This window comes from Callorhinus ursinus, unplaced genomic scaffold (genome assembly GCF_003265705.2).
Source record: "Callorhinus ursinus isolate GAN/ISIS: 27379988/994484 unplaced genomic scaffold, GSC_fseal_2.0 scaffold52, whole genome shotgun sequence".
Taxonomy (NCBI): Eukaryota; Metazoa; Chordata; class Mammalia; order Carnivora; family Otariidae; genus Callorhinus; species Callorhinus ursinus.
Window position 1 is genome coordinate 6,317,666 of NW_027397114.1, and position 67,962 is coordinate 6,385,627.

At 48.6% G+C, this 67,962-nt stretch overlaps 1 protein-coding gene across 4 annotated transcripts; it reads left to right on the top strand.

Moving 5' to 3' along the window:
* Positions 1 to 7,297: 7,297 nt before the first annotated feature.
* On the top strand, positions 7,298 to 45,524 carry TTLL6 (tubulin tyrosine ligase like 6). 4 transcript variants are annotated; one of them, XM_073883824.1, is made up of 17 exons: positions 7,298 to 7,530; positions 11,403 to 11,495; positions 13,757 to 13,977; positions 15,058 to 15,096; positions 16,034 to 16,152; positions 16,297 to 16,427; positions 17,971 to 18,127; positions 19,086 to 19,229; positions 19,854 to 19,939; positions 25,669 to 25,894; positions 27,186 to 27,361; positions 29,677 to 29,865; positions 30,926 to 31,097; positions 32,059 to 32,340; positions 39,876 to 40,242; positions 40,722 to 40,981; positions 44,797 to 45,524. In XM_073883824.1, the coding sequence occupies exons 2-16, from the start codon at positions 11,419 to 11,421 to the stop codon at positions 40,979 to 40,981; spliced, it is 2,646 nt and encodes an 881-aa protein (XP_073739925.1). In that variant the 5' UTR covers positions 7,298 to 7,530; positions 11,403 to 11,418; the 3' UTR covers positions 44,797 to 45,524. The 4 variants fall into 4 exon arrangements, with proteins under 4 accessions (XP_073739925.1, XP_073739927.1, XP_073739926.1 ...); XM_073883826.1 differs by lacking the exon at positions 11,403 to 11,495 and having other exon boundaries at positions 13,757 to 13,978; positions 15,056 to 15,096; XM_073883825.1 differs by lacking the exons at positions 7,298 to 7,530; positions 11,403 to 11,495; positions 13,757 to 13,977 and having other exon boundaries at positions 15,056 to 15,096; positions 39,876 to 39,986; positions 40,083 to 40,242.
* Positions 45,525 to 67,962: the final 22,438 nt, after the last annotated feature.

Below are 67,962 nucleotides of genomic sequence, written 5' to 3' on the forward strand. Positions count from 1 at the left end.
CTTTTTAAAAAGCCCTTAGAATTGACACCTCCTACACCCACACACCTTACTGTCCATATTAACACAACTATTTCATGAAACTATTGCCTGGATGTTAAAAATGCAAATGAATCCATTGTGCATTTTAGGAGTCGCCTAGAAGAACCACCAATTTTTTTTTTAAAGATTTTATTTATTTATTCGACAGAGAGAGCTAGCGAGAGAGGGAACATGGGGGAGCTGGAGCGGGAGAAGCAGGCTCCCCGCAGAGCAGGGAGCCCGATGTGGGGCTCAATCCCAGGACGCCGGGATCATGACCTGAGCCAAAGGCAGACACTTAACTGAGCCACCCAAGCATCCCTGAACCACCAATTCTTCAATAGAAAGCATCACATGATGATAGTTCTATACTTTTCAAGACTCTTAGAACCCCTGGCCTCAAAATCCTTGTGTCCACCAATCCTAAGCTGTTATATCATGACTCTTACCCTATCCTAATCAACTTTTGCCTTTACCCTCACATTGAAAGATCCACCCCTTTCCCCAAACTAAACTTCAAAGTCTCAATAAATACCACTATTTTGTCCTTCTGCCTCTGAGCTGCTGTTACAACTTTGCCAAGACAGTGTTCTTCCTCACTAAGGTAAGAATAATCCCAGTTTTTTTTGAGGGGGGAGGGGCAGAGGGAGAGAGAATCCTGAAGCGGACTCCCCGCTGAGCGTGGAGCCGAACACGGGGCTGGATCCCAAGACTCCCAGATCATGACCTGAGCCGAAATCAAGAGGCAGCTGCTCAACCAACTGAGCCACCCCGGCATCCCTCAGTTTTGTCTTATCAGCAGGTTGTTTTGTTGATATTTTGGGAAGCTAAATTTGACAGCATAGAATAAAAAAATTAATTAGTCTGATTTATTTCCAATAGGAGTGTCAAGGGAAGGCTACAGGGACAACCGTTTATAACTGGATATTGAAGGAATGCGAATTGATATTCAGACCTATAGAGAAAATCCTCCAATTTATCTTCAAGTGTTGGGAACTGTGAAAAAGACTGGGGCTGGGAGTAGTTATGCTGTGCCTGACACAGTAGGTTTTCTCATTGACTCCTTACAAGGGAAGCACTTTTATTATCCCCATTTCACAGATGGGGATTGAGGCTTAGAAATACAAAGTTACTTGTGAAAGCTCACCCGGCTAGTGTCATCAGAAGGCTTTGAACCAAGCATTCTGACTCAAGCAACTATGCTCTTAATCATGACACTCACTCGACTCTTTACGAGAGTCCAGTAATCCATAAGGGAAGACCAGTGCATAAATGAATATGGTACCACATGATAGTGGCTTTATAAGAGGAATTTACACAGTGATAAGGTAGCATGGAATTAATTTTTAGGTTTCAAAAAAAGGCAATAGAGAAAAAAATTATTCTGAAGCCTATTAAAACAGTAAGGAAAACTTTATTTGGGCCTATTGCAATAGGAATATTACAAAAGGGAAGAGAGATTGTGTTCAGTTCCAGAAACAATGGGAACAAGTGGGGATTTATAGCCGTCAAGGAGGATGAGGGAGTCAGTGGGTGGAAAATTACTAAGAGGAGACGTCAAGAATGGGGGATTCTTGCTAAGCTGATTTAATAGGATTCTTCCTGAGGCAGACTAGGGATTGATCAGATATCAAGAATAAGGATTCTCTCTAAGCTGATTTAGGATTTTTGCTGAAATTGGACTTAAAAGAGGACTTCAACTACCTCCATTTTGACCTCAGTCTGTCCTTTCTAATTAAGTTCTTTCCCGCCTATCTCTTAACTCAAGGCAAAAGACCCTGCAGGTAAAGCATCCTGTGATGGGAACAGAAACTACCCCCCTCCCTAAGCAACAAGGACTGCCCGGAGCCAGCAGGACTCTGCATGACTAACCCCAAGACAATGATCAACCTGACCTTTACTGCCCACCTGTTTGTATCCACCACCCTTTGTCTCACATTTTCCCTATATAAGCCTGCACGTATTTTCAGGACCTTGGAGACGTGCTTTGAAACTGTCCACTGTCTTCCTCGTGTTGGCCTCCCCGAAATAAATTCCTTTCTTGTTTCTCTGTGACTCGTGTCTCTGCCTTTGGATTTTGTCAGTGGTGAGTGGCAGAACCTGGTCTGTTTGGGGGCCCCAGAACCAAGTGCCTTTGCACCCGTGAGCCCCAGCTACAGATTTGGCAAGGACATAGAAGCCCAAGGTTGAAGCCTAGTCAAGAAAAGGGCTCAGAGGAACCTAGCTGACTAAAGTTGGTCAAAGAGAGAGTCTTTGTCAAAGGAGACATTTGGTTTATTTGAATACCAAGCTTGGCCTGCAGAAAAAGGGATGGGAGAGAAATTTGACGTGGAGGGAGGGGGTAGTCATCTACAGTTGTGCTGTCCAGGAGAATTCTCTGTGGCGATGGAAAGGCTCAGTATCTGCACTGTCTGATCTGGTAACCACTAACCACATATGACTACAGAGCGCTTGCACTGTGGCTATTGCAACTGGGAACTGGGTTTTTAATGGAGTTTAAGTTTATTTTATGGGAGAAAATCAGATTTAATAGCATATGTATGTATGTATGGGGAACCCACACAGACATGAAACTCCCTATCGAACTGAAATTTATTTATTTATTTATTTATTTTTATTTTATTTTATTTTTTAAAAAGATTTTATTTGTCAGAGAGAGAGCGAGCGAGCACAAGCAGTGGGAGAGGCAGGCAGAGCAGGCAGAGGGAGAAGCAGGCTCCCTGCTGAGCAAGGAGCCCGACTGGGGACTCGATTCCAGGACCCTGGGATCATGACCTGAGCGGAAGGCAGCCGCTTAACTGACTGAGCCACCCAGGTGCCCCTATTTTTTTAAAAAAGATTTTTATTTATTTCTTTATTTGAGAGAGAGAGTGCATGAGCAGGGGGAGGGACAGAAGAAGAGGGAGGGAGGGAATCCCAAGCAGACTCCTCCCTGAGCATGAGCCCCACTCGGAGCTCCATCTCACAACACTGAGATCATGAACTGAGCCGAAATCAAGAGTTGGACACTTAACCGCTTAACCAACTGAGCCACCCAGGAACTCCTCAGACTGCAATTTAAATAGACATATGTGATCACTGTCCTCGCTGGTGCATATCTACAACATCTGGGTGACAGGGGTGTGGACTATGGGAAGGAGAAGAGGGAGGTGGCCTACAAGGTGTCCAAGCAGCTCTGCTGCTTAGTTTCACCTCTGCTGTCAGCTCCAGCCCTGCCCAGCTCTACCCAGTGGCAATGACTCTGGCCTTTGGACTCTCAAGTCCATGCAAAAAAGAGGGTGGAAGGAAAGTTATCCTTGAAGTTTGCTGTCTCTGTAACCACCTAGAACTCTGCAACTGGATGCCTTACAAAGTAGAGAGAGTTTCTATGCCCAGGTTTGAGAAGGAGGATTGAATAATCATTGGCAAGAAGGAGCCTACTAACTAAGTTGGGATGCTGTTAGGCTTTCACCATATGCAGGTCAAGTATGGTGTTTTATAAACTTGTGGAGAAATAGGAGCTAGGTATGCCTCACATTAACCCCATGTTTCTAGAATGTGTGGGCAAACCAAGTCACCTGTTAAACACTTTTAATATTTAAAAGTGGTCCCTGTAAGAATTTGGGAGGGCTATCTTTGTTTTAAAAAATTGCATTAAGTAGGGGGCACCTGGGTGGCTCAGTTGGTTAAGCGACTGCCTTTGGCTCAGGTCATGATCCTGGAGTCCCGGGATCGAGTCCCACATCGGGCTCCCTGCTCAGGGGGGAGTCTGCTTCTCCCTCTGACCCTCTTCCCTCTCATGCTCTCTGTCTCTCATTCTCTCTCTCAAATAAATAAATAAAATCTTTTTAAAAAATTGCATTAAGTAAAACAAAAAGAGAGAGACATTTCATAATCCCACCCATATTTTCAAAACTGTTGTCTGTAGAGAAAGATCTCTCTGTTGGACACCCTTCCTTGATTAGCTGATATGAATTGATTCTATGAGAATTATTTTACAACTCCGTAAATTGTAGGTAACTGATAGGCAAGGAATTCCTGTCTGGTCTGATAGAGGTTTGACTATTTTCCCTCCTTTCCTTGTGGAAAAAAAAAAAAAAAAGCAGTTTTGCATCCATTTACAATTTCTTTCAGCTTTCCTTTCGTCAAATTGTGCTGCTTTTTTTGAACCAGCGGAACCATCTGACTATCTGACTGGTTCCTTCACTGAGTTACATAAAATCTTTAACATGTGTACATTTTTTTAAATTAAAGATTTTATTTATTTGAGAAAGAGAGAGAAAGAGAAAGAGAGACAAGATAAAGTCAGAAGCCTGGGAGCTCCATTGCTCATGGGCAAGCAGCCCATTCCCAGGGGCTCTGTTGGCCCCGTCAGCTATATGTCAAAACGGGAGTGCTGGGCAGCAGTTTCTGTTTCTATTTCACCAGTTAACAGAAATAAGCGTGTGTGAAGGAGGGAGCAGTGGGCTCTATGAGCCCGCTGCAAGGCCTTGGTCAAGCCACTACATTTTTCTGAGCCTTGATTTCCTCTTCTAAATGCAAGGGAAATACTCGGTTATAAGAGCTTTTCTGATTTAACAGGAACTCTGATTCTGTGATTGTATACAAACACTTCCACAACATTCCCTCATACCTTGTAGACTTAAACAAAAAAATAAAAATAAAATAAAATCTGGGGGTATGGGAAAAAAAATCTTCTAAGAATCTTTGTCTCATTTCCACTCCCTATCCCGTCATCAGTACGTATACCAAGACTTTCTTTGGCACAGACAAAAGTGAGACTCTTTTTCCCCCCCCATTAACGACTTAGAGGAAGGGTCCCAAACTGAGAAAAAGAGTCTTGTGTGTCAACTGTAGAGCAAACAACATTCTGAGAATGTTGTTATTGTCTTATTATTCAGTCAGGTAAGTGCTTTAGGAACAAAAAGACAGTGAAAACAAGTTTCATACCTACGTCCTGCAGTCCCGCTTGCACACTCTTGCCTCTTGAGCTCGGGGGAGGGGACACAGTCCCAATTTTCTGACCACTGGAAGGGAGACTCTAACACACTCCTTCAAACTTTCACACCCAGGCCCAGAAAAACCCTTGGTGTTTGCCTTGGGGATTTGTCTTCTTTTCCCTTTTTAAGATTTATTTATTTATTTATTTATGGGGGTGGGGGTGGGGATGGGGAGAGGCAGAGGGAGAGGGAGAGGGAGAGAGAATCTCAGGCAGACTCCCTGCTGAGCACTGAGCCCCACGCTGGGCTCAATCTCAGGACCCTGAGATCATGACCTGAGCTGAAATCAAGAGTCGGACGCTTAACCGACTGAGCCCCCCAGGTGCCCCTGGCCTCAGGGATTTTTCTGTTTCGGGTTTGCCTGGCACAAATCACTGATGCTTTCTCATTTCCTGGCTGTCGCTCTGGCCCTGGAGGGGACGCCTGATAGGGTTGGAGCCTGCTTTGCTCTCCAGTGGGGGCAGCTCTATGGTTCACCCCGGGTTTGTTCTTGTCATCACCCCTGAAAGGACAGGGGTGCCCGCCTCTGGCCTATTAACTCCCGCTGCAGCCAACCCTCTCATAAATAACCAGTTGTCAGGGATTTTAATGGAAATCCTCTGGAAGCTGTAAATCTTTGCTGCTCCCTCCCGCATCCTTTCCCTCATTTCCATCACAATATCACTCCAGAGGGACCCGAGACCAGAGCAGGAGCTTGGCAGAGCAGATTGGTAGGACACTGGGGAAAGAAAGAGGCGGAGGAGGGGGAGGGGAAGAGGGCTGGGACAGTTGGTCCTAGGGAAGCATCTGCCGTGGCCAGTTGATGATGGTCACCTGGGCCTCCTGGGCCCTGGAGAGGGGGCGGGGCAAGATAGCCCAGGGCCACGTGTTGGGAAGGGGGAAGAGGGAAGAGGAAGAGGCTAGGATGGCAGAGAGGTTTCTGGAAGAACAGCAGACGGACCGCTGGTTCTACCTCAGGCCCTGCAGGGGGTATTTAAGCATCTTGAACTAGACTTTCATTGTCCGCTTGGGGCTAAGCCATGCCTTTGCCTCTAGGCTCCTGCCTGGGCGATCAGCAGGTTAAAAGGGCAGCGTCCTGTGCTGGCAGGAAAACTTCCTCCAACTTGGGTCCAAAAGGTAATAGTTTATTTCTATGCATATGAGAGCACTCAGTAGTGAGTAACTGTCCAAATAGCTAGGCATAAAGGTTTATTATATATCAGTTTTATAAAGGGTGGGAGTTAGGGCTTCAAAACGGGCCTCTGATGAGACTTGTTTACACAATTTTTGGAGTGTCCATGTGTCCAAGGACAGAGCCTGCCTGACTGGAGATCTCCACCGTCCCCCCCCCCCCGAGTTTGGGGGGGCGGGCATAAGGGAGAGGGCCAGCTAACTGTTTTAATTGTACATTACAGTAGCATCAATTCAAGCGTCTGGAAATCTCCAGAAGGAGAGGAATGGATATGGGCAACAAGTATCTTTGACTCAATCCGTTTCCTAAAAACACTGTGGTTCAGAAATTTTAAATCGATCCTTCGTGTTTTCACCAATCCCGAACTAATCCAGGCAGAAACAGCTCTACCGGCTGCCAATCCTTTGCAGGCAGTCTGGCACGCATTAGTCTGGGCTTAGACAGGTGGAAACGGAAGGAAACCACAATTATCTGAATCCAGTCACTATTCTGATTCCCTACCTGCCGACGACAGTCAAAATGTCGCTGTGAGAAGCCAAGACCCCAGAGCCCTGGGCGGCCCTCTCTCTCGGCCAGATCCCCCACTCTGAGATATCATGGTTTAAGAAGCCAGAGCGATTCATTGTAGGTTTTCGATTAGCTACTTTACTGTTAGAGAAGCTAAGCCCGGAGAGGTGATATCAACTGCCCACGATGACACGTGCCTGAGGTCTTGACTGGGGTCTCAATCCGGTGCTCTCTGCAGGGCTCCCCCGGTCCTGGTTTCAGCCCCTGGTCCCTGTTTCGGCTATTCCCCCCTCCCACCGCGCGCCCCGGCCCTGAGTACAGGGCGGCCCGGCTCAGCGCTACCCACCCGCCTTCCCCTCCCGAGCAGCCGCAGCTCACGAGGCCGACGGTTCGAGTCCGCTCGGCCCCGAGGCTCCGGCTGCGCCTGCGCCTGCGCACGCCGCCCCGACGCCCACACGGCTTGGGCCGGGGAGGGCGGGGACCCGCGCTGGGCTAGCGGTAGTGGGGCCTCCGAGCGCCGGGAGCGCGGCCCAAGCGTCCTCCGCGTCTCCCGGGACAACCTCGGGCGCTGCCCTCTCAGAGAGCAGGGGCGGTTAATTGGATTCGGGAGGGAGGGAGGGGAGGGGGCACGGCAGCCTACCGCTGGGGCCAATCGAAGACCTAGAAAGCCCTATATGCAAATATATGAGGGCTGGGCGTACCCCAAGTTAGGAGGGGCGAGGGTTGGGCTTGCGGGTTGTCGGGCAGCCAGTGGGAGCGTGTCTCCTTAATCTTTTTGAGGAGGGGGCCCGCAGGTGTGGTTGCGAGCGGTACCGGCAGCAGAGCAGGGGCAAGACGGGGGAGTAGGAATCGCGGGTAAGAGCCCCCCAAACCCGGTGCTGGCCTTAGATCGTGGCCACCTAGTGTCTCCCCGCTGGAAACCCGGTCCGTCATACCCCCAAAGTCCCCCTCGATGCCCAGTTCCCCAGGGCTACCCCCTCCGCCCTCCCCAATGGCGCTCTACCGCCAAAGCCACTCCCCTCCCGGTCCCTGCTCTTCCTTGGCGCAGTAGCTCGTCTCTTCCCAGTCCCGTACTCGCGTTCAGCTCTCCAATACCCTCGCTCCCTTTCTCGTCCTCAAAACTCCGATGCCAAGACCTTGCCCACACGCCAACTCTTCTTTTCCTAGCTCCATTTCCCCTCCTGTCCCCACTTTCGTTCACTTCCTGCCCTCCCTCGATTTTCCGAACCCGGTGCGCCCAGGGAGCTGTTCCTTAGATACCAGAGACCCCTGGGAATCGCAAAACTCTCGCTGCCTCCTTCCCCATCACTGGGTCCTTCTCCTGATCACCTTTCTTCCTTTGTCTGGAGAAATCTTCCAGAGAGACACTTCTGTTTTGGATAGCCAGCACAGCCCTCTGCAAATAGCCCTACCCCTCCTCTCCAGCCCTCCTCCCCCTTCCAGTTATTATTTCTCACCTCCTGAAGGAGAATTCTTCTAGGCTTGAGGAATGTTCTCCTTTGGGATTTGAATGCTAGGAAAAATTAACTTACATTTGGGGATGAGGTGGGAAGGGAGCTAGCCTTTATTAAGCACCAGCGTGTGCCAGGCACTTCAAAAAGTTCTTTAATAGGTACACGAACCCTACTGTCATATTTTCATTTTACAATAGAGCTTTTATTTTGAACCAAGCACTGCTTTAAGAGCATTATAAATATGAACTCATTTAATCTTTAAAATAACCCCACAAGATAGATATTATTATCCTCATTTTAGTTATGAGAAGACTGAGGTACAGAGAGGCTCAGTTTCTCACCCACAGTCACCTGCTAGTAAGTAGAGCTGGGATTTGGATCCAGATCCATCAGTCTTTGCTGGTGATACACTGAGTATTGTGCGGAAAATGGCTGGACATGAGTCTGCCCCGTAAATTGCACCTTCCTCTCAGCTTTTAGCAGAATAAAAAATGTCATCGGAGTCAGCAAGATTCTTAGTGTTTCCAGAGAATGGGGCCAGTCATTCTCAGCACTTTTTACTGGCACAGCCCTTGAGCAATTGAGCGCCCACATCCCTCCCTTGTTAGCCCATGTCTTGCTAAGAACCCATTCAGTCCCTGTACTGAAATTTCCAGGGTGGCTAGAATTGAAAGCCAAAAGGCCATAAAAAGCATCTTAATTTATCCTGCCTGCATCAAAGCTCAAAGCACTTTTCTAGATGTGAAGTTTTTCTCTTCCTAGTGGTCTTTTAATCACAGAAAAGACAGGGAATGAGGGCACACCTGAAACTAATGTAACGTTGTGCATCAACTATACTAAAAAAAAAAAAGACAGGAAATAAGGGAGGAGATATTACTTGGCTTCTCATGACATACAAAGTCAAAGAAGCAAAGGTGGAAGCAAGATCCAGAGGTCTTAACCTCCACATCTTCTCCCCCCATCTACTTTGACCTTTTCCAAGAGCTGGATCCTGGAAGCCTTCAGAGAGATTCTTCTGGTAGGGGAATGAGGACCAAAAGATGAAAAGGCGAGGAGATGCAGGAAAACCTATTATTTGGGAGAGGAGAAGGAAGTCCACAGCAGACACAATAGGATAGCTCTTCAGTGCCATATATAGTACTACAGACTGAAAGAAAAGTCCAGGCTCTGAAGGTCAGGATGAAAAAAACTCGGTTAAAACTTTAGACATGTTCCACTTCGGTTAAAACTTTAAACATGTTCCACTCTCTGTTCTTAATCAATCACCAAATGATTCTTTCCTCCAGTTTCTTGACACCTGTATTTGAATTCAGCTTTGCAAAAGAAAGCCCTAAATATTTTCCATGCTCTGCAGCACCTCCAGGGGTAAGAAGAGTAGTTTACCTGTAGAGCCCTTCAGAAGTGGAAATGAAATATGGTCCCTTCTTTGAGATTTTCCAAATAACCTGCAATGTGTTTGCACAAAGCCATCCCAGGGCTCATTCCCTCCCCCTGGTGGCCAATGAAGTGCATTTTCATGCTGTCTAACCAGGGTTTGGTTGGCTTTGTCTGGCTGGGAAGATCGAAGATCAAACCCCACACTAAAATGACAGGAAACTTCAGCTGCCTCTTAGCAAGTGATTTCTTAGCAAGTCACATCTCTGGGGGTGCCTGGGTGGCCCATCCGGTTAAGCATCCGATTCTCTCTCTCTCTCTCTTTTTTTTTAAGTAGGCTCTACGCCCAGTGTGGGGCCCAATGCAGAGCTTTAACTCATGACCCTGATGTCAAGACCTGAGCTGAGATCAAAGAATCAGATGCTTCGCCTGGGTGGCTCAGTCAGTTGGGCATCCGACTCTTGATCTCAGCTCAGGTCTTGATTGCAGGGCCGTGAGTTCAGGCCATACGCTGGGCTCCACACTGGGCATGGAACCTACTTAAAAAATAAATAAACAAACAAACAAACAAATAAATAAATAAAAGTCATTTCTCTGACTGCAGAGGCCCTTACACCAGGGTGTATGTATGGCTCAGGATGCTGGCAGCACCCTTCACTCTTCTGTATTCTCCTTAGGCTTTGTCCTTAGAATTTAATGCCTCTCCTCCTTTGATTCCTCAAGGCTGCAAGATTACTTTTGACAATGAAATTGTTGGGCAGGAGAGTAGGTGGGGACCCCCAGGTTAGCAGGGAGTGGCTGCTGAGACTCGTAAAGAGAAGGCTGATAGAGTTTAGTAAGACTTGAGAGGTCCTGGGGGGAAGCAGCTTTTTTTTTTTTTTTAAGATTTTATTTATATATTCATGGGAGAAAGAGAGAGAGAGAGAGAAGCAGAGGGAGGAGCAGGCTCCCAAGGAGCAGGGAGCCTGATGCGGGACTTGATCCCAGGACCCTGGGATCATGACCTGAGCCGAAGGCAGACGCTTAAACATCTGAGCCACCCAGGCGCCCCAGGAAGCAGCTTTTGTTCTAACTCATTGCTGCTTGGGGGCCAGGGATGTGCTAAAGGAGGATGGCTCAATCCAGACGTCCATGAGGCTGGGCCTCTGGCCTGAAGGAGACAAATGACCTGGTCATACAAAAATGTTCCCTCTCTCTTAATGCTACTGTAAGGAAAATAATAGCACCAGGGCACCTGTTGCTTGGCTCCTGTATCAGGGACACTGTGAGGACGGGACTGGGGCCAACTGAAAAATACTTAAGAGGGAGCCACGGCTTGGCTCTATTGGATAGCTGGCGTGAAGTAATGGGGCCCGACTTTCCCAAAAGAAATGGAAATTCTGGATTTTTATGAGAAATCTACATTGTCTGGTTATTGGCAACTACTTCTATTTAAAACTATCCCAAGGACACACGGTGGTGGGCCAGGTGAGCATGTCAGCGGGCTAGGTTCGGCATGCAACACATGCACTCCCCACCCCAGCAAACTCGGAGCAAGATACTCTCTGTCAGGAGCCTTTGAGGGAATTCAGCAGGGATTTAGTGTTGAGGATGAAACAGGAAGGAGAGGACTGGGGGAAGAGAAAGCTGGGGGGGCCAAAGGCAAAGCCAAAGTAGACGCCATGTGGCATTGACTGCTCTCCACCATCTTGCCCCTGACTCGGGTACCATTCAAGTGGCTCTCACGTCATAGGTAGCCTAGAATCCAGGGGAAGGCAGCTAAGTACGCTATGGGGACCAGTTCCTTTAGAAGTACGTGGGCTCAGCTCCTTGGTCTATGTGCCTGGGGCCCTCTCGTAGTGCAAGAGTCCACAGCATTTGATCTTTTTGCCGTTTTTGTTGTTTTTCTCTTTGACGCAGACAAGTAGCAACAGCCATGACTCGTTCTTACCACTTGGGCAAAGACTCAAAAAAGAGCAAAGACAACTCGCAACTCCAGAGGCCAAATTCAGGGTCAGTTTTCTCTCCTCAAGTTAACATTAACCTTTAGGTAAACGGAGGCTACTCCTCCAGGGCCTGGTAAACAGAAGCTGGTTGTGGAGGGCTAGGCGAGTGGAAGTGGCTGTTTACCTGGAACCAAGGGAGCAACTCAAGGTCAAGAGTTCATGCACCTTAGTCCTTTTGAACAAGAATGTGCCTGTTCACTGGGAAAAGGGACTCACAAGGCCCAGGTGTCATTGGTTCGTTGTGCCATGTACAACGCTTTCTCCCCCTGCTCAGGTGTCGCCATAAAGGGGCTTGGCTATAAGTGGCAGTGCTCTTGAGCAAGAGAGAAACCCAAGGCGATCCCTGGCTGACTTAATACTGCTGCCCTTCCTCTTGGCGATGGTTGTGAGCATTCAGTGCGATGGTGTATGGGATAACTCTTTGAAAAACATAAAGAAGTACATTCATATAAGGGCTTATTATTAAGTTATTCCTAGGTAGCCTCCAAGTTAGAGCCCTCCACTCCGCAATTTTGGTTTGGGAAAGGGGCAGAGAGACATGGAAGGGTGCGGTTATGGTAAAAACATGGCCCATAAGGTACAAAACATTGTTGAGAATTAGCCAGTGTGGGTACGAAGGAAATGTGATTCCCATGAGATTGTGTGAGTCTCTTGGGCCTGCTGTTAACCATGTATTGCTGGTGGTAATCCAAATCGTTGGAGTGCCTCTGGAAAACAACATGGTGATATAAATAGATAGATAGATAGATAGATAGATAGATAGATAAAATAAAACCAGAAGCTATATAATTTTTATGTTAACCTAGTAATCCTGGTTCTGGATATATATCTTAAGAAAAATAATCCTCAAGAAGTAAAAGGCCTTCTATACACAAAAGAGCACATTTCAGAGCCATTAATATAACAGCAAAATTGGAAGCATCTTACATAGCCAGCGATAGGGTAATGGTCAGTTAAATTCAGGCACATTCCTTCAGTGGGGTTTTATTACACAGCCATTAAACACTGGAAACAAGTAAACTTTGTCACCACCAAAAGGAAGTTTCTGATATGATATTAAGTGTGTGTGGGAGGGGGAAGCAGATAGAAAATGGTTTCTATAGTATGGTTACAATTATAGAAGAATAATTGTGCTTAGAAATTAAGAATCAAAGAGAATATACAAAGGGGGCAAAGTTGCTCTTCCAGGGTAGGAAAGCCACATGTGATTTCTCACCCTATCCTTGTCTAAACTCCCTTTAATGTTTTATTATTTCATTGTAATAAATTATCATAAAGATATTACTATCTTTTTTTTAAAAGCCAAAGAGTTGATGAGGGAAGAACAGGTAGTAAGTAGCAAAGGCATCAAAGGACAGGGGTTGCCGTGGTGAGGAGGTCGGCAGGATTTGGGCGGTAAAGAGGAGGAGGAGCCCCAGAAAGTTGGCTTTATGGTCATAGAAGCCTTGGATGTGAAGGAGATGGATCCGTTGATTGGATCTGGGCTTTTCTGGGTTACCCAAAGGCACATTCCTAAGGATTACTGAAACAGGGGCATTAAAAACCATTACAGATTTTGATATTTGAAATTTCAAGCAAACAACAAAGAAGTCATCATGGGAATGGTTGGGAGGGGGGGACAAGAACTTTGCTAGACTTCCCTATTGGTATTTTTACCATTTGGTCTTGTTTTTGCGTTGAATTGAATCAGGGAGATGCTGTACCTTTTCTGTGGGTGGGGTCTCTGAAGGTCTCCGTCTGGCCCTGGGCTTGAATTGTGTTCAGTCAGCTACGTATTGACCCTGTACTCCAAAGCTACCTTTGCATTCAGCATCAGCGGCAGGTTGGGCGTGGGGGGTTCCTTGTAGTGTCGAAACAGTTAACAGACCTCCTCAGAGCACCTCGTCTGCACCCACTGGGACTAACTCCCTCAGTTGGGAAGGCTTAGGGCTTGGTTCTTGAGGGCGTCTCCAGACACTCACTCACTTTAATAAGATTGTTTACCAGGTGGTGCCATGCATAGCCTCTCAGCCTGCTCCTGAAAATCCCAGGAGGGCAAAAACCAAAGCCAGGGTTGGCTGAGTGAGTCCCCAAGGTCAGAGTCCCTGAGGGCAAAAGGTGGAATCAGCTCTCTCCCCGAGCTTGTACCAACCGTGGAGGTGGGGTGGCATTTTCTAAGCGGCAATCAGCGCCTGGTCTCAGAGTGGGCCTACCACCCACATGAGCAAGGGAGGGGGTCCCCCTGCAGGCAGATCCAAGTAACTGCTGCTCCCTCTGCTCTCTCCCCAGGGTGCGCAGGGATTTCCCCAGAGCCTCCTCCCCGGCTGGGGAGATGCTCCAGTGCCTGCCTTTGGACGGCGAGGAAGGGGCAGACTTGGAAGAGCGGGAGGACAGTTCCCAAGAAGATCCGAAAGAAATCATCACCCTGGCTTTCGTGAGCGAGAACACTGGGGTGCAAGAGGGGCTTCAGAATGCCCAGCAGCAAGGCAAGAAGAAGAGGAAGAAAAAGAGGTTAGGACTGAAAGACGGGGAACGGGGATCCATGTTGTTGGGAGCAGAAGGGACCTGGAGGGGAGGGGGCCTTGGCCACTAACGAGAGGTTAAAGAGATGTTGTGTGCTGGGACCTTCAAAATCACACCTCCTTCAGTTCATTATGAGAAGAATCCACCTGATGATCTGTTTGATTGATTGATTGAAGATTTTATTTATTTATTTGACAGAGAGAGAGAGCACAAGCAGGGGGAGTGGCAGGCAGAGGGAGAGGGAGAAGCAGGCTCCCCGCTGAGCAGGGAGCCCGATGCGGGACTCGATCCTGGGACCCTGGGATCATGACCTGAGCCGAAGGCAGATGCTTAACTGACTGAGCCACCCAGGTGTCCCTGATGATCAGTTTTATAGAATCAAATAATGGTGTGTGTAATCGCAAACCACACCTTGTCCTAATCTTCATTCTATTTGTGTTTAGAATGCTTTTTTTTTTTTAATTGTGTGGGAAAAGACAATTTCCTCATTTTAAGGAAGTGCTTATTGTCCTGGGAACTTAGTACATTTTAAAAATAATGAAACTGACGCTGACTTCTTAGGATCTGCCTGTGGCTTCTGCGTTCTGGTTTCTACTTACTATTCCGTCACACCTTGCTCCTTTCAGGGACAACGAATCACTCCTCAGACTCACTGATGCTGGAAAGCTTGTCCACTTTCTAACTCACCCCTTCCCTTAGTGGGGGGGCAAGAGGAGGGAGACCATGAAGTAACTTGGCCCAAACATTTTTCACTTTCCTTTCCTGATGGGCCACTGGAGTAAAAGGATTGAGGAGGTGATGATGTTCATATGAAGCTGAAGCAGAAGTAGTTATAACCGCAGTACAGAATTTCTGCCTCCGTGTGGGGCATTGGTAGAGTCCGTGTCTTCCGCCACTCTGTGACCCTTGGGATCCTTGTCTTTAGTCATGGGGGGTAGTCAGACCAGGCTTAGTGTGGCAGGATGGGTTTCATGCAGCCCCGCCTGGGACCGATGCTTCTGGGTGTGGTCACCTATTCTGGCAAGTGTGTCTGTCTCTGTCTTGCTTTCCTTTTTCTCTTTCCAGATGATTGGTGATCAATCTCTCCACCTGCCGATATGAGAGCGGTGAGCACCTGCCTTCAAGGGATCCACGACGGGGACCCAGTGGATTACCCCAAAGGGTTGGGAAGGGTCATCTTGTATATTCTTGAGGATGAAAAGTGGATGTCTCCACATTCTGTTGTTTCCTTTCTCAATGAACTATTTGAGGAAGTTGGGAATCTCATTCCAAGGAAATATGGGTTTTGACCACAGTGGTGTATATTTTAGCTCTCTATAGTTCCTCTATAGGGTTATTTGGGAATCTGATTGTAGAGAAGGCAGCTGTTTCTGCTTGTTAGAGCACGAGTTAGAGACTGGCAGTCCACGGGCTGAAGATGACCTACAGAACTATATCAAACTATAGAGCAGCATTGTCATTATATGGATTTCAAATTTGAATGTTTTACACTGGTCCTGACTCCCCTGGGTCACTATAGGTACTTCTTCCTTTCCAGGCCCTTGAAAGCGTTTGAGTTTGTGTTGGAGTTATCTCCCAGTTACTAATGCTAACAGGGACAGGGAAAGAAGGATGTGATAGCATATATGTGGTTTTGAAATGCATTGTATACTTTTTTTTCTGTCAATTTACCTTCCTAATTAGGCTTGGCTCTGGCTGATGTTAAGGATTAGTTTATATTCCCCGAACATTCTGTGCTTAGTGTTTGGAGGAAAGCCAGAAGCCTACTTCCTGGCAAGGGGAAACCAGGGCGGGTAAAACATTCTTCCCAGATAACCTTCTGTGGGGTTCACCGGGTATTGGCTGTGTGCCTCAATAGCTCTTCATGTTCCTTTCTTGGCAATGGTGTGTTCAGACCAGGCAAGATGGCTTCCAGTCCCAACAAGCTGCAGTGTCTCTCTTCAGTGCAGGGTCTGTGAGCACCTAAAAGCATAACCTCCCCACCCTGTGCTCCTCCCCCACTCCCCGGACTGACAGGCCTTTCTTTTTCCAACTCCATGGCAGTGCGTAGGGCCGCCCAGCGGTATGGCCTTCAAGAGGGAGGGGAAGCCAATGACTGGACTCTCTACTGGACGGACTACTCAGTGTCACTGGAGAGGGTGATGGAGATGAAAAGTTACCAGGTATTGTCCGGGGCAGAGCTGGGTCTCAGTAGAAGTGTGGCATCTACCCAGTGGGCCCCCCCCCCTTTTAGGACTGTCCCCCAAGGGGATCTCATGGGTACTCCCATGGCCCCCGTTGTTCATGAATTCTGGTGTCCTTTGTAGAAAATCAATCACTTCCCTGGGATGAGTGAAATCTGCCGCAAGGACTTGCTGGCCAGGAATATGAGCCGCATGTTAAAGATGTTCCCTAAGGATTTCCACTTTTTCCCTAAGACCTGGTGTCTTCCTGCTGAGTAAGTGCCCACCTGTGTTTCCTTCTGCACTACCCACCCCCGATTTCCATTTCCCTCTTGCTCGGGATTCCCGGTGCTACTTTCCCTTCCCAAAGGATCTCCCTTCTCTCTCTCCCTTTCTGGGAAGAGAAGGGATTAAGGGTGTGTCCAAGGTTGAGAGAACACAAGGCTCTGCTATAAAAAATTAGATGACATTTAGGGGCTGGGTGCCTTGGAGCCTGTGCCTGCAGTTGGGATGAGAATTTGTTCTGACCCTGAAAGCTGTTGATTTTGAACTTGTTCCAACCTTTTAACTGCAGCTTCTGAATTTTTAAGGACCCTGAGCACTTCTGGAGGGAGTGAGATAATGGCTAGTGCCCAGATTAGGAGCCGGGAGGGACACCTGGCTTCTGTTCCATGGCAGGACCATGGATGGCAGCCAGCCTTTCCCAGTCTCCTGCCTCACTCTATCCATCTTGAAACTGGGCATCCATGCTTAGTACACAAAATGCTCTAGACCACACCAGTAAGAAACAGAGGGAGTGTGGGATGGCATGAACGTGACCTGGGTACAGTCTGGTCTTTGGGATGAGGAGGAGGGGGGGCAGAGGGACATTGCCATTGGAATTCTCTTCACATGGCGAGAATCCCAGTCTGTCCTCTGCGCCCAGTGCTTTTCCAAACCAAGAGCCCCAGGATTCCCAGACTTCCCTAGCTTGTCCGGAACAACTTTCAGGACTCAGTAGCAACTTAGACGGAAACATGTTTGCCTTCAGGCCAATGGGCTCCTCCAGATTTCAATGGCCACTGAAGAACATTGCAGTGAAGGGACTTCGCAAAGGGTCACCATGCCAATGAGTTCCAATGCAAAACAAGAAGTGTAGCAAGACTGAGATTTAGAATGCCTTAAATTGGTTTCCTTCTTCTGAAGATACTTTCTTCAGAGTGTGTTCAAGGGTAGTAGTTGCGCACTGAGACTCTGGCTGGAGTGGAGGTGTTCCCGGGGAAGAGCTGAAGCCTACAGGAGGGGAAGAGACTGGTTGATCCAAGGTCACACCACCGGTCAGGGCTAGAGCCATGTGCAGAGCTCCACATCTCCTATCTGCAAACCCAGGAAGCCAAAATACTTGGATCACAGCTACCTTCACGGGACATGCAGCACGTATCAGCACCTTGCCTGCCTTCTGTCACGTAATTAACCACCATACAAGACAGGTGATCTTATCCTCATTGTGTAGATGGTGGAATTGAGGCTTAAAGAGGTCAAGTCCTTGCACAGGGTTACAAAGCTGGTGAGTGGTGTCGCCTGGGTTTAAATCCAGGCCTGAGTTCCCTCCGAAGCCCACACTCTCTCCACCATGTGTGCACGTGCATGGCTGTCTCTCTTGTTGCCAGATCTCCCAACACGTGTCTGTTGACTCTGGAGCTTTGTCACATTAGATAGCTTTAGTGTTTTTGTTGTTGTTGCCTTTTTTTTTTTTTTTTTAAATAAAGAGCTAGCCTTCCTTTTCACTGCTCCCCCCCGCTAACAGTGTATCTCATTCCCTCCCTGCTGCTCTGGTAGCTGGGGGGATTTGCAGAACTACAGCAGGTCAAGAAAAAATAAGACATACATTTGTAAGCCGGATTCAGGCTGCCAAGGGAGAGGTATATTCATCACCCGGACGGTGAAAGATATCAAGCCAGGAGAGGATATGATCTGTCAACTCTATATTTCAAAGGTACTTCTTCATTGTGATCATTTCTTTCTATCCCACAACAACCTCAGGCTCTAGCTCCGCTGCACCATGGGAAATGAGGCAGGCAACAGGGGCAAAGCCGAGTCCTGTCTTCTGCCTTGAAAGTTGTCAGACCAGGCCTTCTGACCAGGGATGTGACAGGTGTCTGGGCCAGAGCATCCCTCACCCTTGTACCCTTGTACCTGGTGTGGCCTTACTAGGCTGGCCCGTCACCTCTAGCAGGTGACAGCTGGAGGGCACCTTTAGTCTGTGGATGTCCCACTTCATTTGGGAGAGGGCAATAGTCCTGGAGGGATCATGGTAACCGGCTTTGCTCCAGAGCCAGAGGTCAGAGGTCACAGTGGCATAGCCCACTGCAGGGAGGGAGCCCTCTGGAAGTGTGCGTGGACTGGAAAGGACTGGCCAGCATTGCAGGAAGCACTCTTGCAGAACTGCCATGTAACATAGCCCTAGATGGTGACAACATGTCCTTCATCACAGGACTTTTAATGTTTTTTCAAGATTTTTTAAAAAAGATTTTTTTTATTTATTTATTTGAGAGAAAGAGAGAGCGCACAAGCAGAGGGAGCAACAGAGGGAGAGGGAGAAGCTCCTTCAGCAGGGAGCCCGAAGCGGGGCTTGATTCCAGGACCCTGGGATCATGACCTGAGCAGAAGGCAGCCTCTTAACCGACTAAACCACCCAGGTGCCTCATCACAGGACTTTTTCATGTTACTTTGCTTGGTTGCCAGGAGATCTCTGGGAGGCAGGTACTTGTGCTGTAGGAAACTGAGGCACAAGTGGGGTTTAGTGACTCCCACAGGTCAAGTCCCGTTGTCCTCCTCCCTGGCCCCAGCCCAGCCCGCACTCTGTAGTATCAGGCAAAACCAAGATCAGGCACTAATCTTCAAGTCTGAATCTCTCCTCTGAGGCTTATGTGACTTTTCTTCCCTCCTCACAGCCCTTTATCATTGACGGATTCAAGTTCGACCTACGGATTTATGTGCTGATGACCTCCTGTGACCCTCTGAGGATTTTTGCATACAATGAAGGACTAGCACGCTTCGCCACCACCTCTTACTCCCACCCCAGCACAGACAACCTGGTGAGCTCAGGGGTTGTGCCCTGGCCCCTCCTCCTTAGGGGGATGAAAAATCCCAGTTCAGTCCACATTCTCAAGGCACTGTGGACATGGCTGTTGTTGGTTGAAACTTACCATGTGCCAGGTTGCAGACGTCCAGACGTCCCTTCCTTTAGCCCTCTAAGGAGCCCTCAGAAATAGAGATTATCATCTCCATTTTACAAATGAGGAAATGAAAACTCAGAGTTGAAGGAACTTGTCCAAGGTCACAGAACTGGGAAGAGATGAGGCTGTGACTCGTGGCCAGATCTGCCCTACTGCAAAGCTAGTGCCCCAGATCTGTGGTGCTGGAGGAGAGAAGGCCATGGGCGAGCCCCCGTCCCTCCCCCACCCCCTTCCTGCACTCTGTGATCTCCCAGGATTCCTGAAATGTCTCTCAAGCAGTGAACCACCCAATCTCAGGAGTAGCTGGACTCTCTTCTACCCCAGGCTGAAGGCTACCATTTTACTTCCTCTGTTTTACCAGTTTAAGTAAGCCCCAAGACTTTCCCTCTTTTCCATCGCTTTAAGCCACAGGGGAGGGCACAGAGAAGAAGCAGGAGGCCTGCCCTACCTCCTGACCCCACAGACTTGTGTCTCTTTCCCCAGGATGATATCTGCATGCACCTGACTAATTATTCCATTAATAAGCACAGTTCCAATTTCATTCGAGATGCTCACACTGGAAGCAAGAGGTAAGGAGGCTGCCTCACTTCTCTCTCCGTGCCCTGCCGGTCTCAGAGCTCAGACCCGGCCCGTCCCCATCAGTGTTTCCATCTTGGGTCACATGGGCTCAGCAAATATTTCTTTGCCTCCTTATTCTCTGCCCTCTGGCTGTTAATCATTAAAAGAAGTCTACATCGTAAACCCTAGGAGGTTGGGAGGAGGAGAGATAAACATCCCCAGCAGGACACACACACACACACACACACACACACACACACACACACACACACCAAAACATATGCTTCTTACACTGGGCCCTTCTGACATTTCCAAACCAGTAGATATTTATCGATTCCTAGTCTGCCAAGGGAGAAGGACATGTCAGGCCATTGTTCCTTTGGCCTGTGGTTTTCTGGGTTGCTGCTCCGACAGAGATTCTCGAATGATAGGTCGTGCTGCCTGGTGCGGGCTGCCTGTGGCTGGCTGGCTTTGAGATTCCCCAGAAGGGGAGAAATGGGAAGATTTCATGAGTGTCTTCCCAGTTATTACATTCATGTTATTGTCTGATCCTGTCTCATTTGAGTTTTAGGAAAAAGGGGGAGCTGGAGGAAGTGAACATGGCCAGGTACGAGGGGAAGGGAAAGCAGCACCAGCTAAGGCCCCCGGTGTGGTGGGGCCCGTGCCGGGGGCTCTGTGTGCATTTTTTTCCCCATTGCGTCTTTCCCTCACTATGACAGAGGCATCGTCATCTGCCCTTTGTAGGTGCAGAACTATGACTTAGGTGCCGTCTCCATTTTACAGACAAGGAAACTGAGTCTCTGAGAGGTTAAGCTGCCCAAGGTCACACGGCCGTAAACGCTAGAGCGGGATGAGAAGGCAGGTCTGTCAGATTGCGGGGCGCATGCTCTGTCCCCCACGCCGGGCTTCAAAGGACTGATAAACACACAGTCGGTTTGGCTTCAAAGCATCAGAGAGGCACGTGAAATTTCACAACGCCCCTGGTGGCTGGCAGACTTCCAAAAAGCAAATGGAAAAGCACTGGCTGAAGCCTGCTCGAAGGGGAAGTCTCCCCTGTTTCAGAGGGCGCCAGCACCCGTCTTTCCCGAAGCTCTCCCACCTCCTGGGCTCCCCACCCGGCCCGCGGGCACCAGCTCAGCCTCCTTCGCTGCTGTGGGCCGGGCCCAGAGCCGTGCTCAGTGAGGCCTGGCTTTCAGGCTCGGCCCTGCCTCTCACCAGCTGAGCCCGCACGGGCCGGTGTCTTCAGCATTCTGAGCCCCCGCCCCTTGGTGTGTAAGGTGAGGGCAGCGAGATGCCCTGCCCTGCCCTCCCCCGTCCTACGTGCCCTGCCCACCTCCCAGGGTCACTGTGAGGCTCAAATGACCCGTGATAGCCAGGGGGACACTGCCTGTGGTTACTGTGATTTTTCCTCAGTCCGAAGGCATGTAACCTAAGGGCCCCTGTTTCCCTCCTCTTATGAGAAGACACCCTGACGACAGGCTTTGGGCTCTCAGGCCATGACGGAAGGGGTGTTAGGGGGTGCCAGGACTCAGGGGAGAGTGTGTAGTATTGTTTGGTCGCCCTGCACCCCCTCCTGCCTTCCTCCTCCTTTTCCTCACCTCTCTTCCCCCCAAGGTGAGGCCTTGCCCCTCTGCTCCGCTACCCTGGCCTCCACCCTGTCCCCTCTCCCTGAGCTCCAGGCTCATTCCTGCTCAGAGCACCCTGACATCTGTTGCCTCCAGCTCAGCGTTTTCTCGCTCCTTGCTCCCACCCCAGCCTTCCGAACCGGCTGCCCTGCCCGGCTTCCCCCTCTCTGCCTCCGGACCTGCAGGATTAGAGAGTTTGGTGTCATCTCTGCTGTTGAGTCCTGAATGTTCCTCCTGCAGATGTCCCTGTGTCCCTTCCTTTCCACCAGACCCAGGCCTCGCTTCAGCCTCAGACCTGATGGGTGCTCAGACACCACTTTCCACTGTTATCCTACTACACTGGTGGTCAGCATTCTATTCGTTGAGGACTTGCTAGGTGCCAGGCACTGGTCTAAGAAACAGACACACCACAGCCCATCTAATCCTCACAACAACACTCCAAAGTAAGAATTATTATTATCAGCATGATTTTGCATATTAGGAAACAGGTGTCAAAGGTTAAGTAACTTGCCCAAGTTTCCACAGCTGAGAGGTAGGAGTGTCGCAACAAAAACTCCCGAGTCTCTACCCTTCACCACTAGGCCACACTGTCTGTCTGTCCGCTCCATGGTGTTCCACCAGGACACTTGGGGGCTCACATTCCATATATAGGCTTGCTCATTTCCACTTCTCCATCTTTGCTCAGCTCTAACCGAAAATATGTGAGAACATCCTTGAAGGACCTTCTGGCTCACTAGGCTTCCATGTTGCCTTCTCTGATCTGGCTCTAGATCCTGGTCCAGCCATATGGCCACTGTGCAGCCAGCCTTTGTTTGCTCACTTAATCAGATGAGAGAATTGGGGTCCATCTCTGAGGACGAGCCTGTGGAATCTGAGTCAAACCACCCACAGGAACCTTCCCATCTCTGGACTCCCACCACCCTCTGGTCAACATCAGCCATAGCCCATAACTGCTCTTGGCTTGGTGCACACGTTCATCATGTGTTCTCAATTGTACTTAAACTCCTTGAGGGTTAGAGTGGCGCCCTGGCCTCTGGGCGCCTCCATGTGCCATGTGCCAGGCAGAGTCTTTCTTTCTGTCCCTTCCTTTTCCTTTCACCTTCCCTCTTCTTCCTCTTCCGCATCTTCTGAGGCGATCTGCTTCTCATGCTGACTGCCTCACCTGCTCACACTTCCCCCATCCTCAGCGTGAGGCCATCTGTGCCCCCGGTAAACCCCCCAGCAGCCGCACACTCAGCAGGAGCAGTGAAGGAGGGGAGGCAGAATGACTGGAAATCTGGCAGGGCTTAGGGGCAGAGACCAGGTCCTCTGCATCTTTCAGGGTGCCTGGCACATAGCTGATGTGTTAAATTGAATCGGCTAACCACTGGGCATTATGAAATTATACAATAATGTATATTCATTTTGATGTGCCTGAGTCATCAAGAAGAGGTTATGTTATGATTTGCAGTGTCTGTTATAAGAAGGCAGGGAAGTGTATAATCTATTTTGGGAAAATTTATTTCCCAATTAAGCAAATTAAATACATTTTTTTTTGCACTTGAATGGTTTGGCTTCAAGCGATCTGGAAAATTCATTTAGGTGCTACACTTTATTCCCTGACAATGGCAGGTAGAGGCAGTGGGCCTCTGTATTGAGCGGCCTTTGCTAATCTGTCTTTATATAAATGCATCCTTGGTTGTTTCATATGTGTGTTGACTCCCCCAGTGGTCTTTAGGCTTCCCATGACAGTGGGGGGCAATTTCTTAGGATTCTCTCATTTCCCGAGCTTTGCGTGTACAGCAGGCTCTTAGCAAGTTTGCATTGGCTGACCACCCCTGCTTCCTCCTTTTTGGCTTCACTGGCTGGGGCCCAGTGAGCTCTTTGGACTGTCTGTGAGCCATGTCTCTTGTCTTATTTTCCTCTTCACGCCCCTGCGTCTCTTCCTTCCATATTTCCACTTCCCATTTCAGCTCTGTGCCTATGAGTGGATGTGTATGTGTCCCCACCATTGTCTTTCAGACCTGTTAGATTCGCCTCCTTTCTGTATGACCCAGCTCAGAGCTGACCAGAGCACCCCTTTATTTTTTTTTATTATTATGTTATATTAATCACCATACATTACATCATTAGTTTTTGATGTAGTGTTCCATGATTCATTGTTTGGGTATGACACCCAGTGCTCCATGCAGAACGTGCCCTCTTTAATACCCATCACCATGCCAGCCCATCTGCCCCTCCCCTCTAGAACCCCCAGTTTCTTTCTCAGAGTCCATCGTCTCTCATGGTTCATCTCCCCCTCCGATTTCACCCCCTTCATTCTTCCCCTCCTGCTATCTTCTTGTTCTTTTTTTTTTTTGACATATAATGTATTATTTGTTTCAGAGGTACAGGTCTGTGATTCAACAGTCTTACACAATTCACAGCGCTCACCATAGCACATACCCTCCCCAATGTCTATCACCAGCCGCCCCATCCCTCCCACCCCCCACCACTCCAGCAACCCTCAGTTTGTTTCCTGAGATTAAGAATTCCTCATATCAGTGAGGTCATATGATACATGTCTTTCTCTGATTGACTTATTTCGCTCAACATAATACCCTCCAGTTCCATCCACGTCGTTGCAAATGGCAAGATTTCATTCCTTTTTATGGCTGCATAATATTCCATTATATATATATATCACTTCTTCTTTATCCATTTACCTGTCGCTGGACATCTTGGCAGAGCACCCCTTTAAGTGTTTCCTCATGAACCATAGACATCCTCTGATCTCTGTAATAGGGTGACAGGTCATCTCAGTTTGCCCGTGACTGAGGGGTTTCCCAGGATGTGAGACTTTCAGTTCTTTTTTTAAAAAATTTATTATTTTTTAAAATTTTATTTGATTTAAATTCAAGTAGTTAACGTAGAGTGTATCATTAGTTTCAGAGGTAGAGGTCAGTGATTCATCAGTTGCATATAACACCCAGTGCTCATTACATCACGTGCCCTCACCGTCATCACCCAGTTATGCCATCTGCCCTCCCAGCAACCTTCAGTTTCTTTCCTAGAGTTAAGACTCCCTTATGGTTTGTCTCCCTCTCTGTTTTCATCTTATTTTATTTTTCCTCCCTTCCCCTATGTTCATCTGTTTTGTTTCTTAAATTCCATGTATGAATGATATTATATGGTATTTGTCTTTCTCTGACTGACTTATTTCGCTTGGCATGATACCCTCTAGTTCCAACCACATTGTTGCAAATGGTAAGATTTCTTTTTTTTGATGGCTGAGTAATATTCCATTGTATATATCTACCACATCTTCTTTATCTAAAATCGGGACTGTCCTGGTTTGCCTGGGACAGTTGGTAACCCTATCTGTGGAAATGCCCCAGGGCTGCCTTTTCTTTGTGGATAGTCCTCAAGCAAAGTTTCTGTGTCTTTTTTTTTTTTTTAAAGATTTTTATTTATTTATTTGTCAGAGAGAGAGAGAGAGAGAGAGAGAGAGAGCACAAGCAGGGGGAGCAGTAGTGGGAGAGGGAGAAGCAGGCTTCTCACTGAGCAAGGAGCCCGATGTGGGACTCGATCCCAGGACCCTGGGACCATGACCTGAGCTGAAGGCAGACGCTTAACGACTGAGCCACCCAGGCGCCCCAAGTTTCTGTGTCTTTAGCATCCCCAGAATCCTGTGCTGTGGGACCCAGGTATTGGTGTTCTTAAAAGTCTCCCTGTGTGTTTCTAATGAACACCAAAGGTTGAGAAACTATTTGCCATCAAAGCAAAGCCATGATGTAGGGTGTGTTTTTTTTTTTAATATTTTTTATTCACCCATTAAGCTTTCCCCTTGGAATACCCAGTCCCTGCCCCAGCCTCACAGGTGTTTTCTGGATCACAGTGATAGTGCCCAAGCCAGGTCTTATGTGTCATCATCTGCACCCACTTCCAGGCTGTGGAGGCTTAAGTACTGTGGCCCTGTGGCTCCTGCAGTCCCCTCCTGAGCTGACACAGCCCTGTTGTCACCCTGGGTCCTGGGTGTCTGTCACCATTACCTCTGGGGACTTAACGTCTCCAAAAGTTTCTGGTTTCCCGCAGGAGATGGCCTTAGATGACCAGAGGTGGGCTGCCTTGCCTCACGGCCTGTGGTTTCCTTCCAGGAAGCTCTCCACCTTCAACATGTACATGGAAAACCACGGCTACAACATGGAGCAGGTCTGGAGAGATATCGAGGATGTCATCATCAAGACGATCATCTCCGCCCACCCCATCATCAAGCATAACTACCACACCTGCTTCCCCAACCACACACTCAACAGTGCTTGCTTTGAAATCCTGGGCTTTGATATTTTGCTGGACCACAAACTCAAGCCCTGGCTGCTGGAGGTAGAGGGGCTGGGCGAGGGGTGAGAACTGACTGCTGTTCCTGGGGTCAGCCAGTATCAAGGCTCATCCCTTCATCCCCGGCTCAGCCAGATCATTTTAATCAACTTCCTGGCCAGGCCTATTCATCCGGCGGCAGTGCTGGCTGCCTGGGGCTCCTCCCTTAGCTGAGAAGTGGCCACCAGAGGGGGGTAGATGGCCAAGAATTAGAGAGTTCCTTGTGCCTTCTTGAGGTCCACCCAGACCTGGAAACTTTGATCGCAGGCACAGAAAGACTCTAAAGACAACTTGATTTTTTTGTCACAGAATTGTCTCCCAGAAAGGGGGTGTTCTTCATCAAAGCTGGATGATGATGTTCCAGATCAGAACCAGGCCTGGCTCTCAGGGGCTTGGGCCACTCAGGTCCAAGCACCAACAGAGAGTGGCCTGGTGTGTGTGGCCAAGGGAATGGGTGGGGAGCCCCTCGGTGAGTTTCCTGACTTCCCCAGACCCATGGCAGGGTGGATAGAGGAGGGCAGGGTGGCTGTCTCTCTTCCCCATTAGACCTGCGCTCAGCAGCCCTCAAGGGACCCTTCAGTCCGCATTATAGGAGGTGGGGATTGGAGGAGCCAGGTGCCAAGTCGGAGTTGCTAGGGCTGGTTGGCACAGAGTCAGAGTCTTCAGAAGGCAAAACCAGAATCATGGGTCCCCTTCCTGGGGCCTTGCCTTTCCTCCATTCCCAGCCCTTGTTGACAGGTGTAGGTGGGAAGGAGAATATGGCTGTTTGAGCTCTTATACAAAGAGCGGAATTGGCCACCAGGCACAGGCCTTCAGAAACTGCTAGAAATCTTCAAATGTTACAGAGTGCATCTAAATGATCTGGTCTTTTCTGTGAGCAGGAATGAGGCCTCTCCCTCCTCCCACCTGCCTCCCTCTCTCGATCCTGGTGAGGGTCCAGAATGCATCACTCTGGCTTCTTCCCCACCTCCCAGCCTGGTCCTTTGGACTGCGCCCTTCTCTCTGCTTTAGGGCATGCTATGTAAGCAAGAGAGCACACCCACCAGGGGGAGGGAAAGCAAAGACAGGGCACCCCTGATGCTTCTCAAGAGGAAAGGACTGAAATCGAAGCTGGTTAAACTAGAGGAGGTTCTGCTTTCTCCTCTCTTCACCGTGACTCTGGGGCAGACTCCCTCTCCCTCTGTTCCATCTGGCAGCCAGGGCCCCATGCTGGGCTTAGGTAGCTCCCTGGAGGTGGCGTTTTGGCCTTGCTCCCTGCTTCCACGCTGGACAGCCCAGCCCCCTGCTGCCCTCCCAGGTTAACCACTCTCCAAGCTTCTCCACCGACTCCTGGCTGGATAAAGAGGTGAAAGACAGTCTGCTATATGACACCTTGGTTCTGATCAACCTGGGAAACTGTGACAAAAAGAAAGTCTTGGAGGAGGAGAGACAGCAGGGGCGATTCCGGCAGCGATGTCGTTCTTGGGAGACCAGGTACGGAGGTGCCCCCGCACCCTGGGGACCCCATTCTCTATGACTTCCCTGCTCCCAGTAAGACTGGCCTGTCCTGGTCCTCGACAACGTACTAGTTATGTGGCCTTTACGTCTCTTCTTTGAGCCTCAGTGTTCCTTCTGTGAAATGGAGCCAGTGATCTATAAGGTGGAATTAAATGAGATAAGGTATAATAAAAGGTTCATCATAGTGCCTGGCACTATAGTGTGTGTTAGAGGTGGTGAAGAGTCTTGCCTGGCGGGGGCAGGCAAAATGAGTGAAGGAGGTTAAGAGGTACAAACTTCCAGTTATAAAATAAATAAGTCATGGGGAGGTAATGTAGGGCATGGGGACTGTAGTTAGTAAGGCTGTCTTGCGTATTTGAAAGTTGCTAGGATCTTAAAAGTTCTCATCACAAGAAAAACCATTTTTTTAAAAGATTTTATTTGTCAGAGAGAGAGAGAGAGCTCATGAGCAGGGGGAGGGGGAGATGGAGAAGCAAGCTCCATGCTGAGCAGGGAACCCGACGCGGGGCTCGATCTCGGGACCCAGGAATCATGACCTGAGCCGAAGGCAGATGCTTAATGGACTGAGCCACCCAGGCGCCCCCCCCAAAAAATTTTTGTTAACTGTGTATGGTGACAGATGTTAAGTAGACTTATTGTGGTGATCATTTCACAATACACACAAATAGCGAATCGTGTTTGCACACCTGGGAAACTAACAGAATGTTCTATGTCAATTATACTTCAACTTAAAAAAGTCATTACATTTAAAGAAAGAATCTTGCTTGGAGCTGGTGGGGAGTGGAGTCAGTTCTAACAAATGATAATCCTATTTGGAATATTAGTTTATATTTGCAGAATGTGGCAGCTTGTACAGTTTTACTGTGAGCATTTTTTTGGCACATAAAAATAGGAGATTAAGTTATAGACAGACTATATATCATGGATATGAGTTTACTAATATAACATGAAGATTTAGGGATTACCAATCAAAAAATAAAACCGTTGCTTTATGGAGCGCTTGGGTGGCTCAGTCGGTTAAGCATCTGCCTTCGGCTCAAGTCATGATCCCGGGGTCCTGGGATCGAGCCCTGCATCGGGCTCCTTGCTCAGCGGGAAGCCTGCTTCTCCCTCTACTCCCCCCCCCCCCCCCCCCGCTCGTGATCTCTCTCTCTCTCTCACTGTGTCTCTCTCTGTCAAATAAATAAATAAAATCTTTCAAAAAACAAACCCGTTGCTTGATTTTTACAGAAAGACACACTAGTCTGACCTGCCCCATGTCACTGGGTTGGTGGGGGCGAGCGTCCCCTGCTCCCTGCACGGCAGCATTTGCCTGTGAACAGGGGCCTTGGTTCTGCAGAGTGATTTTAGTGCCTGAAGACTCGGAACGCAGCCGAGGAGACGCCTGTGTTGCTTTTCAGACCCCGCGGCAGTTGCCGCACCCCCATGAGCAGAGCCTGCTGAATCTTGGGCACGGAGCTTTGGGAACTGGGGCAATAGCATCTGTGTTCGGAGGCCACTGGGTTTCTCGGAGCACTTTTGCCTGTGAACTGTCTTCCCTCTGAGGAGGGTTGGTAGCAGGGAGTACTGTATGGTCCTGTGGCTGGAGCTAAGGAGACCAGGCTTCTGGGAGGGGAACTGACTTGTGTGCAAGGTCCCCTCGCTGGGAAGTGGCAGGGCTGGGGCTGGAGCGCAGCGAGTGTGCTGCTTGGGATCCCAGAATAGCTTCCCCTGTGCCAGTGTTCTCCCCGCTTCTCAAGGAGGAGGCAGCATCCGCTAGGGCAGAGCTGGGGCCCTCCCCTGAATCATCCTCTTGGTCATGACTTGGCCCTGGGTAGCTCAGTGCCCTCGGTTTGCCTGCTGTAAGAGGGGCTTCTCATTCCTCCCTCCCTGACCTCCACCTCCCCGAGGGGCTGTGAGGGAGAATGAGGTCATTGCAGCTCGTAAAAGCACATCCGTGAAGCCCTCAAATTTAGCCAAACACAAGCTGCCGTTCTCCAGAGGAGGGTTATAGGGGCTGCGAACGGGGAGGTGGTGACAGTCGGCCTCCTCAGAGCTGAGCCAAGGGGAAGGGGGTTTTTGTATGAGGAGAGAGTCTGGTGAGCTGTCAGAATGACTGTTCTGACCAGCTTTCCTTGAATCATGACATTGGCTGTCCCAAGAGGGCTAGAATCTCCTTTCAGCAAATACGGGCGGGCCACTGTTGTGCGCAAGGCCTTGGCCTGGCCCCAGGGGACATCCAGCTTGGCACGTCCCTTCCAGGCTCTGTCCCAAGAAAATCCACGGCAGCCCTGTGTTCTGTTCCCCCCCAGGATGGAGGAGGTCAAGGGTTTCCAGGCCGTGCAGTTGGAGAAAACTGAGAAGTACGAGAAGGAGAACCGTGGGGGGTTCCGCCTGATTTATCCTACTCTGAATTTGGAGAAGTATGACAAGTTTTTCCAGGACAACAACTCCCTCTTCCAGAATACTGTTACCTCCAGGGCTCGGGAGGTGTATGCCCGGTAGGAAGGCTCCGGGCGGGGTGGGTGGGTGTTGGGACGGGTTGGGTCGTGCTTGAACTTCTGGGGGACGGGCCTGGGATGGTGAGGAGGGTCTTTGAGCTTCAGTCCCCAACCCAGAAGTTGCCAGGGGGAACATTTGCTTTAGTCTCACGAGAACCAGGAATCATGATTCCTTGGTGTGGGGTGTTCAGTAGATATGTAGCTGTTCCTAGAAACTCCCTCCCAAGACAGGCACCTTCACCCTTCTCCAGAATTCCCAGGGAGCTCCCTCCTGGATTCACACAGGCATGAAATCTAAGAGCTGGAAGGGACCCATCCTGTCCAGTCCAATCCCTACCTATCACCTCATTTTTTTTAATGATTTAATTTATTTGACAGAGAGAGACACAGCGAGAGAGGGAACACAAGCAGGGGGAGGGGGAGAGGGAGAAGCAGGCTTCCCGCCGAGCAGGGAGCCCGACGTGGGGCTCGATCCCAGGACGCTGGGATCATGACCTGAGCTGAAGGCAGACGCTTAATGACTGAGCCACCCAGGCGCCCCCATCACCTCATTTTATGGACGGGGAAGTCAGAGCACAGAAGGGGTCATATAGTAGGTGATGACAAAAGAGGAATGGGAACTTAACAATAAAAAAATTAAAAAAAAAAAAAAAAGAGGAATTGGGATCCCTGTCTCCTGACCCATGTGACTGCGTTATTCCCACTACATCATTGGCCAGAGAGGCCCAGGATATAAAGTGGTCCAATGTGGGGGCCCCTTGTTTGACCACCCACCCAGACCCTCTTCCCGGCACCTGCCATGTGTGGGATTTGGCCTCGGGTAGAGCGGCTGACTTTGCATCACTCCTTGGATGCTATTCCCCAGACTGGGAATGGTGTGGTGGGAAGCATGGCTGTCCCCTCCACCTCCTGCTCTGGGCCCTGCAATCATTTGTGCAGGCTGGACACGCGGAGGGAGGACCCTGCGCTCTTTGGCAAGCATCATCCACCCCTCAGGGAGGGTGCCCACATTTGTAGCCCATCCCTAACCTCCACGACCCTCCCTGTTCCTCCTGGACAGGCAGCTGATCCAGGACCTAAGGCTGAAACAGGAGAAAAAGTCCTTCCAAACGAAGGAGAAGGTGGAGATGCAGGGGGAGTCGGCCGGCGAGCAAGCGAGGGGCAAGAGCATGAGGAGCTGCCGACAGAAACCACAGCAGAAACACCAGGCCGCCACCCTCACCTTCAAACAAGTAAACCCTGCTGGGAGGGGAGCGTGTGTGCCTGGCACCCTTCCCTGGCTGGGGCCGCCCCATGGGGGGCGGTGCTCAGGAGACCGCTACTCAGATCCCTGACGCACTGAATGAATGGGGCTGACAAAGGGCTGGGCCACAGGAGGGGGAGCCTGGAAGTCGCAAGGAGCCTGGCATCCTTCAGAAGACTCTCACTGGTCTGTCCTTACCTCGTCCGGCGGGAGGAAAAGCAGCCGGGGAGGCTGAGCACGATCCCCACGTAGGGAGCGGGCGCCAGGATTACTTAATACTCATGGATCCCAACCCCAGTTTGGGTTGGAATGTTCCCCTCTAGCAGGCCAGGGGTACAGCTGAGAGAGGGGGCCGCAGAGAAGGGCTGCAGGGAGGCAGGACCCTCACCATTATGTGGGGTGATGGACCGCAGCTGGGTCCTTCCAGCCTGCTCTCTGCTCAAAGTGCGGACCAGCCCTGGACGGGGCGCCAGCAGTCCCGTTGTCCTACAGTCCCGAGTCTTTGGATTGCCCCTCTCTGCTTCACTGTCTCTTCTGGCTCAGTGGGAAGACTCAGTTGGCTTTTTGGTCCATCTCCTTTTTCTTGAACCCTCACCTAAAGGAACAGGATGAGAGCAGGATATTTTTTTTTTTTTTGTATTTTGTAACTTTGCTAGGGTCATAGGCCTTTTGAGAAACTGATAAAAACTATGATACTCTCTTGCCATAAAGTATACAAAGATACAGTTTTAAAACTGCAGTTTTAAGTGGCCCAAAGACCCCGTGAAACCGTCCATGAACCCTCTAGGAGTCCCTGCACCCCAGGATCAGAACCTCGGATTAGAGAGACTTTGATACCATTTGCTTTCCTTCTCCTCCTCCTCCCCTTGGCACCTCCCCTTGGTGCAGATGAATCTGGAAGTGGACAGAGCTGGGTTCCCACAGGCTGTGTTTGGTTTCCTCCTTCCCAGCGTCTCCAGCCAATGGCATTGGTATCCTGCACACCTGACTTGCTCTTGAGTGTCAGAGATGCAAAGACAAATGAGACAGACAGCATCCTCGACCAGGAGACCCCCACGAAAGGGGCCAGCCCTCCTCCCTGCAAGCCTATAGCTGCAAGACGATACACCTCTGTACCTGACCTGAGGCACTCAAGCCTTCTCAGCTGCCCGGGGCTGGGGCTCAGTCAACCCATCCCCAGAATCAAGGAGGTCAAGTCTGCCTCTGCAGTGAACATATTCACCAGCACTGGGGTGAGTAGAGCGGTCTACCTCCCCAGAGGGCTCAGCTCAGGGGCCAGTGGTAGGAGCCTTGCTTTCTGGTCCCTTCTATCCTCCTGACTTGCTGTCTCCCTTTGAGTAAGCCACTTAAGACTCGATATCCCCACCTGTGAAGCCCAAGTTATGCAAGAGCATACGTGCTAGGAGAATGGACCTATACGTGAAGCCCAAGTTATGCAAGAGCATACATGCTAGGAGAATGGACCTATACTTTGAGGGCTTTTCCAATGGCTGTCTTCTGCACCCCAACTTTTTTTTAAAGATTTTATTTATTTATTTGAGAGATAGAGAGCACGAGAGGGCAGAGGGTCAGAGGGAGAAGCAGACTCCCTGCCGAGCAGGGAGCCCGATGTGAGACTCGATCCCAGGACTCCAGGATCATGACCTGAGCCGAAGGCAGTCGCTTAACCAACTGAGCCACCCAGGCGCCCACTGCACCCCATCTTTAAGCATGTTCCCACCTGCTGCGTTAGCTTCCTGTGGCTGCTGGAGCAAATCACCGTGGACTTGGGGGCTTAAAACACAAATTTATTCTTTCACAGTTCTGGAGGCTAGAAGTCTGAAAACAAGGTGTTGGCAGGGCCGTGCTCCATCTGAAGGCTCTAGAGGGAGGATCCTTCCTTGCTTCTTGCTAGATTCTGGTGGTTGCCAACAATCCTTGGAGCTCCTTGGCTTGTAGCAGTGGGACTCCAACCTCTGCCTCTGTTGGCACATGGACTCCCTCTTTGAGTTTCTCCTCTGTAGATCTTCATGTGGCCTTCATATAAGGACACCAGTCATCGGACTTAGGGCTTACACAGATCCATATGACCTCACTTTAACTTGACTCATGATATCTGCAAAGACCCTATTTACAAATAAGGTCACATTCTGAGCTTTGTGGCAGTGTTGAACCCAGTTCATCCCTTAAACAGTGTTTCTCAAACTCCATTTGTGTATGGACACCTGTTGAAGGAAAGAAAACTCTCTCAGATCCCCATTGTAGCCGTAAATAACTTTTATAGATATATACAAACATAAAACCAGATATATAAAATCTTTATGTTTATAACTCTTATACAACTATGAAATCAAAACAAACATCACCAATGAAATTCACATCAAAAATATTAATTGAATGTGACAGCTGATTTTTTATTTTCGCAGACACTAAGATGCCACATGAATGTGGTACTGACAGTTCTAGAACGGGTTTTTTTTGTGTTTACTGTAGTCAGGCCCACCAAAGGCTATGTGATGACTGTATTGTAAGTACTGGAAAACCTTCAGCATTGTTGGGCCTTTGCCAAGTCCAAATGCAGTATGGAAGAGTGTGATGCTTTTCAAGTTCCTAACCATAGCCCACAGTAGAAATCTGTTTTATTTTATCCATCCATACACACACTGGAAAAAAGTTTCTAAAACAATGATGAGCCATACAACATATGGTAACTCCTTTGATATTTTTTATTCTCTTCTGTTTTGTTCTTTCAAAAATACCAGTTCCTGGAGCACCTGGGTGGCTCAGTTGGCTAAGCATCTGCCTTCAGCTCAGGTCATGATCCCAGGGTGCTGGGATCGAGCCCCACATTGGGCTCCCAGCTCAGTGGGGAGTCTGCTTCTCCCTCTCCCCTTGCTTATGTTCTCTCTGTCTCTGTCTCTCTCTCAGATGAATAAATAAAATCTTAAAAAATAAATAAATAAAAATACCGGTTATAATCCACTAAATTAATTTCATGATTTATTAATAGGTTTACAGCCACAGTTCGATAAACACCTTTAAAAGAATAGGCTTTGGGGGGGCGCCTGGGTGGCTCAGTCATTAGGCGTCTGCCTTCGGTTCAGGTCATGATCCCAGGGTCCTGGGATTGAGCCCCACATGAGGCTCCCTGCTCCGCGGGAAGCCTGCTTCTCCCTCTCCCACTCCCCCTGCTTGTGTTCCTGCTCTTGCTATCTCTCTCTGTCAAATAAATAAATAAAATCTAAAAAAAAAAATAGGCTTTGGAACTTCATGACATTGGATTTCACAGATATGACACCAAAAGCAGGGCCGCCTGGCTGGCTCAGTCGGAAAAGTGTGTGGCTCTTTATCTCAGGGTGGTGAGTTCAAGCCCCATGTTGCATGTAGAGATTACTTAAACAAACAAACAAATAAACTTTAAAAAAAAGAGCAAGGGCGCCTGGGTGGCTCAGTTAGTTAGGCGACTGCCTTCAGCTCAGGTCATGATCCTGGAGTCCCGGGATCGAGTCCCACATCGGGCTCCCTGCTCAGCAGGGAGTCTGCTTCTCCCTCTGACCCTCCCCGCCCTTGTGCTCTCTCTCTCTCTCATCCTCTCTTTCAAATAAATAAATAAAATCTTAAAAAAAAAGCAAAAATAGGTAAGTGAGACTATATCAAACTTGAACAATCAACAGAGTGAAAAGGCAACCTGTGAAATGGGAGAAAATATTTTCAAACTATGTATCTGATAAGGGGTTCATATCTAGAATATATAAAGGACTCTTATAACTCACACCAAAGATAAACTGATTTTAAAATGGGCAAAGGATTTATGGATGGCCCAGTTGGTTGAGTGCCTGACTCTTGGTTTTGGCTCAGGCTGTGATCTTGGGGTCATAGGGTCAAGCCCCCCATTGGGCTCTGTGCTCAATGTGGAGTCTGAGATTCTTTCCCCCTCTTCCTCTGCCCGTCCCCCTGCTCTTTCTTAAATCAATCAATCAATCAATCAATCAATCAAACAATCTTGAAAAAAAATGGGCACCTGGGTGGCTCAGTTGGTTAAGCGTCCAACTGTTGGTTTCAGCTCAGGTCATGATCTCATGGGTGTGGGATTGAGCCCCATGTCAGGCTCCCTACTAAGCGGGGAGTCTTCCTGGAGGTCTGTGGCACAGCAATGGGCATATTGTTAACACTATTTACTCTATACTTAAAAACGGTTAAGGTAGCAAATTTTATGTGTGTGTGTGTGTGTATGTGGGGTTCCTTTTTTTCCTGCAATAAAAAAAAGAGTAAAGAGTATGCATTGGGATCTGGCTGCCTCTGTTTGAATCCTGGAGTCTTCTCTAATGACTTGCATCTAGTCACTCTTCTCTCCCTAAGCCTCAGTTTCCTCATCTAAAAAAACAAAAAAAATGGAATTTTGACACCTGGGTGGCTCAGTTGGTTAAGCGTCTGACTTCAGCGTAGGTCATGATCCCAGGATCCTGGGATCCAATCCCCTGTTGTCAGGCTTTGCACTCAGCTGGAGTCTGCTTCTCCCTCTCCCTCTGCCCCTCCTCCTGCTCCTGCACTCTCTCTCTCTGTCTCTGTCTCTTTCTCTCAAATAAATAAATAAAATCTTTAAAAAATGGAATTTTAATAATAGTTCCTACCAGTGGATTGCTTTGAGGCTTAAGTGGAAGAATACATGAAAATGTGGAGAGTGACACCTGCCACATAGAATTCAGGAAGCTTTAGCTGCTATTTTAATATTACTGCGACTTCTTAAGACTGCCTTTGTTCTTCTCTCATTAATCTAAGATGTAAAGTAGTACTACTTAACTCCAAAGAGATTTTTAAAAATGAGGCAGTAACATTTTATTGTTTTTTTTCTTTTCTGGATTTCATGTGCAGAGGGTTAATTTAATAAAAAGCCCTGGTTCATTCAAAGCCTTTGCATCTTTCATTTATTTATTTTTCCCTTTTATCTCTATGCTCACCTCCCATTCTCCTATCCACCATCTTTTGTTAGTATGTTTCCTGGCAAAGTAGGGATTTTTTTTTAATATATGCATTTAAACTTTATTTAAATGTGATTGGGTCATTTATCTCATTCTATGACCTATTCTTTTTCTTGTTGAGCCTGTTTTCCTTTTTTTTCTTTTATTTATTTTCTTTTATTATTTTTTTTTAAAGATTTTATTTATATATTTGACAGAGAGAGACACAGCGAGAGAGGGAACACAAGCAGGGGGAGTGGGAGAGGGAGAAGCAGGCTTCCTGAGGAGCAGGGAGCCTGATGTGGGGCTCGATCCCAGGACCCTAGGATTATGACCCAAGCGGAAGGCAGACGCTTGACTGAGCCACCCAGGCGCCACCCCCTTCTTCTTCTTCTTCTTCTTTTTTTTTTTTTTTTGCTGTGGTTCCCTCTTTTAAATAAATAAAAAAAAAAAAACTTTTACCAAAAAAAATAGATTTATTTATTTTAGAAAGAGAGAGCATGTGCACACACACACATTGGGGGTGGGGCTGAAGGACAGAGAGAGAGAGAGAGAGAGAGAGAGAGAGAAAAGAGAGAATCTCAGGCAGACTCCCTGCTGAGCGAGGAGCCTGAATGGGGGCTGGATCTCAAAACCCTGAGATCACGAGCCGAAATCAAGAGTTGGACGCTTAACCGACCAAGCCACCCAGGTGCCCCCCTCTTTTCAAAAGTTTATTTAAGTAAATCTCTACACCCAACATGGGGCTTGAACTCACAAACACAAGATCCAGAGTCACATGCTCTTCTGACTGAGCCAGCCAGGTGCCCCATAATGCTTGGATCTTAACTGAACAATTCTGACAAAAGAAATACACCCATGTATCCTATATCCCTATTGAAGTATAGAAATTTCTAACCTCTCTGGAAAGTTCCCTCCTGTCCTTTCCCAGGCAATTACCCCCCAGTCCTGTGCGTCTCTCTTCAAGGAATCCACTGTCCTGACTCTGACTTTTTTGACCTTGGACTATTTTGCCTGTTCTAGAATTTTCTATAAATAGAATGATATAGTACATATTCTTTTGTGTTTGGTTTCTTTACCTCAATATTATATCTGTGAGATCCATTCACGTTGTTGGGTTTATCAATAGTTTGTTCTTTATTGCTGAATTATATTCTGTTGTACAAATATACTGTAGTTTGTTTATCATTCTCCTGTTGGTGGACATTTGGGTTATTCCCAGTTTTTATTTTTTATTGCTATTGTGATTAAAGTTCCTGTGAACATTCCTGTATTTGTGGACATATGTTTTTATTTCCCTTGAATAACTACCTAAGAGAGGGTTGCTAGGTCAAAGGGTAGATCTATGCATAACTTGTAAGAAACTCCAAAATCTTTATTTAAAATGATTATATCATTGTACATTTCAGCCAACAATGAATGAGAATTCCAGTTGCTCCATCTTTGTCAACATTTGGTGTTATCTTTTAGATTTTAGCCACCCTAATAGCTATTTGTGATTTCACATTGTGGTTTTAATTTGCATTTCCCTGATGATTAAGTGTGTTGAGCACTTTGCCAGGTGCTTATTGGTCATTCATATATCTTTTTTTTTTTTTTTAACAGAAATGTTGACATTCTTTTTTTTTTAAGATTTTATTTATTTATTTGACAGAGAGAGACACAGCGAGAGAGGGAACACAAGCAGAGGGAGTAGGAGAGGGAGAAGCAGGCTTCCTGAGGAGCAGGGAGCCTGATGTGGGGCTCGATCCCAGGACCCTAGGATTATGACCCAAGCGGAAGGCAGACGCTTGACTGAGCCACCCAGGCGCCACCCCCCCCTTTTTTTTTTTTAAGATTTTCTTTATTTATTTGAGAGAGAGAGCATGAGAAGGAGGGGCAGAGGGAGAGGAAGAGAGAATCTCAAGCAGACTCCTAGCTGAGAGCAAAATTGGACACAGGGTTCAATCTCACGTCCCTGAGATCATGACCTGAGCTGAAACCAAGAGAGAGACACATAACCAACTGTGCCACCCAGGCTCCCCCATTCATATGTCTTTCTTTGTGAAGAGTGTGTCAAGTTTTTGCTTCCCTCTTTTAAAAATTAGGATTATTTATTTTTTATTATTGAGTTGGAGGAATTCCTCATACATTCTGAAAACTTGCCTATTCTTTTTCTTTTTTTTAAATCTTTTTTTAAAGGTTTATTTATTTGAGAGAGAGAAAAATAGAGAAAGAGAAAGAGGCGTGAGTGAGGGGAGGGGGAGGGACAGAGAGAGAGGGAGAGAGAATCTCCAGCAGACTCCCCCCTAAGCACAGAGCCCGATGCAGGACTCAATCCCACAACAACTAGATCATGACCTGAGCCGAAACCAAGAGTTGGATGCTTAACTGACTGTGCCACCCAGGCGCCCCAAGAGAAAAGATATTTTAAAAAAATATATGTATGTATGTAAGATATGTATTTATATGTATATATATCATCTGATGTCATTTCTCTTTAGCCTGAAAAACTCTCTTTAGCATTTACTGTACTGCACACCTCTCTGCTGGTGATGAATTTTCTGTTTTTGTTTATCTGAAAATGTCTTTATTTAGCTTTCATTTTGAAGGCTATTTTTGTTGGACCTAGAATTCTGGGTTGACATTTTTTTTTCTTGCGGCACTTAACAAATGTTGTTCCATTATCTTCCAGTGTTCTTTTTCATTTTTAGTGAGACGTCAGCTGTATTCATAACATTGTCCCCTATATGTAATGTGTTATTTTTCTCTAGCTCTTCTCTTTATCTCTGGATTTCAGCAATTTGACTATGATGTGTCTGGGTGTCATTTCTTTTTTAAGATTTTATTTTTTTTCAAGTAATCTCCATGCCCAGTGTGGGGCTCGAACTCACAACCCAGAGATCAAGAGTCGTACACTCTTCCACTGAGCCAGCCAGGTACCCCATCTGGGTGTGGTTTTATTTGTACTTATGCTATTTAGGATTCTTGAACTTATTGGTTTTATAAATTGATGTCTTTCACCAAATTTGAGAAGTTTATGGCTATTATTTCTTAAATATTTCTTCAAATATTTTTTCTGCCTTATTCATTCCTCTCTGTTTTACTGTCTCCATGACTACTCTAGGTACCTCAGATAAGTAGAATCATACAATATTTATATTGTTGTGTCTGGCTTATTTCACTTAGCATAATGTTTCAAAGTTCACTCATGTTGTAGTATATATCAGAATGTCCTTCCTTTTTAAGGCTGACTAGTATTCCATCCATTGATCTGTTGGGGGCATGTGGGTTATACCCACCTTTTGGCTATTGTGAATAATGTTGCTGGGAACATTGGTGTACATACTTTTTAAAAAGGAGTTATCTAATAACTCATTTAGTATGTATACCTAGAAGCAGAAATGCTGGGTCACAGAGTATTTGTAATATTATTTAACTGAGTGTTTCCAGATGGTTGACCAGAATGGCTGTACCAGTCTACATTCTCATCCGCAATGCATGAGGATCCCTATAGTGCCCCATCCCACCAACAGCTTTCTAATTTTTGCCAGTCTAGTAGCTTGGAAATAATGCCTATTTTTCTGATGGCCAATTTCTAGTGTTTAAAATCTCTCTTTTGTTAAAAAAATAATAATAAAACAAAAACGAAAACCCAGAGGAAGCTCTGTGGACATACCCACCATCCTTTGCCCTAGTATTTAGCCAGTTCCTGGTTAGGAAACTATTCTAACCTAATCTTTCTTGCTGCTGATGAGCTTGGCTTACTTAGTCTGTTTGTTTAAATCAAGAAGGCATGGGAAGGAGCCCTAGGCTTCCACAATCTCATTATGGACTGTTTTCTCCTCCAGCCCTTAACCTCAATAGAAACCTGCCCAGATCCTGCCACTCAGGTCTCAGACTCCCCAGAGTTTCTGCCAAGCAGGACCGGGACTACCAGCTCTGGAAGCAGTAGCCCCAAGGTGGATACAGTGGTCTTTAAATACAAGCAGCACCCCCTCCCCCAGGACCTCATCCAGGGGAAAGTATCAAAAATTTCTCTTCCAACAAAATCCCAGAGCTTCTTAGGAAGTCTGAAGCCAAGCTGGACTGCGCCACAGAATGAGACGACGAAGCAGCCTCTGATGCCAGAGCTGTTCACCAAGGTTCCACTGAGGGAGAAGCTCGCCCTGTTCCCAGCTTACTGCAACCCAAAGCTGGGGCCAAATCACAAGTCACGTGAGTGCCAGTGGGTCCAGGCGTGTGCCAAGAGCTTAGGGGACGGGGTCGCTAACAGAAGCAGTCCTTGCCTTGGAGGAGGGCCCAGTCTGGGGTGGCGGTGGGGGATGCAGCCCCCGCCCTCAGGGAGACCCCCCCGGCCTGGTGGTGGAGACATAGTCCACATCCTTAGGGAGTCTCTGGTCTTATTGAAAATACAAAAAAAAGGTAAAAACAGAACGCTTTTGACAAGCACCCTGTTTGACAATTCCTGGTTGTCGTTCAGGTGAGGTGCATTCAGCTGAACGTTCAGTGGAGGGGCAAGAAGTACGAAAACAGGGAAGAGAAGCTACTTGCAGGAGAGGACCAAAGGCGGGTTCTGGTTCAGGAATGTGAGCTGGCCTGAAGCCAGCAGACCCCGGTGGGAGGTGGCCTCGGCCAGCAATGGGCGCCTCGCCCCGCAGCACAAAGGGATGATGCCAATGACTTCGCCTTTCCAGAAACCCACTGCCTGCCCTGGGAGTGCTACTGCAGCAGCCGAAGCTCCAGCGAGAAGAGGCAGCTGCGTCTGTCTTCCGTCCTGCTCCTGCCCGGTCCTCCCAGCCGCGACGTGTCTCCCAGTGATCTGCTGGTGGTTGCCACCCCGGCCCGACTGGATCCGAGGCCCCGCAGGAGCCACAGTGGCGCCGCGAGAGACCCGAGTCAGGAAGCGTATAGCCGCAGCCTGATCTCTGGCCCAAAAGGATATGAGAGGGACTAGGTAGGTCCACCCATGTGCTTGTTTCACCGGCTGGCACCGCGTGTGTATATTTCTGGAAAGTCGGGGAGGTAGGTGGATGGCTGGACTGATAAAAGACATACAGCTAAGTGAACAATTAAGACTGACCTCAGTCAGGGGCGCCTGGGTAGCTCAGTCGTTAAGCGTCTGCCTTCGGCTCAGGTCATGATCTCGGGGTCCTGGGATCGAGCCCCACATCGGGCTCCCTGCTCAGCGGGAAGCCTGCTTCTCCCTCTCCCACTCGCCCTGCTTGTGTTCCCTCTCTCGCTGTGTCTCTCTCTGTCAAATAAATAAATAAAATCTTAAAAAAAAAAAAAAGACTGACCTCAGTCAAAATGTGACACACACAGCCCCCCCCTTGCAATGTGTGATTCTGCTATGACCACCATGTCCCCACTGCTTTGGGGGTACTTTGCTTGTCTTCCACGATGGCTACAGTTGAGAGTCATTAACGCGGGTCCCAGAAGTAGAACCACGTCAGCTGTGAGGTTGATTTCCACATGTTTTGTTCTGTGCCAGCCTGGCCTTGGCCCAGGTCGCTTGTCCCCAGAGCTGTCCCTGTCATGACAGGCACTGAAGGGACAGAACCAACAGGACACTAGGGACTGAGAAGATCTGAAAACAAAGACCTTGGAGAAGCTTTGATGCCACCGCATGCACGGACAGAGGAGAGAACGAGGAGCCCTCTGTCAGAACACAGGGCTACTGCAGGAGGGTGGGGGGTACCGACTTAGAAGAGCTCTACAGCGTAGTGCCATGTGGGGTAGAGAGACTCGTATTGCTTGGCTGCCTAGAGAAGAAGACTATGCATTTTTTAAAAAAGATTTTATTTACTTGTTTGAGAGAGAGCATGCATGAGCAGGAGGAAGTGCAAAGGGAATGGGAGAGGGAGAAGCAGGCTTCCCGCTGAGCGGGAAGCCCACCACAGGGCTCGATCCCAGAACCCTGAGATCACGTCCTGAGCCGAAGGCAGACGCCCAACTGACTGAGCCACCCAGGCGCCCCAAGGCTACGCATTCTAATCATCTCCCTCACTCCTGCCACTAAAGCAGCCTGTGACCACCAGTTTGGCCCAGCCCCCTCGTGACCAGTAGCTCACGCTGCACGTGGGCGGACGAGTAAACATCAGCCCACAGACATCACTTTGGGTGCTTGTAAAAATCCATATCCCAGGGCCTGCTTCTAGAAATTCTGATTCAGGAGGTCCTGGGGGTGGTGCCAGGAATCCGCATTTGAGAAGGTCTTCTCCATGATTCTGATGCCCTTCTCACCACCCTCAGAGAAAAACTAGGCCTAGTGTTTCCCAAACTTCCCTGACAATATGAATCATGGGGGGGGGGGCCCTTGTTAAGCCTACAGTTTTTTGGGTCACACCCCTGAAACTTCTGACACAAGAGGCTTGGGATGAAACCCTGGGAATCTGTCTCTTGAATAAGTATCTCAGCTGTGGTAGTGAGGACTGTCCTACATCTAGACCTAGGCCTGGGCAGAGGAATCTGTGACAGGCAAGCCTGACCAATGGGCCTGTTATTGGAACAAAACTCCCCGACCCTTATGGAGCTCGAACCCACCCCTACTATATTCGGTTTGTAATTTTCCAGTACTAAAATTAAAAAAAAGTTTTTTAAAGATTTATTTATTTATTTTAGTGAGAAAGAGAGAGAATTGAAACCAAGAGTTGGAGGCTTAACCGACTGTGCCACCCAGGCGTCCCCGTACTGGTACTTATGTGCCTGATAACTCATCATCAGGTTTGGGTTATAGTGAGCTAGAAACAGGGAGATCTTTTTGCTTAGTTGAATCTCTGACATCAGGCGCCCCTCTTTGTGTCATTTTTTTTCTTTTTAACTTATTTTATTTAAATTAAATTAGTTAACATATAGTGTATTATTAGTTTCAGATGTAGAGTTCAGTTACTCCTCTGGTGCATGTTAACACCCAGTGCTCATTACATCATCTTTGTGTCATTCTTCAGCAAAGTCCAGCTTGGGTTCAGACTCCCTGAGAAGCTCTGGGATGTTGTTGGCAGAAAAGTTTTTGGTATTTTCTCCTCAGTGAGTGAAAATAAGTTCAAAAGTAAAGATAAATAGGTAGCTAGTTCTTTAGGAGAGACTTGTTTCCCTGGCTCTAATTTCTAAGAGCAGTTTGTCATACGGAGTCTTCTGTTACAGACTTTTACTATTATAGTGGACAGTGGCCATAGACACTGACTTTTTAATGAATATTAATGATGGTAATAGTTACCCCTTTTTTGGTAGCCTACCATAGAGATGCCAGAACACTTCTACATATATTTTTTTTTATCTAATTTCATTCCAATCACAATTGTGCCCTTTAGAAAAGAAAAAAAACTGAGGCTCAAAAAGCAGAAGGCCTAACCTTTGGGAGGTCCCATAGCTCTTAAGTGGCAGAGCGAGGATTTGAGTCAGATGGTTCTGATTCCCAAACCATACTATCCTTCTTTCCAATGGCATTTTTAGTAGTCTTCAGTTTGAGCTAAGGGCATAGGAAATAGCTCTGCAGGTAGCAGAGGTAGTCAAGACCAGGCAGGGCCTCTTAGCATGCTGTGTGGGGTCCCCAGATCTCAGAGCTGGCTCTCTGCTCTTATGTCAAGTGATGGCTTCTAAAAATCCCCAATTAATCAGTCTGCAAAGGACTGACACATACAAGGCAAACTCATAAAATCTAGTTATATACAGGGCAATGCCCCACAATCGATGCATTGATTTACAAATGGAGGATGATGTGGCTTAAGAATAGGACTTCTGCGTAATAAATAATGGTTGAATGAAAAAAGGAAAGAGTAGAGCAGAGGTCCAAATTATGGATCAGGGGCTCTCCTGGTTGGTGTAATACCTTCCACACATCAAGTAGAGGTGCCATGTCTCATGTAATCCTCAGGTCAATGCTGTGAGTTTGGCAAGAAGACATCATTATTTATCCTCAATTTGCAGATGAAGAGAATTAAGGTTTGGGGACAGTAAATGACTTGCCCAACCTCACATAAGTGATGGCTTCTGGACAAATAGCACAATGTTTCTTCCATCTTGCCCCATGTGAGGAAGGGAGCCCTGACAAATTCCTCCATGTTTCTACTTAAATCACTACAATCTCATCATCCTTCCTCTGGATCCGCTTTCACAGTGGGTCGGTCAATGAGCCTCGGGTTTCAGATCTGTCAACAGTTGAGTTTTAAGGGATAAATAGCCCTTTCTGTAGATTTTAAGATGATTAAAAGCTTGCTAAAGTGGGGTGCCTGGCACCCTAGGGAGTACATGGTAACTGCAGTGGTGATGATGATCATGAGCATGAGGATGATGATGATACTGTGTTGATGGTGATGAACCCAGCTGGGACTGAAGCAAGACACGCTTGCTTTTGGTGTACTAAAAGCTTTGCATACATCCTCTCAATCCTCAAAGCAACTCTGTGTGGTAAGTGCCATTGTAATTCTCTTTTTTCAAAGGAGAAAGCCAAGGGCCAGAGAGGTTAAGTAACTTGCACAAGGACACTCAGAGCTCCTACGGCTTGTGCACTTAACCACTACCACTTCTTGTCTCTGACCAGCCATCTTGGCTGCTCTTAAATGGTCCATATCAAGTGTCTGGGGCCGTAAGGATGCAGGAAGATGAATGGTACGTAGGTAAAATGAGTTTCTGGTGACTGGATGTGGATCACTTGGGTGCCTCCTGACCTACTAGACAGGATGGTGACGAGAGTTAATTGACTTGGATATCCTAGAGGACATTTTAAAGGAAAATCTAAGAAAAAAAATGTGTTTTTCTTTTTCTTTTCAGAATCAGACTGGATCCCTGCCATTTTCCCCCCTTTCCACCTCTTACTCCCAGGAAATGATTTATCATTTCTTAAAGTGTCTACAATGTCCGTAGAGTCAACTGAAAGTTTTATTTCCTCATCTAGATATCGTGGTCTTATAACTACCTCCCATTAACACCACTGGGCCAACAGCCTTGTCTTTTGTGCCCTCCCAGTTAGCTTACAGTGCTGTAGGACCATGACTTCTGAGACGTATTGGTGCTGCCCCAGGACACACCCCAGTTGCCCCACCAGTGGCATTCCTATGGATCCCTCAGATGGCACTATCATCCAGAACACTCCCCCCAGAGAAAGCAATGTGAAGGGAGGAGTGTTTCAGAGAAGGACTCAAAGTTTCCAGGAATCCAAAGCCCTCAGTCTACCAACAGGTCTGTGTCAGTTGGTTTTGAACCCCAAAGAGAAAAGACAGAGAAAGGGCAAGGCATGGTGGAGGATTCTGAGCCCTGAGTAAGGGAATTGGGGCAGGTATAACTTTACCACATACAGATCAGACCTCCTCCCACCTGAGCCACCTCAGTGCCCAACACCTTCCTGCTACCTCCCCCCTTACCAGTCCACATCCACATCAATCCTGCTGATGAAGAAGTGAGGCGAGAGTACCCAGCCTGCAGGTGTTTCTTCCACCAACCTGCAGAAATGATGCATCTTCCCCTGAAGTGTACATTAAAATAAATTGCCATGCTCAATGCCGGGATTGTGAGCCTGATTCAGAGCGAGAATGGGAAGGGGGAAGTGGGAGAGAGAGTTCTCCTGAGCACTCCTCATTAAGAAAGCTCCAAATTCACCAAAAATGCGTCAGGAGCCTTTGAAGAATTTTTTTGGATGAATGGTAAGCCCTGCCCTCCTTGCTGGGAGCCTGGTGTCTGAGGTGGTCCTTTTGGGGGCTCTGAGGCTGCCATGTATCTGCCCAGTATCAACCCTGGCTAGACTCCGGGCATAACATTTCATTTTGCCGGTTCATTTTCTACCCTCTCCAAGAATGTGATCCAAGACTTTGCCTTACTTGCTCTTTCTGAGTTAGATCCCAGGAATGAGCTTTGGAGGAGTATGGGGCAGGGGTGGAAGAAGAGTGAGGTCTGAAGTCAAGAACCCGCTTCACAATATTGATTCGGGTTTGCTTTATGAAGTCCTAATGGGATGAATTTCTGGCCTCAAGGATGTCAGGGGATTCTAGGATATTTGAAGCCTATAGTACTCCTCACTTAATTATCCAAAGTAGTGAATGGAGAAGCCATTTGTGTCCAGCTGTGAAGCACACATATACACAACACCTTCATCTCTACCTAGGCCTGGTTTTCAAGGACTCCTGGTGTAGAGTTCTTCTTAGTAAGTAAGTCAAGGCCCATCTGGATGGCAGAAGAAGGAAGCCCTGATTACATCTAGGGAGACTAGTAAAAAATTAACCCTCCTGGGGCACCTGGCTGGCTCAGTCAGTGGAGCATGTGACTCTTGATCTTGGGGTTGTGAGTTTGAGCCCCACATCGGGCGTAGAGAAAACTTAAAAAAAATTAACCCTCCCTCTGCCAGCCCTTTCCCAATGCCATTTAGAAGCCTCCAAACGGACTGATTGAAGGCCAATTTTTCCATTGTCATTATCAGCTTGCCATAGATTATAGCCTGGACTACATGAAAGCTGTAAGAATTGCTGAAATGGGGCTTTCTAGAACCTCTACATCTCTCCCCTTTTCTCCCTAGTCACCAGCCCCAGCCAGTCAAGGTTCCTAAGCTGATAAAAAGGAAGTCTTTTAATAAGGTGAAGTCAGAATTATTTGTCTTTCTAGGGGACAATTTGGTGCCAGCACCTTTGATCCTAGAAATAGGCTCAGCTTCATGGGCATGCCATCTGTGTAGTCTCACATGGCTCCACACTTAGAAGGGCCCTGCACTTGGTTAAATGCTCTGTTGTCACCCTCTTGAAATTCTGAGCAGTTTTTGAACAAGGAGCCCCGCATTTTCATTTTGTACCCACCACGTTATGTAGCCAGTCCTGCTTAGAGACTTCAACAGGTCTGGGTTAGCCAACGAGAAGGCAAAATGGCAGGCCCCACCCACCTCCTGCTTGTTCACCCATAGGGCTATGCAGAGCAACTGTCTGCTGAATGCTTGTGGGGGACAAAAAATGCTTGTGGCAGACCTTACCCTCATGGAGTGTGCAGTGGAGTAAGATAGGTCCACAGACAGCTGGCCTGAGTTAAGTGCCACTATCAAAGAGTGTCATTAGTTGAGAAGGAAATGCCTTCACACCAGCTGAGAGGATCAAGTCCCCTTCTTCAGAGGAGGTGACATTTGAGGTGACAGGAAAAGATAAATATGATCTTAAACTGTTTTAAAAAGATTTATTTTAGAGGTGGGGAGAGGGGCAGAAGGAGAGGGAGAAGAGAATCTCAAGCAGACTCCCCACCGAGTGTGGAGCCTGATGTGGGGCTCGATCCCACAACCCTGAGATCATAACCTGAGCTGAAACCAAGAGTCAGGTACCTCACTGAGCCACCCCGTCTCCCCACAATATGATTTTAAAAAGTGGATATGAGGTGTGGTATGAGGCATACTGGTCTGGAAGAAAACAAAACAACCCCGAACATGGTCGAGAAGTAAAGTTTAGTCCAATCTGGCTGGAACTGAAAGGAAAATTGGGAGGTGACAATGGGAAGATAGTGTGTGAGACCGTACTGGAGACCACGGTGCCCTCATTTATTTCATCCTCGTGATGGTGAACTTGTTTACGTGGCTGTCTCTCTGAGGCGCTGTACCATGTCTTTAAATCTTTATATCCCCTGCTTTTAGCCTAGTGCCTAGGACATGATAAAAATTCAGTAAATATTTGCTAAATAAGTGAATATTGAGGGTCTAAAATGTTATCCTGGGAAGTGTTTACATAATCCAGTGGAAAACCACTGGAGGCTTTGAATGGGGGATTTTAGTGTTACAAAGTCAAATCTGGTAAAAGATAGTAGAATGGATGACTGGCAAGGGGAGAGACCCAGTGTGGGTGAGTGGTTAGGAGGCTCTTCTGGTGGCCCAGGTTTCAAGACTTTCAGCCCCTCTTAGGATGACGGCCCATGGGAAAGAGAAGGAGGCAGGTGAGAAAAGCACCATAGAGCCGGGACATTGCAGCTGAGTGAATGGAAGGGAGTAGAAAAAGGGAGCAACAGTGACAGCTTCAAAAGAGCTGAGTCCCGTGCCTGGGTAGCGCAGTTGGTTAAGCATCTGACTCTTGATCTCAGCTCAGGTCTTGATCTCAGGGTTGTGAGTTCAAGCCCCATGTTAGGCTCCACGCTGGGCATGGAGCCTACTTAAAAAAAAAAAAGAAAGAAAGAAAAGAAAGAAAAGAACCGAGTCCCCTCAAAAAAAAAAAAAAGAAAAGAAAAGAAAGAAACATTGGGAGAGGGAGCTTTGGGGGCAGGGAAATCAGAGCATCCGTTTCGTAAAGCAGATGGATGAGTTCCTGTCCCCAGATATATTTAAAAGAGCAGCACTGAAGGAAAACCCTCCAAGTGCAAAAATGATTTTCCTGAAGACCAGCTGGTTAAAAATAGCCATCTTGGACTGGGCAGGTTCTCCAGGCTCAGAACTAGCTGCGCAGCTGAAAAGACAAGTGAGCTCCCACCCCCTGAAAACCAGAATAGTCAGTCTGGGGTAGGGTGTTGACCTGGATTAGAAAGCTCCCCCGGAGGGTTCTGATGCATAGCCATGTTTGGGAACCACTTATCTGGCTCGCCCCACACTGGACAACCCCTAGCCCACCTCGCACAGGCCGGGGAAACTCTCCCTAGCCTTCAAAGGGCTATTATAGATTCCGGTTTTCCTTCTACTCTGATGGGGAGTGGAAGTCAGGCAGATTGGCCGCTTGTTCGAGCATCCTCCCCCACCCGTCCTGGTGATTACATGAGTCCACTATAATCATTCACAACCCTTGTCTTTAGGGCTGGCATGTCACTTAGCTTAATTACAGCACATAGTGGCATTTCAATTCAAGGAATCTAAAAAAGCAATGAAATGGGTTTTGCAAATTGTCAGGAAGGCAATGAAGACGGTGGAACTGCAATTTACTAAGCATTGCTTTCAATTATTTTGCATTCTTCAGCCATGACTCTAAGTTATTAACCAGCAGCCTGGGAAAGCCAAGTAGGTACTGTGTCGTGTGGAGGGTATTTCATGACTCGTTGAGTGCGCACTTTGTGCTGGGGGAGGTGGCTGGAGGCTCTGGGAGCGGTCTCGGGGTGGGAGGGATTGTGATTGCTCTGAGCATGTGTTCTTCCCATCAGTCCCTTGCTAATCATACGTCCTCCATGACTCCCCTGACCCATAGACTCCGACTGGTCTGGGGTGACCTTCAGCAAGGGTCTCCCGTCCTCTTTACTCCTGACCTGTCTACTATCCCCCAGAAAACATGAGGAAAGAAATGTGGGAAAACAAAACAAATCCTTTAAAAAAAATCTAGAATCGGTGCCTGGTTTCTCTGGCTCTCTGTCTGATTTCTTTTCCTGGCTTATTTCCTGATTCCTCTCAATCCTTGGGAATGTACTTCTTGTGCAGCCATTTTAAAAGGGAAAGACTGTGCCATCACTCCCCCAGCCTGCTTTCTCAAGCCCAGGAGTCTTAGGAATGAAAAGGGCCCCCATCGATCTGAGAAAAGGGTGGAAGCAGCAGGACATTGAGCAGGCGTGCTGAGACCGATCCCTCTTGATATGAGCAACATTGGTTGGCGGGGTAATTGGGAAGAATGCCAGCTGCCTCAGCAGTCATGCCAGGCGGGAGAGCAAACACCAAAATCCTGTTGGCAAACCCAGCAGGGCCATCACAATGTGGCCAAAGCAAACAGGGGCTGAGGCAGGCCCGCCGCAGTGGCCTCTGGCTTCCCCTTGGCTCTGGCACGGGGGGGGGAGACTGAGCCAGCAGAGCCACGTGTCAGGGCATCGAGTTGCCGTGGGGATGCTTATACCCATCCCTGGGTGAGGGCCCAAGCTGGACCCTTGCTTTACTTGCCGTGGTCCCCTTTCAATTTGGGATAGGCCAGGGAAAGTCTGATACTGATAAAGCACGTTCACATGTATTGCTTTGTTTATTCTTCACAGCAGTCCTGTGAGATCAGTATTATCCCCCTCTTGCAGACGAGAACACTGAGGCTAGGGGCCATCCAAGACACAGAGCCAGCACTTAGTCTTGGAGCCTCTGACTCAGTGCCTGCCGCACTTCCCATTCTCTCCCCTTCCACCTCTCCACCCTGAACTCACCGAAGTCAGTTCCCACCATCTGAACGGGACTTGGGTTCTTTCCATTTCATAGCTGAGAAGCAGAAGCTCAAAGGAGATGTGTGTCTGGGTGTATGTTTGTTTTTATTTTTTATTTTTTAACAAAGATTTTATTTATGCATTTGAGAGAGAGAGAGAGAGAGCACACAAGCAGGGGGAGAGGCAGAGGGAGAGAGAAACAGATTCCCTGCTGAGCTGGGAGCCCCACATGGGGCTCGATCCCATAACCTGGAGATCAGGACCTGAGCCAAAGACAGACACTTAACCATCTGAGCCACCCGGGTGCCCCGGTATGTTTGTTTTTAGACCAGAAAATAGCTAGTTGAGGTCCCAGATTCTGTCTGCCACACCCACCAACCAGAGGCCCCGTGAGATGAATATATTTACGAATATTTCCAATTATTTGGCTATTTCAAAAGCGTTCCCCCCCCCTTTTATTTAAACATAAAAGATCTGAATCAAGACCTCTGGTTTTCATGTTCTAATTTGGTTGTATTTTGACATAGCCTGAATAGACCCTCTTATGGCCTTGTGCCCCTCAAGGGCTCAGTGTACCTATGAAAATTCATATTCCTTGCAGCCTGGTTGGGAAATTTATATTTCATGGAAAGATGCACAGTAGCTGTATTCATATCTGATGGAGGGGCTGGGTTCTTATGGGAAGAAGAAAAGCTGTTGGATTGCCTGTTCTCTTCTGGGTCTCCATCCCTCAGCAAATTTCCTGATTCTTTGAAAATTCCGGATTATTTTCCAACGTGCCTGTTTGAGGGGAGGGAAAGACAGAAGAAGGAAACGGGCATCCCTTATTAGACTCAAACCCTACAACCTGTCCTCTTTTCCTTGGCATTTTCATTTGCTCTGCCTCTGGGGACTCTGCCGGGAAATGCCATTCGCCAGAGGGGGCCTGGGAAAGTGGAGGCGGAGGGCATGACTGGAGCGTGTTCTCCTTTCCCCATATCTGGAGAGAGGCCTTAGAGGGCAGGGTGGGACTGGGGATCCGCCGGGACAGAGAGGCCTGCGCGGGGCTGGTTTGGAGGTTCCGTCGGAGAAGGTGCGCGCGGAAAAGGCGCATCCGGGCGACGCACGGAGAAGAAAACCTCGCTGCCCACGACCCAGGCCCGCGTTGCTGCTCCATGCGACCGGAGGAGTTCGGCTGATTCGGGGCGCTGAGCTCCGCGCTCCTGGGCGGGGAAAAATCTCGGGTGGACCGCTGCTCCCTGCCTGCCTCCCCGACGCCGCGCTCCAAGCGCTGCCCAGCCCGGCGCATCCCGCCTCAGGCGCCGGACCAGGGTCCCGGCTCAGCGGCGAGGGCAGCGCAGGTCCCCGCGGCTCCCGCAGAGAAGCGGGCCTTCGCCCCAGCGGGGTCCCAGGAGGATCCGCTCGGGGCTGGACGAAGTATGACGGAGGCTGGAGGAGAGGCGCCAGAGCTCCCAGTAGCAATGCTCGGGGCAGGGCCGACAGCCAGTTACCAAGCGCCTCCCTCTCGCCGCTCTCCCGGCTGCGCCCCAGCGGCTCCTGCTCAGATACCCCAAAGCAGCAGAGGTAAAGTCTCCCGCAGGGGGCATTGCAATCAGTTGCCTCAGGTATCTATTTAGGAATACGCGTCCCTGCTGTTTATTTAGCGCGTATTATGTGCCAGGTACTGGAGCCAAAAGCTTTAGGAGATTTATTGCTCCCCAAACCACCTGACGGGGGGGCGGGGTTCAATCCCCATTTATAGATGAGAAAACTGGGCCCTAAGAGGCGGAGTCGTGTTAGAGGCAATATGTGTGGGAGGCAAGACTGAACTCGGGCATGACTCCAAGACCTCGCAAAACCTCAGTGCGACCCTTCCAGGCCCACAGTTGCTTGAACTAGAACTGCGTGCTCACGATTAGTTTCTAGCGTGGAGATCGGTGTAATACCATGCAGGGGACAGAGCATTCCAGTGTCGTCACCGCCATTCTGTCACTCTTCCCATAAGGGCCCCGCCCCCCCCACAGGGTGGGAATGGCGGTTACCCCAGTTTTACAGACTAGGAACAGGTGCAGCCACATCTGGAGCAGATAGTCCAGAGGCCAGCTCGAAGAAAGGTCTTCTGATGTCCTAAACCCAGGAAGGGTTTTCAGCCAGGCCCTCTCCTGAATTATTTTCATTTTTAAAGTAAACGGGGTGCTGAATGGAATGCCTGGGTGGCTCACTTGGTTAAACGTCTGCCTTCTGCTCAGGTCATGATCCTGGGGTCCTGGGATCGAGCCCTGCATCGGGCTCCCTGCTCGGCAGGAAGCCTGCTTCTCCCTCTGCCTGCCGCTCCCCCTGCTCGTGCTCTCTCTCTCTCTGACAAATAAATAAATAAAATCTTAAAAAAAAGAACAACAGGATGTTGAAAACACAGGCTTGTGGAGTGTCTCTGGACCACAGTAGCTAAGATCTACTCACATCTACCTCCTCTCAGAGCCACTGGACCTCTTGGTGTGGAGGGATATCAGCTGGGTGCCAGAGCCAAGGAAACTGAGCTCCCCGACTCCCTCCCTTGCCCAGGGGCTGTGGAGGAGAGCCAAGCAATACTTTTCCTTTGATCCACTTCTCGGTGCCTCTGGTCATTTGGCTGGGCCTAAGCAGAGGGCAAGTGGCCAAGGGTTTCTCTGGGACACCTGCAGTGGGGCTTGGCAAGGTCCAAAAGGATGCTGAGGCTGGCAGAACATCCCTGCGGTCACTAAGAGCTGGGCTATGCTGTGCTGGGCGTGTCACTCCGTTGGTTGATTGCATTCCAGCATCAACTCTGTAGCTGTTAGTATCAGCTCTCTTTTATAGGTAAGGAGACTGTGCTCAGGGTGACAAAATCACTTGCTGGGACCTGAAGCTGGTGGGCATTGGGATCCAGATCTATGCTGGATCTGTTTGACTTGACAGCTTCTCTCTACCAGCCTAAGAATGGCTTTGAATTGGGAGTCAAAACAGGCTCTTTCCTTCCACACCATCTTCAACATTAAAAAAAAAAAAAAATGATAGCCATAGTAACCATGTTCTTAAATTTAGTGACCAAGTCCTTCCTTTCCTAAGGAGTGAGGATTTCCATTCTTAACCTGCCTCTGTCCTTAACCCCTCACACATGCCCAGTTTCCCTTCAGAGGGATGTCCTTCAGGTGATCCTGGGGGAATGGGAACAGGGCCGGCACCTCTCAGCCCTTTCCTGCTCTGCACCACCCCCCAACGCCTCCCCAAGCCTGGGACCTTTTCCAAAGTCACATTTCCTAGATTTGAGCAACAAATTCTTTATCCAGCAGGAGAAAGACAGCACCCCATGGGATGCTCCTTCTTTGGCCTCCAGTAGGCTGCACAGCTGTCCCCAAGGAAGGCCACCACTGGATTCCTGGCAGAAGACAGACAGGATTTCAGAATCTCCCCCTCTTTTCAGCCTCTCTCCTACCCCCCCCCCCCCTCACCTCACCACCCCTTCACCTTTCTGGTCTCACCAGTTTCCAGAGCGCAGAAGATGTTTACCCTCCGGAGTGAGGCTGACTTGGGGCTGAGGTCAGAAGCCTGATTCACTGTAGGGAGGCACCCGAGCCGGCCCCCGCCCAGCGCCCTGAGTGAGCGTGAGCAAGGAGGTGGAGGCTGGGAAACGCCACCCCACCTGGCCAGTAAACGCCCGCGACTCCCCAGCCCTGAGGGCATCCCTCCCGCCACTCTTTCTCCACACCCTCCTAGGACCCATGTTCCCACTTCAGAACCCAGAAGGGGTTAATATTTCACCAGCGACCCCCTTCTTTTCCATCTGGAGGCTGGGAAAGGGCAGGTCCCGGGAGCCCAGCCACCACGCGGTCCCAGGTGGGGTCAGTGGGGAGGCCTGGGCCCCGGGGAAGCCCCTCCTCACCTGTGCAACCCCCACCCCGGCTGCGTCTGCCCTAGCACGTCGCCTCATCGCCTCATCGCCTCGACCCCAGCCTGACCCCGACACACTGATAAACCCCCAGACAGCCAAACATCGTTAACTTCTTTGCCTTTCTAGACTCCTGCCTGTCCTTTCTCTGACCTGGGTTGAAGGGCTGCCTGGTGTGTGCCTGTAGCTCCCCCAGGAACCAGACTCCTACACACCACACATTTGAACTTCGTCGCACATCCCCTTCCCCATCCTCCCGCTTCTGGACCAGGAGCCAACTTTCTGCCACATTCCGTTGGTCTAAAACAGTGTTCCCACTCATCTCTCCGGTGTGAACCTTTTCTTAGAAGACTTCCAGGAAACGGTAAAAACCAAGAGAAAGAAAGAGGAAGTTGATGTCGGAGAATGTCAACAACGGTTTCAGAAATTGAAACTTAAAATCCCTCTCAGCTCAACCCTGAGCATGAGGGGAAGGGAGAAGGGTTGGATTGTGCACTGGGACTGCACAACCGAATAGTGTTCTCGGTTTCTCATTTCCCCTTGCCTTCTAAAACTTCACTCACACACAAAAAAGGAGGAATCAGACAGATAGGAGACAATGTCTACACCAAAACAGTTCCTGGGAAGTATGGGGATGGTGGTTTTCCCGGGGTATGGTGGAGCGTGGACAAAGTGTGGGTCATGGTCCCACGTTTGCAGACCAGACCATCTGTCCAGGGCAGAGCGAGCCACTGTTCAAAAGCTCATCATTCTTGGGGCTCCTGGGTGGCGCAGTTGGTTAAGCCTCTGACTCTTGGTTTCAACTCAGGTCATGATCTCAGGGTTGTGAGATTGAGCCCCATGTCGGGCTGGGCACTGAGCATCAAGTCTGCTTGAGACTTACTCTCCCTCTGCCCCCCCCCCACCACTTGCTCTCTCTCTCTCTCTCTCTCTCTCTCTCCTTAAAATAAATGAATAAATAAAAACTTTAAAAAGGAAGGAAGGAAGCAAGCTGGTCATTCCTGTTGCAGCTGCTTGCTCCAGGTGCCCCCACTGCCACCAACGGCATGGACTCTGCCCTCAAATCCTTTCTTAGCTCTCTTCTCCCCACCCCTTCTCCAAAGAAAGAGAAGGCTCCTAGAAAAGACCCCTGGAAGTCAGGCTCTGGCCAAAGAGGCAGGGTGGGGATGTGGGGCCGTGGCATCCACAGGAGAGGGCAGATGGGGTGTGGATTGGAGCTGCTCCAGGAAGGAAGAGCTGAATTATTTTCATTTTTAAAGGACAGGAGCTGAGGTCTTAAGTCCAAGTGTGCAGTTTCTACCAATTCTAACAATTATTTGAATAAATCAGAATATTTTCTAACTTAAAATAATGCAGTAAAAGGACCAAAAAGCTAAATGTCGTTTGATCGGAAATTAGGTAATAAAGCCCTTAGACTTCTCCTGAGAGAGAGGTCTTTTTTTTTTTTAAGAGATTTTATTTATTTATTTGTCAGAGAGAGACAGCGAGAGGGGGAACACAAGCAGGGGGAGTGGGAGAGGGAGAGGCAGGCTTCCCGCTGAGCAGGGAGCCCGATGTGGGGCTCCATCCCAGGACCCTGGGATCATGACCTGAGCTGAAGGCAGACGCTTAATGACTGAGCCACCCGGGCGCCCCGAGAGAGAGAGAGAGAGAGAGAGAGAGAGAGAGAGAGAGAGAGAGAGGTCTTTTGACAAAAAGAAATAGATATTAAGTCATTACTTGAATACTTAAAAAGCAAAACCTTTAAAATTTGATTTACCCAATCTCTATGTCACTTCCAACAATTCTGAAGAGATCAAACTTAATAACAAAACCTGGGGGGGGAGTATATTTCATTTTCAAACCTTCCACAGGGCCTTGAGGCATTTAACCAGAAGGGAGACCCCCGCAGCCCGGAAGTTGTTAGCAAGTTCCTGCCTCGCAGTAAGTGCTCAGTAAATATTCGGGACATCCTCTTCGCTGCGGTGGGCCTGGCTCCCATCGATGGAACTCTGCAGGGCCCGAATTCTCTCTTGACCTTCCCTCTAAAGATCTACTTAGGGTTTTTGCCCAGTTTCTCGGCTGGTATCTCAGGTGCATAAATGGACGAAAACTATTCTGTCTTCCAAAGAACGCGCCGGGAGTGCGGGGCTGAACAGTAACCCCCCACCAAAGCACTGGCCACGGCTCCAAAGGGCGCTGGAGAAAAATCCGGTGCAGCCGCAAGGGGCTGCGTTTGCGACCTAGCCTGAGACAGCGGAGCCCCTGCCTGGAATTTTGCGCTGTGGGATGGGAGGGGAGCGGTTGGCTCACTGCAGGGATCCCGTGGCCGAAAGAGCCGTCTGGGCCGCCCCTCGGATCCCTCTGATTCCTCGCTTGCCTCCCTCGACCCCCAACTCCAGCCCCACCGACGCTCCTACCCACCCCCCCGCCGCCAATCTGTGCTGTCTCACGTGTCCTCTGGGGACATAATAAGCGCATGGCGATCTCTAGGTGGTGGGAGGGAGCCACCAGGGGCACTGGCTGTTTTCTCTCAGTTCCCCAGAAAACTGGAGGCCTAGAAGACAGACCATCACCCTTCGTGAAAGGGTAGAATTTCCAAAGCCCACCTACCAGATGCCTGGAGGAGCGCATCTTGGACACCACCTCAATTTTTAGTGTTTTTTTTTTTAAGATTTTATTTATTTATTTGTGAGAGAGAGAATGAGAGATAGACAGCACGAGAAGGAAGAGGGTCGGAGGGAGAAGCAGACTCCCTGCTGAGCAGGGAGCCCGATGTGGGACTCGATCCTGGGACTCCAGGATCATGACCTGAGCCGAAGGCAGTCGCTTAACCAACTGAGCCACCCAGGCGCCCTCAGTTTTTAGTGTTTTGTAAGCCGGTGGGTGTGAGTCGGGTGAGCTGGGGCGGGGAGGGTGTTACCCTGGGCTGAGGATCAAAGGGAGAGAGGATGTGCGGCACTGGGCCTGAAGTCTCCGTTCCGCAGCTCTGAAGTTTCCATCACAGTCCGACGTGGAACTTTTGTCTTCTAATCTTTTTTTTTTTTTTTTTTTTTTTTTTTAGGTAACCTCTAAGCTTGAACTCACAACCCAAGATGAAGAGTCGCATGCTCTACGGACTGAGCCAGCCAGGTGCCCCTGTGTCCTCTAATCTTTTTTTTTTTTTAAGACTTTATTTATTTATTTGACAGAGAGAGACACAGTGAGAGAGGGAACACAAGCAGGGGGAATGTGAGAGGGAGAAGCAGGCTTCCCGCGGAGCAGGGAGCCCAATGCGGGGCTCGATCCCAGGACCTGGGATCATGACTTGAGCCGAAGGCAGATGCTTAACCGACTGAGCCACCCAGGCGCCCCTGTCCTCTAATCTTAAGGAGAGTGGAGAAGACGAGATGATTAAGGAAAAAAAAAAAACTCCCTGCATTTTTCAATACAGATGGAATTCTGCAAGAGAAAATCCAAGTGGGCCATAGTTCAAAATCTACACCCCATTTCCTCCATTCTGTTCTCCATCTCCCGGAAAAAAATTGTTGGGAAAACTCCAATACCTACAGATGGATAAACTTTAAATCCTCTGTCACATGTTTAACCTTATCTTACATTTTAATAAAGTATCATAAAAACAAATTAGTAAGAATCTAGATCAACAAAAAACATAGAAAACAGGAGGACACGAAAAGACAGTTCTCTAAAAATGGACACACAAATTGTTTAAAGTAACACTATGAAAATAAGTCTAAACTCAGTGAACATTAAAAATGCACAAGGCTTTTGATATGACCCATTTCTAAAAATATATCATACAGATACACTTGCATATATACACAGAGTCGTGAATATTGTGTATAGTAGCAGAAAAAAAGGAGGAAAAAATTGGAAACAATTTAAATGGCTATCAGTAGTTGCCTGGTTAAACATGTTCTGGCACATCCATACAATAAAATGGAGCCACTAAAAAGGAGGCAATAGTAAAGATACAGAACCATTATCAACATGATTTTTAAAATAAAAGACAAAATATAAAGCTTTCTGTATAGTATGCTGCCATTTGTGGTAAAAGCTATATTTGTAAGGGTACAGAAACTCGGCACAGTGGTTGCTTCTGCGAAGGACTGAGGTAAGAAGCGGGAGAAAGAATTACTTTTCTTTTCAACGTATGTCCTTTGGAAACTTTTGAATTTTTCCTTTAGCATACATTATCTGTTTTTTTAGATAGACTAAAATCAGGGAATTATTATTTTAATAGTGTTCATTTTTAGTTATATAGGCAATAGAAGTTTATTATAAAAAATTGAAAACAGAAAAATTAAAAACGAATTACATTTCTGTTTATAAGTTCTCCTCCACACAATCTGAATAATAACTAAAGTGTGGACTTTTCTCAGATAATTAGAACTAATAAAAATCACATCGTTGACTTAATTCATCTAAAAAAATAAAAAACAAAAGTTTGTTTGTTTTTCAGAAGCAAGTTTGCCGAGTTTAATCCAACGAGAATGCCAAAGCAGGTACTTAGCTGGTAGTTCGGGTGAAGAGATGTAGTCGGTGGGGGTGGAGGGTGTATAAGAACTCACTCTTTTAGCTCCCAGACCAGGTCTGTACAGCTGAGACCTCCGAATGCAGAATGAAAAAGGGAAACAGTTGGCACCATTCAGACTAAAAATGAAGCCAAAGTCTGACCGTAAAAACATAGGCACTGTGTGTGTCTATGGGGGGCTCTGTAGATCTCCGGCCCTTTTGGCCCCGGGCCTCGGAGACGCTGCGGCGGCGGCCACTGGGCCACTGGGCCGCGGAGGCCGGGGGCCCAGGGCATCTGGGAACGGAGACCCGGCAGAAAGAGCGTGCACCGTACCCCCGAGGGAAAGAAATGCTTCTCCAGGGAAATGCGCCCCCTCCGCGCCCCTCGGTGCCCTCTCCCGACCCTCAGGGGAGAGGTGAGGGCCCCGACCCGGAGCCCTTCACTCCCCGACCCGCCCCTGCCGCTTGGGGCCCCGCTTCGGGGCAATCTCACCAGGTTGGGCCGGTTCCCGCGCCTCATTCAAGAGGAGGTCGACCCCGGGTGCCGGTCGTCCGATGATTTGGTGGGGAAGCCTGCGGGCCTGAGGTTCTCACGCTGCCTGCACTGAGCTGGCTCCCCCCCCCGGGAATACGTGGGGCGAGAGCCGGGTGCCTATGGGTCCGCCGCGCCCACCCGTTGCGGTTGGGGCGACTCTGGGCGCTTGCTCTCCGTGTCCCTGGAGCGACCAGAGACCGACTCCGACCCGTGCGGGAGAAACCTGGGCCTCGGTCAAACTCCCTCCCCACAGCTTTGCCCAAATCCTCTTTCCTGCCTAGACCGAGGCCTGGGCTGTCTTCTGGGTGTCCCTCGCTAAAAATAGAGGGAAACGGAGGCACAGAAGATTAAAGAGATTTGCTGGAATTGGATGAGGAGGTCTTGGGGATGGTTTCTTAGCAGGATCCTTGGCAAGGCTGGAAGATGCAACGTGTGAAGATGAAACAGGTAAGGGTGGCCCAAGGTGGGGGTGAGGAATATCTGGGCCAGGAGAGGGGGTGCTGGAGGACAAGGAGATCCCACCCCCAGGAGCCCCAGAAGGAGCCCTGGGGAGGAGGGCTCTGACTTGAGAGCCAGCAAGCCAGCCTCCCCAGCTTCTGGTGTCTTCTCAAAAAGCAGCCTGTCAGGGGCGCCTGGGTGGCTCAGTCGTTAGGCGTCCGCCTTTGGCTCAGGTCATGATCCCAGGGTCCTGGAGTCGGGCCCCGCATCGGGCTCCCTGCTTGGCCAGGAGCCTGCCTCTCCCTCTCCCACTCCCTCTGCTTGTGTCCCCTCTCTCGCTGTGTCTCTGTCTGTCAAATAAATAAATAAAATCTTTAAAAAAAGCAGCCTCTCAGATGCTAAAATGATCCAAACATCACAGGAATTATAAACTGACTGGCTTTACCCCTCCAAACCAGCAATTTCCTCTCTTCTCCTTCCTCTCCCTTCCTGGGGGCTCTGCTGTGCCTTGTCAGCATTGTCAGTTCCAAAGAAACTGCTAAATGAAGGATGGTTAGAGTCAGCTGAGCAGGGTCCTTGGAATCTTATTCCTTGGTCACCCCCTTCTCCTACCCCCCCATTTGACTAGTGTGGCTAAAACTGGGGGAGGCTTGGAACCTGAATGCTCCAGCTTTCTTTGTGTAAATGTGACTGTGGCTCTGTCACACCAAAGAGGAGATGACCAAGAATATGACTAACGCTAAAAATAAAAACAAGGGGCGTCTGGGTGGCTCAGTCATTAAGCATCTGCCTTCAGCTCAGGTCCTGATCCCAGGGTCCTGGGATCGAGCCCCGCATGGGTTCCTGGCTCAGCCAGGAGTCTGCTTCTCCCTCTCCCTCTGCCTCTCCCCTCTACTCATGCTCTCTCTCTCTCTGTCTCAAATGAATAAATAAAATCTTAAATAAATAAAAACAAAACCTCATTGACTTTGGAGGACTTTAAAATTGTGGGTGGGTCTCTGGTCTTGCTTCTGGACATGAGATTAGAGTTGATAAAACTTCAGGATCACTCTAGATTGTTTTGTTTATAAGCAACAAACCAGACCACTTTCTCTCCGATATTCAATCAGTGGAGGTGAGAGATTTTCCCCCATGGGGGTGGGTCTCTTCCCGGATAAGGGCAAAGGGGGCCTGACAGACTGACTCCCTACAGGAGTTAATAGCTCAGATAAAGGGAAGATTCTATCCAATCAAATAGTGTTTGGTCAAAGAAAAGCCAAACAATGGCTCTGGCTGATTTCTCCCATAATTGGCTGAGTCGGCTGGTTCTTTTGGCATCTTAGAAAGCCAGCCTCCGGGGTGGGGGTGGGGTGGGGTGCTGAGCTGGGTGATCTGTATCTGTGCCGACATGGGTCCTGGATGATCCCAGCTCCTGTCCAGCTTGCTAGGACTTCCTTTTGCTCTGTGTGCTGAAATCCCCTACGTTCTTTAACTTCAATTTTCATCCTGCCCCCCTCTACATATGCTCCTATCTGTTTCTCTGTCTGTCACCGACTGCATCCATTTCTCGGGGAGGGGGGGGTCGGGGGTTCCTCTGGGTCCAGTCCCCACAGGTCTGGCGATGGAATTAACTGGTTACCGCTTAACTGCCTCATTCAAATGCTCGGTCAGAGCATCTGTATGTGAGGCCGCAGCTGCTGTCTGGTTCCGTCAGTCTGTCTTTTCACAGGCGGGTGCTTGCGGGTCAAGTTTGTCTTCATGGGGAGGGTGACCCACCACCGCCTGAGTTTATTAAATTCCCACATACTTTGAAATGGCATCAAAATTCCTTTTCTCCTGAAACTGAAAATTCGAGGAGGTCAGAGACGAAGAAGATTTTATTTTTTTCACTTTGTAGTCTTGTTGGCCTGGCCGTGAAAGGAAAAAAAAAAAAATTTCCAGGCCAAGACTCCAGCTGAGATGCAGACTTCACCCACCATTTGGATGGACGTGGGGAAATGTACCGACTGGCTAGGACAGAGTTCTGGGGTCCAGAGGGAGCTAAGGGAGTGTTTAGAATCCAGCCTCCCTTTTACTAAAAAATAAATAAGTTCTGGCATCCAAATCAAGGAAGGAAATTAAAGGACACAAAAAGGAAGGGAAGACCAGGAAGAAAAAAAGCTGCGGGAGGCCTTTCTTAGGTCAGAACTGGCTCAGTTCTGGCAGAGCCTTCCACACCCAACTCAGGGGCCAAAGACTAAGAGAAAACAAGCCATCCTGCTTTCTTCCTTAAGTCTCCCTTTCTTTTCCCCCCTCAAAGATCCATACTCTTCTCTGGGGCAGGAACCCCGGACACGGTGCCAGAATCTTCCACCCCTTCTCTGGTTGAACTCTGTGTGGCTGGCTCAAAGTCAGTCTCGAATCCCTGCCCCCTCCTACCTTCCCCGCCCCACTCCACTCTGCCTTGGTCAGGGGGCAGGAGCCTGACATACAGGTGTCCCTGCCCAGAGTCCCCAGACTGCCCCCCCACATAGTACTTCCAGATTTTCTTTAAATAAACAGTGTCAGCTTTCCAATCCCAGCAAATAACAAAAAAAGTTTTAAAAATGTAGATTTGCTGGTGCCAGGAACCAGCCCTGTAATGTTAATGGCTCTGTAGGGATCCAGCACTCAATAGGGAAGGAGCCTGCTTTGTAGATGGGGGAGGGGCTGGAGTAAAGGGCTTTTAAGTTAGATGGAGGGGCGTCTGGGTGGCTCAGTCATTAAGAGTCTGCCTTCGGCTCAGGTCATGATCCCAGGGTCCTGGGATCGAGCCCCGCATTGAGCTCCCTGCTCTGCGGGAAGCCTGCTTCTCCCTCTCCCACTGCCCCTGCTTATGTTCCCTGTCTCGTTGTCTCTCTCTCTGTAAAATAAATAAATAAAATCTTTAAAAAAATAAGTCAGATGGAAAGGAGTTTAAATCCCAAGTGGAGACTCCATGCTGCACAGCAGAGACGTCGTGATGTAAGGCAAGCATGAATCTTGGGTGATAAAGACCCAGGGGCTCCAGGAGTAAGAGAAGCTGCCCTTGCCAGGTCAGCGGAAGCAAAATTCAGCATAAATTTCTTTTCTGCAGTGAGATGGCGTCACATGTCCCTTGCAGATATTGCAAAACGAATAAGGTGTATAAATGTGTGTGTGTGTGTGTGTGTGTGTGTAACACCAGATTTTCTAAGAAAGAAATCCTATCAAACCAGCAGTTGAGAAAACCAGATTCAATCTCTTTAATACCCCTAGCATAGCCGGCTGAGTAAGCTCGCTCTCCCCACCTCTCTCTCTCTCTCTCTTTCTCTCTTTCTCGGAGACCCTGCTGCTGGAATGAATAAGCTCGCTCTACAGTAAAGTCACACTTATATTTCACCCCAAGACTTTCAAAGGATAAATTCAAGTTTTGTGTATGTCTCAGAGAGGACCGCAAGCAGCCCTGTTACTCAGGATGGATTATGTGAGGTTCAGTTTATGAGGGCAAATTGTGTTTCACACATGAGTCACCTTGAATAACCCAATAATTAATTAAAACCATGTCCTGCAGGGGAGAATTTATTACACTCGCCAGCTTTTTATGAGCTAGGTGTAGTTTGGAAATGAAAAATGTGAGTACTCTTCAATTAATGAGGTCTGCACTGCATTCTGCACTGGTTCCTGGAGACTCCTCACCAGGTCCCAGAAAGCAAAATCTCCCGGTGGTGGGAGGGACTTGAGCTTGGAAGGGTAGAGCAGACCAGCTGGTTGCACCCCTCCCCCCCACTTCAGCTTCTATATCCAGGGCCCCCGCCAGCGTTTTCTGGAGATCTTCCTGGAAACAAGTTGGGGCGCTGGGGGTGGTTGTCACAGCAAAGCTGGGGGCCTTGGAAAGAGGGAAGGGGCGTGGGCTGTAGAGAGGGAGTTCAGGGATGAGACAAACTCCTGGCTCCAGGCTTCTTGGCAGTCCATGGGAAAAGGAGCAGACATCCTGATACTCTTCTCCAAGCCTAGAGGTCACAGCTCCTGCTCCGGCTGGATGCCACCAAGTTCAGGTCTCTTTCCAGTTTGGAAGGTCCTGTTCTGTGGGTGTGGGGGCTGCGCTTCTCCATAGGCATGAGGCCAGAACAAGGTTGCAGGCTGGCTCCTCTTCTCCCAGTATAAATCCTCACTTTCTCCTCGGATACCACCAACTAGGAAAGAAACAACCCGATATTTACATATGGATAGTACACTTGACAGTCTTCACCTCCCTGCTCTTTGTCTCCCTAGCAGCCCCGTGTGGAAGGTTGGGCAGAGAAAATCACTTCCATTTTACAGATGCCAGAGACTGAGGGTCAGAGAGAGGAGATGGCTAGCCCAAGGGCACACAGCTGGCAACACAGGACAGAGCAGGGATAGAAGGTCAAGCTCCCCCTTCAATGATGCCCTAGGGGCAGAACGGAATAAGAGATGGCAAAGCTAGTCTGGCTACTCCGCCTCAGAAACCAAGGGTGCTCTGGTTCCCTTGGGGAGCACGGACGTCTCTGGAGGCATCCCCAAGGAAGGAATTGGACGGTTCTGGCCCAATGGCAGCAATTTTGCTGCTAGGTCCAGGACTATATATTCAATCCTTGACACTCGGAGAGCTGGATAACCCAAAGACCCGTCAGAGGATCTTATTCTTGGCTGTCTGGGAGTGGGAGAGGGAGGAAGGTTTCCCATTCCAAGATCAATAAGGGAACCAAAGCGAGTCCGAAGTGGTGATGGTGGGGAGGGGTCCTGCCTGACCCAGCTCCACTCTCTCTGGGAGGGAGCAGGGAACCCGGGGTAGCTCTCCTGACCACAGCCAGCTGAAGTAAACAACGAGGCGGGAGCCTGTAAGAATAAGTCCTTTGGCACAACATAGAGCAGTCATCTTTTTTGAGGACGACCAATACCTTTGAGAATTGGGTTGACCCAATAAATGAATAAATGGCATGAGACAAAGGAGAGGAGGAAACTGGTATAGGTCACAAGCAAGTTAAGAGATGTAGCAACCAAATGTAAGGTGTGGATTTTGTTTAGGTCATGCTTTGAAAAACTAATCCTAAAAAGAATCTTGAGACAGCTGAGGAAATTGAAACACGGAGAGTATTAAGGGATTATTGTTAATTTTGTTATGCAGAATAATCACATGGAGGATTTGTTAAAAGAAAACAGAAAGAAAGAAGAAGTCCTTATCTGTTAAACACTCTAACCAAAGTAATTTTGGGTAAAATGTTGTCTAGGATTTGCTTTAACATGCTCCAGAAAAAAAACCCTGAAATAAGACTGGCTGTGAGTGATCACTGTTGAGGCTGAATGATGAGTATAAGGAAAGGGTTATTATCCTCTTCTGCATATGTGAATTTTACCTTTTTTTACTGTTTCTTTTTTTGTATATGTGAAATTTGCCACTAGAAAACAAATCAATAAAGTTATGGATCCATCTCCCAGAAGACCACACACATGCACCAACTTTCACCCTCAATTTCAAGGAGTGAGCCCATGGAATCAAGTACAGAATCTTCAGGCTCACCAAACACCCTTTTCCTCCAGGACAGGACAGATTTGGAAAGTGATTTAGGTGCTGTGGGTGTGGACAGCCCAGCGGACAGACGCTAAGGAGTTTGGGCTTCAGTCATTCAGCTCTAGGTGAAAATTTCCCAGGATAGCTCCCTTGTTGCTCATATAGACTCAGCTCCGAAGTGAAATGGTGGTGAGAGTGGGGTGGAGGCAAAGGAGTTGAATTTAGTCCCCACCTTTATAGTTTTAAAAACTGGAGGGGGGGGGTCACTGGTCTAAAATTACTGTGTTTAAAGAGTTCCTTTATTTTGGAGTCAATATTTTATTTTTCTCAAACCCCTTTATTCTTCCCTTTTCCCTTTGATGACTTCTCAAATATCTTAGGTCTATCTTCAATATCAGTTTGTACTTTTTAATGAGATTTATTTCCATTTCAAAAATTGGAAACAGCTTAGCGTTTGAACGAGGAAGAGAAAGTGAAATGGTCAGAGCCAGGATTTGGTGCCATAAAGACACGTGCTGGGAGTCCAGCCTTCATCATTCATTAGCTTCTAGAAGTTGGACAAATTAGTCTCCTCAACTTGAGTTTTCTTGTCTACAAAGCCGGTAGTAACAATTGCCCCCTCCCCAGTTCTCTCATTGTGGGGATTAAATGAAAGTTACACATAGGACACTTATAGTCCCCAGCACAGGACACACACTGGATTAGGATCACAAGAATTCTGAAGCGGCAGCTCAGGGAATCCTGAGGGGCAGCGGGACTGGGATGTAGGGGTCTGCGTGTGGGGGTGGGTGCTGGCCGAAGTGGCGTGCAGGTAACACCGTCCGAAGCCCCGTACTGCAGGCTGCAGCACGCGGCTCTCAGACGAACAAAGCAGGTTTTGGTCCAGTGGAAACTTCCGCCTGGATGTAGAGCCTCTGCTTCGGGGATGAGGGCTCCCAGGAAGGAGGCTGCACCTCCTGGCACAGAGGTCTCTGGGTGGGTGGAAGGATGGTCTAGGAGGAGGTTCCCACACTCTCCAGTGGCTCCATCTGAGGTTTTTTTTTTTAAAGATTTTATTTATTTATTTGAGAGAGAGAGAATGAGAGATAGAGAGCACAAGAGGGAAGAGAGTCAGAGGGAGAAGCAGACTCCCCGCTGAGCAGGGTCCATCTGAATTTAGAGCCACCCAACCGCAGGGCCATCCAGAGCTGCTGGCTAAGCCTGGCAGGGTGTGGCGTGCTCAGCTGCATTACTGAAACATCTGCCCCACCACTACCACGTGTTTACACGCCCAGAAGTAAGGGAAGTAAGGTTCTTGGACTAAAGGGGAAAAGTCTTTAGGTCGCCCCTCCTCTTGATGGAGAGTTGTTCATAGGGCCCTTTGGTTCCTATGACATCTCCTTTCTGGAGGGAGCCGCCTAGCTGCCTAGCACAGATCTCAGGCCACAAAGCACCCAGGGATGAGGAGCTGGTCCACCGTCCATCTGTGGCTGCCCTGGTCCAAGCCTTATCTAGCACCCCTGGGACAGGTGATTCCTGAGGCTAGAGACACCAGGCAGAAGGGGCAAGTAAGGGACAAAGGAGGCAGAACCTGAAGGTAGGCTGGTGTGGGAGATTCTGATCCAGGGCTGGAGGGCAAGCACCCCCAACCCCTGTCGGCATCATCCCCCAAACACACAAACATGGAGCTGGAGATCTGGGCTGAGCTTTGCTAGATCCCAGAGCTTATTAAGGAATTGGGGGGGGGTGATGGAGAGATGGGGGTCTGCTTACCATGGCTCTTGTCCAGGCCTCCATCTGGGTCTCTGCAGCTGAGCCCCGTTCTTAGGGAAAATTTCCAGGCTAACCTTAGGAATAAGAAACTGAGAATTCTGGTCTTGCTCAATGGGGCCGAAACAGCCAGATCAGCAGTCCCTCAGCCTGGGAGGAGGTGCCTTTGAGGCCAGGCTTTGGCCCCCTAGAGCCTGGAAGACATGGAACAAAGCTTGTAGAGCTTCTACATGCTCATGCCCCAGCCAGCCTGGTTTTTGGGATTCCCCCAGGGCAGGCATGGAGAGGGACAGTCAGGGCATCACTGCAAGTTCCAACACTGCATCTAGCCACCGGAGCTATCTACCTTCTGTGTTCTTCATCTGTCCTCCTGCTCCCACTATGGCAGCTCAGAGCTGCCGGGAACCAAGGAACTGGCCACTCATTCTGAGGTCAATTCATTCTAACTTGGGCAAGACAGCTTCCTTCCCTAGGTATCTGCCCCCCCCAACCACTTGAACACATCACTGGCTAAAACGGACTAGTTCGAGTCACTACAGAATTTGGGACTTCCTATTCTTCAAGGGGAGAAGAGAGAAAGGGGAGCCCCACATATTCCCCAATCAGAGATAGTTATGATTAATGACTTCATAGGAGAAAGCTTTTCTCTCCTCTTCAGCTCCTAGATCCTTAGCCCCTGGTGTGAGTTTCTACACGGCAGCCTCCAAGATCAGAGTCTTCTCCCAAGCTCTACCCCAGCCATAGAAACAACTTGAGGGGGAGCAATGTTCTTCATGTCTTTGGGGGAAGATTTCTGGCATCCAGGGCCAATAACAGCTACAGTTTCCTCTAATTGTGGACAAAGCTATAGACTCTGTGGAAACCAAATACAAAAAAATTTTTGGTGGGTGATTTTCCACTTTAAAGTAAGGGACATTTCATCTCCCCTCTCAGAGCTCTTAGAAAACCCCTGAAGGAGGCTGGAAGGGAAGAAGTACTAGTTTAAGCCCAAGTACTAGTTTAATCCCAAATCTCAAGTTAATGGAGGGGTTCCCTGTATATGGCCCAATATTGGCTCTGGACATTTAGGGTCGGTGTAGGCAGGCGGCCAGATTTCTCCAGACTCTTAACATGTTGGGGTCTGAGATAAAGGGCTGGCCCAGAACCTTGGTGGCCTGCCTAAGATGGACTTTTCTCCAGGTCAGAGTACTTAGGCAGTAACCAGGAACTATCCGATGTTCCTCTCAGGCTGGGGCTGAGGTTCAGAAAAGCACATGGTGTGTGTGTGTGTGTGTGTGTGTGTGTGTGTGTGTGTGTGTGTGTACAGCC

Bases quoted from the DNA above. Each gene is read 5' to 3' on its own strand.
- TTLL6 (XM_073883824.1), top strand. From the start codon at position 11,419: ATGACTCGTTCTTACCACTTGGGCAAAGACTCAAAAAAGAGCAAAGAC. The intron at 15,097-16,033 runs GTGAGCACCTGC...ACTCCATGGCAG, and splicing joins CACCTGCCGATATGAGAGCG to TGCGTAGGGCCGCCCAGCGG. The intron at 31,098-32,058 runs GTAAACCCTGCT...CCTCCTTCCCAG, and splicing joins CCACCCTCACCTTCAAACAA to CGTCTCCAGCCAATGGCATT.